Genomic DNA, 72,089 nt, shown 5'->3' on the forward strand with positions numbered 1-72,089 from the left:
GCAATGGTCACCAGCTTTGATTTGCATCTTGTGACACTTACATTTCCTTACATTGTGGTCTAGTTTGCCATATTTGGTGCAGCTTTGTTGAACCCTTTTCTTGCTCAGCCTAGAACTTGTAGTTTTCTCATCCACCTCATATCTCTTTTTTTTTTTTTATGGTCTCCCTAGTGGCCTTTTGATGGTTGGTGGAAGAATCTTTTAACACTACAAATGGGACCATTGGTTTGGTCAGCTAAGTGGCTTAATGAAGTTAGAGTAGATTTCCAACTATGTGGCCTTCAAGTAAAAATGGTTGACATATGATTTTGGCTTATGATAATTCTTCACCATAACTAAACGTGCATTGTTACATGGGATGCCAGTGATATCTCACTTCGTGCATGTAAAGCTATAATTCTCTAGGTCTATAACATGCTAGTTCCTAGGCCTAGCTTCAACCTCGTACATTGGGTTGCCATCATGTTTTGGCTAGCACTCGAAGAAATAAAAAAAAAAAACATGTAGTCAAAATTAATGCATGTAAAAAAAAAGTTAAAACAATATGCAAAGGCTCACCTATTAGAATGCTTTATCATTAAGTTCAACTTTTGCATAATCTTTGAATACAAAGGTCCAATGAGTGTAAGTTTATTATATATATTATAATATAAAATCTTAATGTTTAAGTATATATATTATATTATAATAATAAAATAAGTAACAAAAAGAAATAGAAAAAGGAAACAAAGTAAAACGAAACAGAAAAGAAAGAAAGAAAAAAAAAGGGGAGAAAAGAGAAAGACGAAAGGCCTTAGGGGTTTCAAAGGTTCAAGTTTAATTGGTTAGTCAATTTAGTCCATTTTTCTTGTAATTTTTACGTTTTTGAAATTCCTATGTTAAATGTTGCCCGACCCACGTAAATTTTTTAGAAATTATTGAGTTTTTAAGTGTTGTCTATGTCGAATAATTTTAGTATTAGGGATTAAATTGATAGTTTTTAAGTTAGAAATGAAAAAGGATTAAATTATAGAATAAATTAAAAATTTTGAGTAATATGGACTAAATTATATAAATTTAAAATTTGAGATTTGAGTGAAAATAGGGAGTTAAATTTAGTTTAAAGTAGAATTTGTATGAAAATATAAGATTAAATGTGAAGAAATAAAATTAGTCTCGGTTTATGGACTAAATTGAAATTTAGACAATATTTGAATAAAATTGAAATATTCAATATGAAATTGAATTATATTGTATTGATGATTTTTAATTGTTTTAATTCTGTAGCTAACGTCGTACTGAAACCTTCGACTAAAAAAGGGAAAGATAAAGTCGACGAGGGATAGCTCGGAATTTCTGGTTTGTATTTCTATAATGTAAACTTAGTTATTAATTGTTGTATTTTGATTAAATGTTTCTGGTAAGTGATTGAGGTGGGTATTTGGCATTTTGATATTGAATTGAATTTATATATTTGTAATTATATGAAAAATTGATATTGGATCTTGATTGTTTTTTAATTGAAATTAAACCCTATTAATTGTATCTGACTGAGTCGGATATAGATGACATGCCATAGGATTGGAAGAGTTCAGGGATTTCTTCGACTTCAAGTCGATGAGACACTGGGTTCAAGTTGTTACTTCAGATTTATCCGATGAGGAACTGGATGCCAAACTGGTGTGTTTTGGTTGGATCCGTGTATCCGTCCGAGTCCAAGTCGTGTTAATAGTGGTAAATGAATAATAAAGTTTTACAATTGATACTGAAATGGCGTAGAATGAGAAATGGAAGTGAAATAGTGAATTGAAAATAGAATGTGAAATATGTTGCAAATATATGAAATATATGAGTTATATACTCATGAAATGAATATTGAATGGATAATGCAATTGTATAATGAAATGTTAAATAAATTGTGAAAAACTATTTATATAGCAAGTATGAGAATTGAGATATTTGTGAAACAAATGAAATATGATATGGTTGTTGTAATATTTAAATATTAATATTTTTTTATTTCAATTATATATTTGTAATTTCTTATCAATAAATATTCAGATTATAGAAATACCACTGAGTTTTACTCAGCGTATGGTTTTGTTTTCCATGCGCAGGTTAGATACTTAATTTTGATCGCTGATTTATCATCCAACAATGATCTTGAACTCAAATGTGGTGATGTCTATCCTTTTGTGTTGGCATGTACCTAGGTGTCTAACTATTAATTATTTTGTGAATTGATTGTAAATGAGGTTATGTAAAATTAATTTAATGTTTAAGTGATCATGAATTAGGCAAAATAGATTGAAGTTGACATGTTTACACATTGGTCTTGAATGATGTTTTATTGATATGAATTGATGATACAATTGTGGTACCTCTGAGGGTACATTGGTTAGGCACCTAGGATGTTTGTTTTGATATGATTTGGATATGTTTAATTGTGTTTTGAATTGGTTAAACAAATGATTTTTGAGTTGCTTATTGTCCAAGCTTTCAGGGAATGGTAAACTTGTTGTTTAAGGTACATTTTAAGTCCACACGGCCAGACAAACAGGCGTGTGACTGGGCCATGTGAGACCATGGTCTGGCCATGCGGCCGTGTGAACCCTGCAGCTTTGGAAATTTTTAATATTTTTTTCAAAAAATTCTTTGAGTTTCCGAATTAGTCTCGATTTGTTTCTAACACGTATTTTAGGCCTCAATGGCTCAAATAAGGGACAGTGTTTATGAATTTAATTGGTTTCAGATCTGAATATTATATGATAGGAAATGTTTGAAATTTATGTCTATTTGATCGGTAAACATCGGTAGTGCTCTGAAACCCTATTCTAGCGACAGAGATGAGTTAGGGGTGTTACAAGCCTAATTTGACATATCAAATTATAGCAAATCAATCTTTAAAATTGTTAAAATGGGCTTGTCTTAGCATATATAGTGAACTAGAATAGAAATTTAAGAAAAAATGGAATTAATAATTTTCGTTTAATTAGACAAAATAAGGAAGAAAACTAAACAATTTTAACAAGTATTACCTTGTTAAAATACTCACTAGGATTCTTAAGAAACATGTCATAGTTACTCCTTGTTGAGAAATGAGATTCGGTGTAATACCTCACCCGACGTAGTCCTAGATTGGTGAATTGTTTGGGCAGATAGTTAATTAAATTAAATTAAAGAAAGGCTGAGTTGTGTTTTATCCATTAGTGTTGTATTTTTTATTGTGTGATACACCATGAGTGGTGGACCGTTAGATTAATCTGGTAGGTCGGTCTTGATTTTGGTTGAAGGGTTAGTCTTTTGGTGAAGTGTTCGGTTTCTTGTGTTTTAGCGTCGTTGTTGGGAGGAACTCGCCAATCAGTGTATTCTCTTGGTAAGAGGTGGGATTGTGGACTCGATTGCTTTTTGTTTGAAAACATGTGTTTACTGTTCAGTTTTAATTAAGTTCTTATTAAAACTTAATAAAAAATTAACTAAAGTTTATGGTTATTTTATTGTGTGAGATGCTAAGAATGATTATGTTGGCCATAATAGAGTATGAGTTAGCTTTGCATGTTAGCCATGTGTAAGTTGTATGAGAGTTGTGTAAGTTATATATATCAGTGAAACTTTTGTAGTGGGGGGGTTCTTCTTCTCTCTTATTTTGCGCCGTTATACCCTGGTATCCTACTTATGAAAGAGTTCTTCATTGGGGAAAATTCAACAAGTGGTCAGTGAGTAAGAAAGGGTTGTGCGTGTAACAATAAAGATAGGGTAACAAACCTCATTAGAATTATCTGTGAGTATCCAATTTTTTTTTGTTTTTCTCTGAGTTTCCTTCTATCTTGTGCATATCACTAATTATGGTTGTCATAGCTAAGAGTTCAAGTGAACCCACCGACATAGAACTTTGTGAATCTATTGTATGTAATCTTATATGTGTGCATCTCGTTGGCATGAAATGAATAAAACTTCCTTGGGGTATAAACTCGGTATCCAGATATGAAGGCACACTAATAGGGGATGTTAGTTGCAAACCAAAATGGTAGATATGCTAGACCACTAGTAGGGCATGCTAGTTGCTAGCTAGATAGAAAATATGATAGGCCACTAGTAGGGCATGGTAGTTGCTAACCAGATTGGTGTGTATGTTAAGCCACTAGTAGGACATGTGTAACGCCCCAAATAATTTAATTCTACTTTTGTGAATATCTAACACAACTATGTATCTGCTTTAATGGTTAAGTGTTTTGGGTGTGTGTGTGAGGTCTTGGGTTTAAGCCTTACCTTTAGCTATTTTTGGAATTAAGCCCTATCCTTGTTCTGTGGGCTTATATCTAATTGCCTGTAATTCCATATCAGAATGAGCCAGCTGGTTTGAGCAGTAAGGGAGTTAAGGTGTTGGAGGTCATGTGTTCGAATCCCTACGTTAGCGAAGGTGTTATATTTTTACTTTATTATCTGTTAGAGTTTCGGCGGAGTTGGGATTCTGAGGAAGTGGTTGTTAGTGGGGTAGTGGGGAGTTGCTAGAGGATTATCTGATTTCTTTTATTTTAATTTATCTCTTGTATCTTCAAAATTTCCTCACTTTTCCAGAATTTTTCACAAGAAACTGACTTTATTTCTCTTCTTTTTGCTCTCTACCACTTTTCTTTCCCTTCTCCTTCTTGCTGTCATTTCTTTTGCTTCTTAGTTGCTGTCAGAATTCTGTATTCCTTTGTTTCAGTGCGCTTTCTTCATTTTTGGTAAGTTTTGTAGGTGCGTTTCTGTTTGGGTTATTGAATCGTTAGTTAATGAGTTTCGTTTGGTGTTTAGGAGAAGATTAAGGGCTTCGAGGTCTTCAATTAAGGCTTTAAAGGTGCGAAATTTCTGTTTCTCTTTCAAAGGTAAATGTAACACCCCTTACCCGTGTCCGATACCGGGACAGGATACGAGACATTACTAGACTTAAACATACACATACATGTAAAACCGGGCCCTAAAATTTCAACCAATTCAAAAATATTCAAAAACATGCATATCGTTCCTTATACGGGCCTACGAGGCCCAAAACATACATTGAGGGTGGTCAGGGACTAAACCGAGAACTTTAGAAAAGTTTGAGAAAATTTCTTTAATACAGAACCACACACCCGTGTGAGACAGGGGACACGCCCGTGGGCTCTCGACACACTCGTGTCCTCCAGCCGTGTAACTCTCTGACTATGACGTCAGCATCAATTTAAGGTCACACGGTCGTATCACACACCCGTATGGTCAATTAAAAATAAATGAATTTTTTATAAAATGGTGCAGACTTCACACGGCCAGAGCACACGCCCATGTGAGTAGGCCGTGTCTCTCACATGGCTAAGACACACGCCCGTGTCTTAGCCTGTGTGTTTACTATTGGGCATACTGACTTGCAAAGTTTAGGTGCAGGGGACACACGGCCGGACAACACGCCCATGGAGCAGACCGTGTCTCACACACGGTCAAGACACATGCTCGTGTGTCTAACTGTGTGGAAAATTTAGAGGCTATTTCCAAGCCATTTGTCACCCTCAATCATTCATACACTCAAGTATATTTCATAGCATGCAATATGACATATTTAGACACTCAATTATTCAACACCATGACATTTTCACATCTTCATAATGCCATCCTGTTACACATTCAATTAGTTACACCATTTGGTAGCATTCCACATCAACTTCATGCATAACCAACTTTGTTACTATAACTTCAAATTATACCTTTATGACTATAGTCATCTTAAGTCATTAAGTCATTCCTTATTTTAATTTACTTCATTCATACCCCATCATATATCCATCAACCAAACCACATAGCACATCATCAAGGCATTAACACATGCATGTATGGACAATTAGGTCTACAGCCCAGAAATCAAATATAAGCCATCTCACATGGCCATTACAAAATGAATCTTCAACATCATAGGCCTTCACAATTTGGCCCAAAATAGCATGACACATATCACAAAATAACCAAGTCCCCTATACATGCCATACTCAAGTTATCAAATTCACTATACCCAATGTTCTTTTGATAATGTGATCGAATACTCCGACTATTTTCGATCCCCGAGCTAGCTTGGCGGAACTACAAAAGATGGAAAAGGAAAGGGGTAAGAATTAAAGCTTAGTAAGTCCACATACAAATAATATGCAATGATAATAAGCAATTATCATACAAAGACATAATAACATAACCATAAAGATTATTCATCATGCAAGCCTTTTGGCAAACTTATCATATGTTCATATATATATACATAAACTTTCTCACCACAAGTTATTCTTCATCAAGGCATTACTTATGAGTTTAGCGTACATACCTGTACTCACTCGTAGTATTTCACATAACCATACCTTCTTTAACATGCCCTCCTCGGGTCTTTCATCACATTATCCACTGCATTACCCGTTGAACACTTGGAATACTATTGGATACGCGGAATAACTTACACATAAGTGCCACATATACATACGTAGCCAAAGCTACCTCGTAACATGTAACGCTCGCAATGGAGCTACTCATGGGCCTGCTCATAAAAGCTATCGGTCAAGGTGTAACTATACCGGCTGCTCACACAAGCTGCCAGGTATCCGACCCACTCAAGGATTACCTAGCCACCGGTAGGATACACAAGACCATTGCCTAGAACCCAATTACATGTATCGCATCCATTATGAACTCGGACCAACTTAACGAGCTCGAGTGCCACATATATATCACGAACCCAGACCAACTCAATGAGTTCAGATTTCTTATTTCCTAGTGACATGTTACTTGTATCCTAGACTATTCCTAAGGGTCAAATAGGATTTTCCTCACTTGTCCATTGCATACTTTGTCGTACTTGCTCGTGATGTCGTATGTAACGGCCATAACATCATTTATGCTTCCATAACAACCAATAAGCATATAACTTATAACAATAAGAAAATGTTTATCACATAATATCAAAACATTAAAAACATGCTACAACACTACATTATTTGCATATGAACTTACCTCGATACAAAATGATGACAATCGAGCCTATTCTTTGAAAACTTTATTCTTTCCTCGATCAAAACTCGTATCTCATTTTTCTCGATCTATAATGCCAAATTTAACTTGTTTAATAACCACATTGTCGAAATCAATCCATAATTCATACTTTGATGAAATTACCTTTTTACCCCTAACTTTTTACTTATTTACAATTTAGTCCCTAGGCTCGTAAAATTAAATGTATTGCATTTTCTTGGTTACCTAAGCCTAGTCAAATTTTTATCACTTATTTATAGATTTTTATCACTTATTTTACACCTTTTTCAATCTAGTCCTTTTTAGTGGTTTTCATGAAAAATCACCTAGTAAAAGATGTTTATCACACACCAAACTCTCATATTCCTCCATAAATCATCAAAATACATGCATGTCACACATGGGTAAATTTCATACATAAACCCTACTTTAAATTAAGGGTGAAAATAGGTAAATCAAGCTACAAGGACTTAAAAAATGTAAAGAACATTAAAAATGAGGCTTGGGAGCACTTTCAATCAAGCTTGAAAGTTGAAAAAAACCCTAGCTATGGTGTCTTGAGAATTTTGGCCAAGCATGGAGAAGATGAGCACATTTTTTCTTTGATTTTCCTTTTTTATTCTTTTAATTACCAAATGACTAAAATGCCCTTAAAATGGTCTTTCTTTCAAAATTTTCCTATGCATGCCTATTTTTGTCCAAAATTTTAAAAATTGGTCAAATTGCTAATTAGAACCTTTTCATTTATAATCTAAAGCAATTTCATGCTAAAAGCTTCTAGAACACAAGTTTTTCATCTTATTCAATTTGGTCCCTAAAGTTCAATTGGGTATTTTATGCATAGAATTTCTTCATGAAACTTTCACACAAGCATGCATACATATCATGGACCTCATAGTAATCATAAAAATCATTATTTCTATCTCGTATTTGTGGTCTCAAAACCACTGTTTCGACTAGGCCCTAATCCAAGATGTTACAGTAACAACTTTGTTGGATTAAAAGGTTGTTATTCTTAGAGCAGTTCGATTTAGCATCAATTGAAGTGACTAATTCAAATGGTTTTTGGTCAATTGTAAGTGTTGTGTGTTTCGGGAGTGTTTTTACATCGAATCAATATAAGGTGTGTACCCGAAACACAAAAAAATAAAATTAGGTGAAAGTCGAAAAAATGTATTGTCAATGCCACACAGGCGTATGGTCACCCGTGTGGTAGGCCGTGCACGAGGATACGGTCGTGTGGTCAATGAAGGTATGGCCGTGTGTAAGACACAGTTGTGTGGTGGCTTGAGTGTGGCCGTGTGGGCCACACGGGCTAGGCCAAGTTGGGCGTGTGGGCCCACACGGGTGTTTCATATGGGCATGTGGATTATTGGTCAAGGCCATGTGGACCACACGGGCAAGGCTAATCTGGGCGTGTGGGCCCACACGAATGAACCACACGGGCATGTGGGCCCATTTTACTGTAATTTTTTGTAAGGTCACACAAGTCGTCCTAATCAATTATGGGCCTACTGTAGGGTCGATAAAGGCCTACTAAACCCTAAAACTATGTGATCTGTTAGACTGAAGTACTGTTCTGGGTATGTTTATGCCATGTATATCTGTTATCTATTTATAGAAGCATGTTAAGCATGTTCTACCTGTTAATTCTATATGTATGCACTGTATCTAATTTGGGGTGGAACTTGTATATGAGGAGGAAGTATTTTGATTGGCGTTAAACGCCTTTACACTAGTAGCTTGACTGCATATATTATCTGATATGTGTCTTAATGACACAACGTGGTGTGTAGGGATGGGTAGGTGTTTTTAACCCCACATAGTGTGATGGGATGGTCGAAGATGGTGTGTAGAGGATGGGGGTAGGATTTTGCATATCTATATTTGTATCTGATTCTGTTACTATATCTGAAAAGGACATAAGTCCGTATCTGTATCTGTTTCTATTTCTGGTTATGTATATGATGATTGTATGCTTACATGCTTAATTCTGTTGGGTTACACACCGATTTTTCGTAAACTCACATCTGTTTGTTTTTCTGTCAGGTAATCCTCAGTCTTAGGTAGATCAGTGCAGTAGAGACTCAGTGGTGACCACTTTTATGTTCAATTGCTTTAAATTATGACATGGTTTATTTTTATTTTGGTTACCATTTGAAAGTTGTAATTTTAAGTACTCTCTGGACTTTATGATTTTTAACTGTGGTTTTTGGGTTGTTTATAACTAGCATGCCATGATAAACTGTTTTAGGAAAATAAAATTTTTTACTGTAACAAGGTTTTTTTCTTAAAAAAATTAGATTTCAAAAACGTATCAATTTGTTAAGCTTCTGCTGGAAAATAGGTTTTGCAAATAAACCAACTATTTAATGTTTTCCAAAAAATAGAGATAAAGTATAAAATAACTTTGCTTAAATAAACCCATTCCTTATGACATCACTAGATTTGGCCATAATGTCTAGGCCGGGTTTGGGGTGTTACAACATGTTAGTTGTTAACCAAGTTGGCAACCACTGGTAGGGTATGTTAGTTGCTAACCAGTTGGCATGAGTGCTAGCATTGGTAGAGAATGTTAGTTGCTAACCAGCCAAACGATATGGGTGTTGCCTTCAGTAGGACATGTTAGTTGTTAACCATCGCAAGAAGTCCTGAACTCACAAGAGCACACATGTGTTCGAAATGATAAGAAATGTGATATTTTTTCTAATATGTGATTAGGGGGTCCAAGGTTTAACCCAAGGAATGATTTGAAAAGAGTAAGTTAATATGACTCTGTATGTGATATATGTTATGTATTCAAAGAGAAAATTAATATGACTTTGTATGTGTTAAATGTTTTGTATAATAGCTAATAGAAAGGAAAAATTAATTGTTAAGTGGTAAGTTCTATTCCCTGTTTGTTGTGTTGCAAATGTAGTGTATTTGTTAAGTATTGGAATTTAGGGTATAAAATCCACCATAATGAAGGAGTGTATGATTTAGTTTGATTAGATGTCTGAAATGCAAATATTTGTGTTAGAAATGATTGTATTAGGTTGGGAAGTTTCAGCTCTGTTAAGGTTAAAGTTCACTTTGGTGTAAGGATAAAAGTATTCGCCCGATGTTAAGGAAGAAAGTATATGCCCAATATTAGAGCTCATCTAATGTTAGAGTGCACTTGGAAATGCTAGCTGCCATGGTTAAGTATTCGCCAATGATATGGGAGTGTCCGCTCGAATGTCTCAGCGTATAGAGTTAGTGTATTAGTCTATATGGATGAGTTTACAGTTTTAATATCATTCATGCTTATGTATTTTCATCCAAAAGATTGAGTCTTTTCTCTTTTTTTCTAGCTTACTAAGTTCTTTTGAACTTACCCCTTTTTCCTTCCCCTCTTTTTGGGTGATACTTTGTCATAAGCTCATAGAAGGGGCTCAGCTAGAAAGAGCAACCTCTATAGTGAGCTTTGCCTATGTTTCTTTTGTAAAATGCATATGTTCTCTAGGGGTGGCATGTAACTCTCATTTGAATTTGAATTTGTAACAAAGTACTTTTATTTAACTACAGTTGTATTTGAATGTTACCCTTGAAGGATTTGATACTTTTTATGAATTATGAACTATATTGTGTGAAGTGTTTTCTTCTCATTGACCTCCTCTGGACATATCAACGTCTAGAGTAGAAATCCTACAAAAAATATGTTAAATAGGTGGTGTCTGCAAGTATACAAGTTAGATTGTAATATATTACGAATAAACCTAACTAAAGATTTTTTTAGAGGGTTTATAATAATAAAGACAATAACATAAATAAAGAAACATTGGGAAATCAATAAGCAAATAGTATTAAATTTGAGTATGAGTGATTAGCTCGCTTCGATAATCGTAACTAACTATCCTTTCAGGTTTCTTGTTCAATCAACTAGTCATTACCTTTCAGTAACCATGAGTTGTTACACCTTTTAATGATCTCCTATACACTCACAAAGTATATTAGCTCACCCTTAGGCCTCATTCGGCCCCTAAGGTCAATAAAAAACTCAAATTTCACTTTTTATTGAATGTAAACGAAACTAAGAAAACTTAATTAAAATATAATAAAAATGCTTGTAGTCAAGCTCTTCAAATGTGAAAACTAATTTAATTTACTACATCGAATTACAGCAGATCAAACTCCCCCACACTTAAGTCATTGCTTGTCCTTAAGGAAAGCAAACCAAACCAGTAATTAAAAGATGATTCTTGAGCTAATATGGTACAAATGTTAATTTTGGAACACATGACTGGGCATTTCATATTTACACACAATCTTAGTATGATATATAGCTGACTTACTACTTTTGATATCAAACACTTATGTTTAGTATATTACAAAGCATACAATATTAAGGGTTTCAAATGTAGGGAGCTATCAATAAGTTAGACAGGTAATTTGATTATCCTAGCATAATACAAACAATCATAAATGCAATTATTTAGTATGATGTCAATTCGTAAATAAGTCTACCTAGATCACATAAGGCTTTTCAGCTTGTAAAGTTCTAAGGCTTAGGAAAGGTATAAAATTCAAGAGAAATAAGCGTCAAATAGTTTCAAGCACAAAAATAGTTTGGCACATTTTATTATTCCCTATTCTTCCCCTTTAGTGACCCTTATCCTCTCACCGTCTTATTTCTCTTTCTCTCACTTTCCTTATTTATCCATAGGAAATCACAGTATAATACAACAACTATGACTAGCTCACGAGTTTGTGTGCACTAATGAATAAGTCTATCTATTTTTGGTGACTTTTTCCCTTTTTTTTCTTCTTTTTCAATACATTCACATTCACAAATGCTTTTTATTCACTCACAAGCTTGTAGAAATACACACTAGCATGCTTGTTTCCCTGTATTTCCAATATCACATGGTACATTCAATTGCTCAATGTCTATTTATAGTGTAATATAGAACATAGTAGTCTAATAATCAACAATTTAAATTGATCTACTATCATACCACATTTATAGTAAATACAATCAACTTATATACATGTTCCTAACCAATCATTTGTATTTCTACAAGCTCAAGCACACAATTGACAATAAAAAATTAAAGGAAACTATAAAAATTGAAACAAATTTTCTATGTTACCCCCAAATTTTAGAAAACACATTGTCCTCAATGTGTAGCCCTAAAAAGATAAGGAAGAAATAACCCGATTGATCGTGATGGTTCTGTGAGCTTTTGGTGGGTGCTTCCTCTTTTGTTCGTCAAAGCTTGAAATTATTGTGCTTTTTCATATGAGGTTCCTACATAGAAAATTTTAAAACAAAAAAGGAAAGCAAAAAAAAAATCTACTGTTAATCATATTCCTAAAAACAAAAATTAAAGATTATCTTAAATTAATACAATCCCAGAAAATGAAATTGAAAAAATTAGTTTAATCATCGTCCATATCATCAAAATGAGGCGAGTGCTCCTTTTCCATTGATTCTTTTCCTTTTCTCGAGCCATATCTTGATAGGAGCTCACCCGTCGAAGGTGCATGTCGGGTTGGGCTTCGTATAATAAGCCCCTTTGGTGTGGAATTTTGTGGCTAAAATGTTGTCTCGTAATCATCCTCATCCCTTTGAAAATATTGCATGGGAGCCTCGTCCTATTCTTCTCCTCCTCCCTCATTCCTTGTCTCCTCGAATCCATTGTTGAATGATCCGGATATATCCAAATTTGGTGGGTAGTTTGGTTCTCTGATATTGTTTTGCCGCGCAAATTCCTAAATTACTGGTCTTATTTCCTTTATCCAGAGGATCATCCAACCCATTTTCGCGGTCTCGTTGTTTCTTTCTGAGCTCTAGTTGTTGCTTTCTTTAATTATGTTGGAACATCCATTTTATGCTTTGTCCTTTGGTTCCAATCTGTAATTTTTTTTTCTCTGAAGCTCAACATATTGAGTGTACAAGGAATCTTCAATCAAATTCTTTGCCGGCTTCATGAATTTCTCATGGTCTTCCAATAGAATTTCAGCCTTTCTGCATAGAGTTGTCACAAGATGAGGAAAGAAGACCCCATGTAACACCCCTAACCCATATCCGTTGCCAGAACAGGGTTACAGAGTATTGCCAAGGATAACTAAGTATGTATAATCAATTCGAGTCAAATTTACCATTCAAAAATGAAAACATTCAAACCGTCCCTTAAATGGACCCTTGAGGCCCAATATGAAGATTAGAATCGAGTAGGGACTTATTTGGAGTCTTAGAGAAATTTTCACGAAACTACTAAATTTTTCGAACATGCTTAGCTCACACGCCCGTGTGGCTTAGGGACACGCCCGTGTGGGCAGGCCATGTGGTTGCCCATGTTCTGACCCCGTGTAATTCTCTAACTTATATCCTATGAACAAATTGAAGTCACACGCCCGTGTGCTATGCCGTGTGGTTATTTTAAACTTTACAATTTAAGTGCAGGTTTCACACGGCCAAATCACATGGCTGTGTCTATGACCATGTTACCCACACGGCTGAGACGTAAGCTCGTGTCTCTGCCTTTGTTCTTAATTCAGAGCATTCTGCTTCTAAATTTTAAGGTGCAAGGGACACACGGCTACAACACATGCCCGTGGGGCAAACCGTGTCTCACACACGGCCTAGACACACTCTCGTGTATCTACCGATGTGGATGAAAATAGGCCATTTTAAGACCACATTTCTCACCCTTTTTATAATCTACCTGCACACAACCTTTAAATACACAAATATGTCCAAACCAATCAACCAAATCAACCAAAACAAAAGTTTTTCATCTACCAAAATACCATAATACTACTTTATCCTAATTTTTGTCAAAATAGTTTCATTCATTACCTTACCAAAATAACTTCAAAACATAGATAGTCAAACATACAAATTTCAATATTTCAAAACTAAATCTTTCAACCATTTCCTATACATGCCATATAAATCAAAATTTGTATTCAAAATCTACTGGTATAACTCTGGATAGTGCTTCCCGATGTGTTGATCTGACCCACCGATATCACGCAAATCTACAAGAACCATTAACACACAAAGTAAGCTTTGGAGCTTAGTAAGTTCATAGGTTCACAATAACAATCTTACGAAGCATTCATAACCAATTAAATAAATAATATTAAACATTCAATTCCTGCCAGATACAATTTCAAATGATGAGATCACTTAATTGAGCTTAATACCCAAATATCAATTCATAGTTCAACACTTATCCTCAACTATCACTTACCCACACATGTCAAATTAAGGGACGACTTACGGATTTGAGTGCGTCATTTGTGCAGTGCCACAATTCACAACTCAGTATGGTTAATACCATACCTACGTTTCACAACTCGGTATGGGAAATACCATACCTACGTATTATAGATCAGTATGGATAATACCATACCTACGTATCATAACTCAGTATGGATAATACCATACTTACGTGTCATAACTCAGTATGGATAATACCATACCTATATGTCATAATTTTGTCATGGATTAACCATGGTCTTAACCGTCAATTCATCACTTGAACACAACACGAAGGTACTCAATCCTATGTTTTCCTCAATTTGAACTTTCAATCCGATCTTTATAATGTTTCACATTATAAAAATACAATAGCAACATGTAGATGACATCACATCATTTCTAATTTAACAAATAATTACACAATTCAACCATATGAACTTACCTAGGCCAATTTCTAAAAGTTGTACTATTTCAGGGACTATTTGGCAACTTTTCCTTTTCCTCGATTATCTTCCGATTCTTGATTTGATGTAAAAATCATGAAAAACCAGCTTAGAAAACCCTCCTATGGCATTTTTGGCTGATGAGAATGAAGAAAATAAAGAGAAATCTAGATATTTCCACTTTAGTCCTACTTTATTTAATTAATTTTGCAATTTTGCAATTTTGCCTTTTTTTTCCTTAATTTGTCTTATTTTTCTTTGCTTGTGCCGCCCAAAATATCTCCCTTGGGCTTATTTAAAATTTAGGTCCTTTCTTATTTGACAACTGAGCTATTTAATCTTTCTAGCAACATTTATACCTTTTTCAATTTAGTCCTTTTTATTTAATTGACCACCCAAACGTTAAATTTTTCTAATGAAATTTTAATACCAAATTACTAACACTCCATAAATATTTATAAAAATATTTTTGACTCATTTTTACAAAATTGAGGTCTCAATACCCCGTTTTTGACACAATTTATTTAATAATTTCTCCTTAAATTTTAATTTCACCTATTTAAAAATATTTCTAATATCTCACTCACTTCTAAATATTATTTTTATTTAATTTTCTAATCTTATTTGTCAAATTTAGTGATCTCGAATCACTATTCCGACACCACTGAAATTTTAGGCTGTTACACCCCAACTTTTTGGTTACAAATACATCACTTAATATCTCGATGGATCCATCTTCCGACACATATATTATTTTTTACTAAATATCATACAACAAAATAGCTCAACAGTATTTACATTAGAGATATTTAATGTAGGAGTTATTTTAGTACAAATTAGTTGTATCCACATCTTAACTATTGGGAACATAATTGCCTGATTAAAGTTAGTCGATAACTAAGTATACGGTCTACGGTTCCATACACCTCTTCCTTGAGTTAAATATTTTACAATTTCATCTATTTCTATGTTCCTAAACATATTCAAATCAGTGTTATCTAAAAAATCTTTTGCATAGTATAAGGCATTGTAAAATTCACTTATTTCTCGAAGAGTAACTCGTACTTCCTTACCTTTTACCGTAACGGTTCCCCATATTTTATCATACAGTCTCCTTGCCTCTTAATCTCTAAAAGAGGCATAGAATTCTTGAACTACCGAAATGACTTCATTTTCTTTAGAAGTGACACAAAATTGCTCCCAATGATGGTACCGAACCAATGTCCAAATTTCATTACACAAAGCCATTGATGGTTCAAATCTTTGTTTTTGAATAAAAGTTTTCCCTTGTAGTTCGAGAAAGTTTTTCTTGACATTTGGATTTTAAAATTTCTGAGGATCTGAAACCATCAAAGTTTCTTGCACGTTGGTTTTTCTAGTTTTCCTAGGAGGGTTTTGCTATAATCTTCACTAGCAATACTAAAAATAGCAGACAATATTCCAAAAGTAATGGAACAGTAAATTTTGAAGTTTTGAACCTTTCAATCTTGGCTTTAGAGTCTTATTATTCCCTTCCCCAATATTGTGAAGACTTCCCTTGTTAATGATTATAGTCACACCTGCACTAAGTAAAATGAGAAAAGATTGCAACAAAATAAAAGAGAAAGGGAAAAGAAGTAGTTAGGCTTTGAAGATTTTTTAGATGATTTGAACGAGTTTAGAAATTAAAAGAGCTTTAGGGTTTGGTTAAAAGAGTGTTTAAAATTTAAAAAGGGGTTTTGAAGGTTAAAATTTGGGTAAAATGAAGTTAAAAGCTGACGGGCTGCACAATTGGGCCGAGTCAACCTTGCAGAAAATTGTAGTGATGTCACCACATAGCAATTCTGTGTCGCGACATCTCTTGCAGGTTATTGTTGTCGCGTCACACTTTGAAATTTTTAAAACCTGGGTCAATTGTCTTCTATGTTGTGATACAAGGATTCTGTGTCACAACATCACAATGATTTTTTTGATTATTTGATACTGGACGTGGTGTCGTGACACTGGGGTTCCGTGTTGCGACACCGGCTTTATTTTGAGCCAAATTTTTGCTCCCAAAGTGTCTTGATTCTTATAAAGAACAATGTTGATAAAAATTAAAGTCTAAGCTAAGCAATTAGTTAAATATATAATAATATAAATAAAATTGAAAAAAATATCAAGTTTTGCTATTGAATTCATCCATTAGCTCAAGCAATGTGCATGAGGGCATTTCTCTTATTCCATTTTTGTCCATGTTGACCTAGTATCCATCATGTCGTTCTATCTTGCTTCGTTTATCCCACTCTTTAATTCTATTCTTTCATCCTGTATTTACCACGGAAAATACCTTTGTCAAATCGAAATGCTTATCCAGAGGTATGAGAATTTTGTAACTTAGCGATTACACAAACCACTTGTATTCTTGTTTCTACAGGTTATCCTCATGGTATATTTTACCTTTACTCTTAATTTTTCTCCCCTCAATAGTCTTTGGATGACCCAAAAAGTCTTCTACTACCAAGGGATTTCTAAAGTTTACTTTAAATTTTATATTTTCAATTGACACCTTATACCTAGGCTGATGGGTCAATCTTTCTCCTGGCATTTCTTTTAATTGTCTAATGCTTTCATTGTAGGGTTCATGTAATAAGTCCCTTCCAGTTTCCTAAACTCTGACCCCCTCCTTGACGTAGTTGTTTGATTAAAGATGATTTTTGATTTGCTCAGAGATTTATCAATTTTTACGATCCCTAAATTAGTGAATACCTTAAAAGTCTGGAGATTTTTAAAGTACTAAAGTACTGAAATAAGGATTATTATTTGGCAAAAAGAATGAATATTAATTAGAGTCTCCTTTTTGAAATTCTCACATTCTTTTAAAACTTTCCTTATTCATTTCACATGAGTTATCGAATTACAAGATAATTGAGATCGGTTAACGCTACTTACCTTGTCAATTATGTATTGATACTGATGATATTCCTATCGAGATGAACCTGATATTGGCAAAATAGAGAATTCAAAACTTGACTTTTCGCATCCTAATGTCAATTCTATTTTTGGCTCTATCTCAGTTTGGATACTCTCTTGTAACATTATTCCTCCCCTATATCCATTCAACCTTTATTTATCATTTCCCAAATTTAAAGTTTCTGGGCTACTCAAGTTTTTCCATTAGGTCCATCATTGTTAAATTCTCCATTTCATTTTTGTCTTAAATATGACTGAACCTGCTAAAAACTTCCTCTATATCGATGCTCCTGTTGTTGTCTTATGGAACTCTTGAGACTTCACCTTTGAGCTGGCTCAATTCTATCATTAGCAATATTTTTATCTTCCTAAATTTCCCATTCCTCGTAGACTCTTGATCTACTGTAATTCGGTGTAGCAAATTAAACTAGTTTTCACATTTAAGGAACTTAAATACAAGCATTTTTGTTGTGTTTTAATCTAGTTTCTTTAGTATTGTTTACATTTAATAAAATGTGCATATTGAGTCTTTTATTAACTTAAGGGTCAAATGAGGCCTAAGGGGGAGCTAACATACATTCTCAGTGTGCAGGAGACCATTAGAGGACATTTTGGGTCAATACTGGACGCTACGTCGCACCAATGGGAGTTTATGTCGCAACATAGAGAGTAATTGAGAAACTGAGAAATTACTTTCAACGTTCCGACACAGGCTGAGGGTGTCACGACATACCCCTAAATATGGCTACAAAGGGACATGCTAGTTGCTACGTCGCGACACAAGACTTGGTGTGTCGGGACATCGACTTTGTGAGAAGAATAAAACACGAAGTAGGAGCGTTTTAGTCTGTAAATTAAACTTTAAAGATCGAGAATGTCAGCTACCCTAGGGCTAAGGATGACGACTACTTGAAGGTTATAAATAACCTCTCTGGCGCACATTAGAAACACCATTCCATTAGCTTAGACTTTTTCTTGAGATTTAATTTCATTTTTTTAGGTTTTTAGAGTTTTGTTTCTTTTGTTCTTTATTTTCTTTCAAGTGATCTGAGTTATAAATTAGATCGACTCTTGTAGGTTCGCATTCATTATCAATATTTATTAGGTTTTTCTTAAACTCTTTACTATTCATTCATTAAGATTAATTGTTATATCTACTCCATATTGTTTATGAAAGCCATGAGGAACTAATCCTTTTGTAGGGGATTAGCGAGTGGAAGCATGATCTTTTAAATGTTTTGTAGGGTAATTCAACGGATCAGCTATTTGGGAAAGGGAGAATGTGAAACAAACTCTAGGCCTAACAATTCGGGAAAGTCATCAATGTGGGAATTAATCCAAAATTAGTATTGCCCATCCGTGAGCACTTTGACTATGAGGTCGAAGGATAAATAGTTCTTGATGACATGTTATGTTAGAGGAAGATCAAAAGATCCTGTTAGGGTAGTAACTAGTTAATCGAAGAAGAACCCGAGACGACAGTTGATTGAGATTGCTGAAGCGAGCTAATCACCCATCCTCAGAGTTGATTCACTTTATCTATCTCTATCTCTTGCAATTTTAATTCTTTATTTTTTATTTCATTTTATTATTTTACAAATTCTAAACATAGGTCTTATTTTACTTTTGTACTATAACTAACTTAAAGTATTAATTAGATCATTAATTGTTTAGGTGATTAGCTCATTTCAGCAATCTCAATCAACTGTCGTCTAGGGTTTTTCGTCAATAAACTAGTCGCTACCCTAGCAATATCTTTTGATCTTCTACTAACATAACGAGTTAGCAAGAACTACTTATCTTTCGACCTCACAGTCTAGACTGGTTTGGGGTCAAGGTGTTCACGGATAGGCAATACCAATTTTGGGTTAATTCTCATCTTGATGACTTCTCGGGGTTTTCAGCCCTAGGGTTTGTTTCATGTTCCCCCTTTCCCAAACAGCTGATCTGTTGAATTACCTATCAAAACAGTTAAAAGATCATGCTTACACTCGCTAATCCTCCATAGAAGGATTAGTTCCTCATAGTTTTCATAAATAACATGGAGAAGATATAATAATTAATCATAATGAATGAATAGTAAAAAGTTTAGGAAAAGCCTAATTAATATTGATAATGAATGTGAATCCACAAGGGTCGGTCTCCTTTTACAACTCAGATCTCTTGAAAGAAAATAAAGAACAAAAGAAACAAAACTCTAAAAACATAAGAAAACAGATTTAAATCTCAAGAGAAAGTCTAAGCTAATGGAAATTTGTCTCTAATGTGTGTCAGATAGTTCTATTTATAGCCTTCAGATAGCCATCGTCCTTAGCCCTAGGGTAGCTGACGTTCCCAAGCTTTAAAGTTTGATTGAGCAAACCAAAATACCTCTGTTTCATGTTTTATTCTCGCCACAGAGTTGATGTTGCGACACACCAAGACCTATGTTGCAAAGTAGCAACCAACATGTCCCTCTATAGCCATCATCAAGGGTATGTTGCGACACAGGCTCACTTTCTTTATTATGCTCTCTATGTTACGAGATAGCATTCTTTATTAACCCAAAATGCCCTCTAATAGTCTCCTGCACACTTACAAGGTACATTAGCTCTCCCTGAAGCCTTATTCGGCCCTTAAGGTTAATAAAAGACTCGATTTGCACATTTTATTGAATTTGAGTGAAACTAAAGAAACTGAATTAGAATATAATGAAAATTCTTGTATTCAAGCTCCTTAAATGTGAAAACTAGTTTAATCAAAATATAACTAAAATTCTTGTATTCAAGCTCCTTAAATGTGAAAACTAATTTAATCTGCTACACCAAATTATGGCAGATCAAACTCCCCCACACTTAAGTAATTGCTTGTCCTCAAGCAACATAAACAAAGATTATAAAATAAAAAATGATGACCCTTAAGCAGGTATGGTACAAGTATTGATTTCGAAGCATATGACTTAGGCATTTCACATTTACTAACAATTTCAACATGATGAATACTTGACTTGCCACTTTTGATCACAAGCATCTAAGTTCAGTATGTTACAAAATATACAAGTATTAAGGTTCTCACATATAGGAATCCATTAACAAATCATACAAGTACTTTGATTATCTGAGTAGAATACAAATAGTCATTTAAGTGAATATTTAATATGATGTCCATTTATGTATGAAGATATTTAGGTCACATAGGGCTTTTCGGCTTGTAACATTCTGAGGCTTAGGACAGGTATGGAATTCAAAAATAGTAAGCATCAAAGGGTTACAAACACAAAAATAGTTTGGCATATCATATTAATCCCTATTCTCCCTCTTAATGACTCTTTCCTACCCACCGCCTTATTTCTCATTCTCTCACCTTCCTTGTCTCTCTGTATATAGGAAGTCATAGCATGACATAGTAACTATGGTTAGCCTTAAGAGTTTTTGTGCACTAATGAATGAGTTTTTATTTTTATTTTTTGAATTTGTGACTTTTCTTTTTTTAATACATCTTACTCATGAATGCTTTTTCACTAGTTTAAGACTTTTTCTACTCGTACCAATTCTCCCTTTGGATTTTTATTTTGTTTTACACATTCGGGCTAACTAATAGTTCCTATATCACACCAATCTTTCCTATTTCACTCTAGTTTTACAAACTCCGTCATGATGTATCTATTTAACCCTCAATATGTAAGGTCAAACGTCTTTAATCGTACGGTACAGGACAAAAAAGAAGGGCATATACAAATTAACATTTTCAGGCTTGAGGTTTGTATTGTTGTTTATCAAGAAGTGTCAAAAGGCTCAAAATTGGTACTAAAGGTAAATTATAAATAGGATAGCTTTTTGGATCTTAGATGTGCTCCAAACAAGGCCTTAGGTCATCCTTAAATATCTCATCATGCATAAATTTAATCAACCAAACAAAAACAAATTCAATCATTTATCATTCATACTAGCATGTTCGTTTCCTTATATTTTCTATATCACCCAGTACAAATGATAGCTTAATACTTATTTACAATATAACATATAGAACTTTAGTAGTCTAATAATCAAAATTTTAAAATCACCTATCATTATGCCAAACTTATTCATAAACATAAACAACTTATGCACATGCTCTTAACCAATCACTTGTATTTCTACAAAAGACAAAAAATCAAAGAAAATGTAAAAATATGAAGCAAATTTTCTATGTTACCCCCCACACTTTAGTTCACACATTGTCCTCAATGTGTAGCCCATCAAAAGATAAGGAAAGAAGTTACTCGATTAATCCTAATTGCTTTAACTCCTATTTTTTTTTAAGATGTTAAACAAATTATAATAAATACAAGAAAAATTATAAATTTCTAATTCTAAAAATTGGTTTGTAATATTCCTAATATAATTGTTACAAGCCCTAAAATTTAAAACCTTCAATTTTTCCTAATTTCATCTATTCCTAAAACTAAGATCCTACTAGATTTATTCTTGAATATTAGTCTTCATCTTCCTAAAATCCTCTTTTTCTTCTTTCCTCTTTATATTTTGTTTGTAGAATAACAAATTGTTTGAATAAATCATTGCCGAGTAACTTTCTTAGTGGACTTATAGTTTTGTCCATTCACTTGATGGGTACTCCTGCCTTTCTACACAATTCCATAATTAGATGATGGAAAAATATACCATTTCCTAAATTTCTCACACAGTCAACCATGTTCTTATATATCCATGTTCCGACACATATGTGCTTCTTTTGGAGGATCCCATATGTTATGATAGCTTGAATTAGGCTAATCTCAAACATCACTGTTATAGGCCATATTCTTGAACAAACAAATTTCATCCACATCTTGACTCTTGGCACCATTAGTTCCTGGTTGAATGTTTCTGGTATTTTCGTTCCCGTTCGATATGTCCTCATCTCTTTCCCTTATGTTAGGAATCTTAATATTTCATCTATATCAATATTTCTAAATTCCTTTAGATTTTTTATAGAGATAATTGAGATAAAAATATGGCGCATCATAAATTTGAAAAATACCAATCTCAATTACTGGGACATTAACTCCTCTGACTTTCACAAAAGAGTATAAAACGGTCTTGCTGATTCCCTTTGTTTTAATGCTAAATAGAACTCTTACTTTACAGGAATTATCAAGGGTTCTTCGGGTGGCAAACAAAATTTTTTCCATTCTATTTCAGTTGCATTCTCTCATATTGCTTTGCAATTCCTCATCAGTGGATCAAATCTATGCTCTTTAATAAAGGTATATGGCTGTAATTGTTGCAAGTATTTGTCTATATCGCCTTCTTGAATTCAATGGCTGGGCTTGAAGCACTTGCACTAAACTTGCCATAGGATAATCTATTTTTATTGCTCTACACTTAAATCTTTGTTAATAGCAAAAGAGAGCACGCTGCAATTTAATCTTTGATACTAAAATAGAGTGTCTATATACCTTATTTATAGTTTAGAAAGAAAGGATAATTTTATTCAAGAGTTATAATCTAGATATACTAAATAAATAGTTAAAGAACTAGAATCCTAATATAATTAGACTAAAAAAAGCCCAATAGTTAGGTTTATTCAAAAAACGAAGTTTACGCAGTGTTGTCATGACATCCCTGGGTAATGTCTAGATGTCGAAGACAGGATAGAGAGGAGGAGTTAACGTCTTGTTTACTTTCTTTATCATTGCTCTCCTCGATTATTAACTTCCCCTAAATTTCTAATAAGTTCCATAGTGCATTACAATGTAAAGTTTGCTCATCGATGACCAAATTGGTTGTCCCTCCAAAATAGTGTTTCACTCTATTTCCATTTACAAGAAAATGTTGCCCCTCTTTTTCAATCAGCTCTATTGTTTCATAAGGAGTTACCTGATGTATTGTATATGGAATTGTCCATCTTGATTTCAATTTCCCAGGAAATAATTTCAATTAAGAGTTGAACAGTAAGACTTTCTACCCAGGTAAAAATTCTCACTTTTTAATCTTTGTATTGTGTCAAAGTTTACTCCTTTACACATTTTAGCATTTTTGTAAGCCATGAAACGAAATTGTTCTAATTCTTGGAGTTGAAATAATATTTCTTCCTTAGCTAATTCTAGGTCTAAATTTAACTCATTAAATGCCTATGATTTCCTTTCTAATCCAATTGGTAAATAGAAATTCTTACCATAGACTAGCTTGTATGAAGACATTCTTAACGGAGTTTTATATGTTATTCTATAGGCTCATAAGGCATCGTCTAGTTTAGCCACCCAATCCATTCTATTTGAATTTACCGTTTTCTCCAGAATATGTTTTATTTCACGGTTGGATACCTCTGCTTGTCCATTTTCCTGTAGATGATATATGGTCATTCGGTACCTTACGCTGTATTTTGCCAAAGCTGCTTCAAACTGTTAGCTACAAAAGTGAGATTGAAGGCATTTTAGACACCCTCAGCCTGTGTCGTGACATTGAAGGTAGTTTTTCACTTTCTCTATTTTGCTATCTATGTTGTGACATAGCATCCAATATTGACCCGAAATGCCCTCTAATGGTTTCCTGCACACTCACAAGGTACATTAGCTCTCCCTTAGGCCTCATTCGACTTGTAAGGTTAATAAAAGACTTAATATGCACATTTTATAGAATGTAAACAAAACTAAAAAAACTAATATAAGCGATAAGAAGATTAGTTCCCCATGGATCTCATAACCATAATAAACTTGATATGAATGATAAGCATGAATAATAAATCAAGAGAAAAGGTTAAAGAAGATCCTGAATTGTATTTGAATAAAGTGCGGAATCCACAAAGACTTGATCGAGTCTACAAATCAAACCTCCTACCAAAGTAAGGGAAAAGCTAAAAACAACCTAAAGCCTAAGAAAAGGGAAAAATTAAAAACTAAAACTATGAAGACAATTATACAATATTAAAAGTTACCCATAACAAGTGTTAAATGAACCTATTTATAGAGTTAGGGTTTTCGTCATCCTCAACCCTAGGTCAATTGACGCTCTCGTGTTTAATATTTGATTATGCAGACCAAAACGCCCTTGGCTCGTAAGTATTTTTCATATAGGACCGGTGTCACAACACCCTAGTGCCCGTGTCGCGCCATCGAAGGTAATATGCTCGTACTTAGAATAGCTTCAAAGGTATGTCCTGAAATCCCATGGTGGTGTCGCGACACTAAAAGTAGTCTTGGACTTCTTGCTCTCTACTCTCTATATTGCATCATCAAACTCCTCATGTTACAATACAGTGACCAATATTGAGTTGATACACCTTCTAATGATCTCTTGGACACTCACAAAGTATATTAGTTTACCCTTTGGCCTCATTCGGCCCCTAAGATTAATAAAAGACTCAAATTACACTTTTTATGGAATGTAAATGAAACTAAAAAAACTTAATTAAAATAAAATAAAAATGATTATATTCAAGCACTTTAAGTGCAAAAACTAGTTTACTCCACTACAATGAATTACGACAAATCACACGTATACGCCAAACTATTTTATATGTTATGATCACTACCAGTAATATTTTATTTTTCAACGGAAATATTTCAACTAAAAGTTTTAAACTCATTTGTGTATACATTATAAAGTATACTAATTATTAGCTTGTACTTTAGAGAATTTTTTGGAGTTAATGCCAGTTCATTTGTTATACCTTGAAACCTTGTATAAGTCTTTTTTTTGTGTAACACCACAGATGACAGTTGGGGATTGATGTGTTACAATTTGGTATCAGAGCCTAGGTTGAGTTGGTTTTGGGAAAATCGAGAAGAGGGGAATGTTATCAATGTTGTAGTAGGTATTTTTCTATTATTCTCTACACCTGTATATACCTTTATTTACCCTGGTTCCTCTGATCGTATGTTAATACGGATCAGGTTGAATCTAGGAAAATGAAATCTGATATGCCTAAAGTAGCTATGACTATATCAAGTTCGTTGGGTCAAACAGTGTTACTTAATCAAGTTTGTAAACAATGTCCACTCAAAATTCAAATTTTAACATTTTTAATGGATTTTTTAATCATGCCTTTTGGTGATTTTGATGTAATTCTGGGTATGAATTGGTTAACCAAGCACAGGGTAGTTCTCGACTGCTGAAAGAAAATGCTTTCAGTCCAAGATTCAAACAATGATATTATAGAAGTTACTGCCATTAAAATGGGTGGTTCTACTCAAATTATTTCATCGATTCAAGCTGATAAGTTATTGGAGCAAGGTTGCGAAGCTTTTCTAGCTTATGCTATTTCAAAGATCAGGGATAGTGAAATCAGTAATATTCGAACTGTTTTTGAATTCTCCAATGTGTTTCCTAAGGAATAGTTGGGATTACCACCTGATCGAGTGACTGAGTTTGCAATTGAAGTATTCCCTGGTACAACTCCAGTGTCCATATCTTGTTACCGTATAACGCTAACAGAGTTAAAAGAATTGAAAGTTCAATTGCAAGATTTGCTAAAACGTGGCTTTAAACGTCCTAGTATATTGCCCTAGGAAGCTCCAATTCTATTTATTAAAAAGAAAGATGGTTCAATATGACTTTTTATTGACTATCGACAATTAAATAAGTTGAAAATTAAGAATCGATACCCTCTTTCTCGTATCGATACTTGTTTGATCAACTGAAGGGAGCTTCAGTCTTTTCTAAAATTGATTTAAGATTGGGTTACTATCAATTGAAGTGAAAAATATTTATATACCGAAAATTGCCTTCGTATGTGTTATGGCCACTACGTATTTTTAGTGACGCCCTTCAGATTGATGAATGCTCTTATGGCATTTATAAATCTCATGAATCATATTTTCCAACCCTATATTGATCAGTTTGTGGTCTTTTTTTATAGATCATATTTTAATTTATTCAAAATCAGAAGCTAATCATGAACAACATTTACATATTGTTTTACAAGTTTTGCGAGAAAAGCATTTGTACGGAAAATTCAGTAAATGTCAGTTTTGGTTAACTAAAGTAGTATTTTTAGGGCATTTGATATCAACTGACGGAATTCAAATAGATGTAAAAAATATTGAGGCAACTATTCAGAGGAAAGCATCAAAGAATATGTCAGAAATCCGTAGATTCCTTGGTTTAGTTGGTTACTGCTAAAGATTCATTAGCGAATTTCCAAAAATCGGCAAAGCTGTTGCAAAAGAATGTACAATTGTTTTAGAGCGAGCCGTGCTAAGAAAGTTTTGAGAAACTGAAACAGATGTTGACTAAAGCACTAGTTTTAACTTTATTAGAATCGGGAAAAGATTTTGTGGTTTATAGCCACACCTCATTGAATGGGTTAGGTTGTGTTCTGATGCAAAAAGGTAAGGTAATTACATATGCGTCCTGGCAGTTAAAAATACATGAACGTAATTACCCAATGCACGATTTAGAGCTAGTTGTTGTAGTTTTAGCTCTAAAGATTTGGAGACACTACTTGTATGGTGAAAAGTGACATATCTTCACTGATCACAAAAGCCTTAATTACCTCCTAACTCAAAAGGAGTTGAATTTAAAACAACATCATTGGTTCGAGCTTTTGAAAGATTATGATTGTGTTATAGATTATCACCCTGGTAAAGCTAATGTCGTAGCGGATGCGTTGAGTAGAAAAGCTATAGTCGAGTGACAAGCAATGTTCACTCAACTCAATATTAACAGTAACAATAGTTTACTGGCCAAGTTGAAAGTTAAACTAGTGTTATTTGATCAAATTAAAGATGCACAATTAGTGGACATAAAGTTGGCAGGGAAGAGAAAAATGGTTCAAGATAGCTCAATTGAAAATTTCAGCATTGATGATTGTAATTTTTTGAGATTTTGTAATTGAATCTATCGTTCCATATGTTTCTAAGTTAAAAGAATTGATACTTCGTGAATTACACGACAACCTTTTTTACTTTACACGCTGATAGAATGAAAATATATCGCGACCTTCAAAGTTGTATTGGTGGCCTAGCATGAAAAGGGAAATAGTTGAATTGGTGGCTAGATGTCTAACCTATCAACGGGTCAAGGCAGAACATTAAGTTCCCACCGGATTGTTTCAACCTATTTCCATTCCTGAATGGAAATGGGAACGTATAATGATGGACTTCATAATTGGATTATGACTATCTCCGAACAATAGAAATATTGTTTGGGTGATAGTCTATTGTTTTACAAAGTCAGCTCATTTTATTGCAGTTAGAACAGATTGGTCACTACAAAAGTTAGTTGAAGTCTACATTCGAGAAATCGTCAAATTATACGATGTAACTATGTCAATTATCTCTGATCAAAATCCCCGATTCACTTCGAGGTTTTGGAAACAATTGCATGAGTTACTTAATACAATAAATTTTAGCACGGCTTTTCACCCCGAAACGGACTGGCAATCTGAACGCGTTATTCAAATTTTGAAAGATATGCTTCAAGCCTGTGTGATTGATTTTGAATCGGGTTGGGAATCTTATTTACTTTTGGCCAAATTCGTGTACAATAATAATTTCTAATCGAGCATTCAAATGGCTCGATGCGAAGCTTTATATGGTCAGAAATGTAGAAAACATGTCTGCTAGTCTGAATTGAGTGAGAAGAAAGTGGTTGGGGTAGAATTGATTCAAGAAACGGAAAATATGGTCAAGGTGATTCGAGACAGATTGAAAGCAGCCTCTGGTAGATAGAAATCATACACAGACTTAAAACAATGAGATATTGAATTTTTCATAAATGATAAGGTATTTTTGAAGGTTTCACCTTGGAAGAAAATTCTTCAATTCAGGCAAAAAGAAAAGTTGAGTCATCGTTTTATAGGACTATATGAAGTTATTGAAAGTGTTGGACATGTCACTTATGAGTTGGCATTGCCTATGGAACTACAGAAAATGCATGATGTATTTTACGTGTCAATGCTTAGGAGATATCGTTTGAATCCATCTCACGTTATTTTAGCAGAAGATGTGGAAATTCAGCCTGATCTTTCATACCAGGAAGAGCCAGTTAAAATTTTCGCTCGTAAGGTGAAGGAATTGCGTAACAAACGTGTTCCACTCGTGAAAGTTCTTTTGCGTAGCCATAACATCGAGGAAGCAATTTGGAAATTTGAGGAAACGATGAAATCCTAGTATCCTCACCTCTTTTCAGGTAAATTTCGGGAATAAAATTTCTTAAAGGGGAGAGACTTGTAATGACCCGTTGTCAGTGGCGTCAGAAATGATAGTTATAGGATCCCCATTCCTACAAATGAGTTAATATTTTATTAATTAATTAATATTTACAAATTTTGGTGAAGGTCATATTAAAATTTGATTAAGAAATTTTAACGTTTAGTTACTTAATTTAATAAAAAGATTAAATCAATAAGGTAATAAAAGTAGTGATTAATACAAAATTACATGGTGAGACTAGGGTAAGGGACTTATTAAACAAATAGACCATTAACTATATAAGTAGTGATAGTGGATGATTATTATTGATATTTTTTAGTATATGTTATTTATATTATAACTAATAAGCAACAAATTATGTTAACATAAAAGTAAAAATGAAATGATAAAATATAAGAAACAAATAAGATAGTGGATGAGGGAAACAAAAAAATTGAGAACTTCGTCTCTTTGCATGCTGAATTTGGGGAGGGTGGCATTTTCGGCCATTGTTCCCTAATCTTCCAAGCCTAAATTGGTTGGTATTCTTTTGTCATTTTTGCATAAATTTTATGTTTTTAGAACCCTTAAATCATAAGTTAGATTACCCATATTGGAATTTTTAGAATTGTTAATATTATAGAAGATGTCATCTTAGAGAAATTTAAGTTTTTGGTGTTTTGATAGGTTTTGGAGTTGGAAGTTAAGTGAGACTACCTTGTAGAGTGAATATAGGAAATTTCGCATTAAGGACTAATTTATAAAAAAAAATTGCTAATGGAAGGACTAAATGGATAAATTATGATAAATATAGGGACTGTTTTGAGACTATTTATTTTGCTAGAAATTATTGTTTGGGTTATTAAATTGTATGGTATGAGGAAATATTACTTTAAGTAGTGATTTAGTTAATATTAGCTCTAAAGGAGTTAAGTGTTATAAATTAAAATGTTATGGTGTTAAATTATAAATTTCAAGAATTTAAGGACTTTTAGTGAATTATATGTATATTTGGCTAGCTATAAAAATTAAATGAGGATGAGATGAAGTTAATTTTTATGTTAAGGACTGAGTTGTGTAATGGCCAATTATTAAGGGTTAAATGTTGAAATGCGATTTTATAATTGATTGTTTAAATTGAATAATTGTGGTTTTGAGTTAGTCAATTGACTTAGATTATTGTATTTAAATCAAGAAACAAGTAAAGTGGTCGTTAACCGAGGGAAGGAGAAAGTTTCGATTAATCAACTTCGATCACCGGAAACTATCATAAATTCTATAAGGTCGCAGACCTTGAACACAAACTTTATAAATTATTTTAATTAATTTAGTTACTACTTGATATCTAATTTTATTGTAATGTAACTTTTTTAATCCAATTGAATGGAGAATAATAGATGTATATATGAATGAATACGAAATTGATCAAAGATATATTTATAGTTGTAGTTGTGATTGATTGCATTATGAAACGAGATATTAAGAATTTTAAAATTTTGTATCAAATCTTTATCGGTTTATCCGACTAGCGTTGGGCGTAATCTTCGTCAGTTTATCTGACTAGTGCTGGGCACACCATTATACTCGTCAATTTATCCGACTAGCGTTGGGCGCAATCTACTGACATTAGTGCTGGACACACCATTATACTAGTCAATTTACCCGTCTTTCACTGGGCACAAATCTTCGTTATAGTTTAACCGTTAGGCACCGAGTGCCATTCATTGAATGACTCATATCAACAAGGTATAATAAATACATTGGAGAAATTTGGAATGTGAAAGATATCATGGAAAATGTATAATATGAATTATCGAGTAGAATGGTAAATTCCATAGAGATAAACATTATATGATATTGATTATGAAATTATGGTGGTTAGGTGTAAATGTAATTATTTGAATTAGGGAAATTATTCAATATCTGATTGTTCCTTTGTGTGCAAGTTAGGTACTAATTTTTGATTGACGACACAACATCCCACAACAGTCCCGAACTCAATGTTGATGATGTATTTCTTTTTAGTGTGTCTTGGCATGTACCTATGGTGATGATATTTTGAGTAATAGTCTTTTGTCTGTACTTGAACCTAGTATAAGTTAGTTATACTGAATGTCATATAAACTTTTGAGTTATGTTTTGTTTTGAAACAAATGCTTGTACATAGTTATGAATGAAATAAGCATGTTGGATAAGCTTGATTCTTTTAGATGTTGATGTGAATTCGTAAATGTTTTGTGAAATGGCAATTTGGCGAGATTGGCTATTTTGGTGGATGTTTGATTGAGTAAGAAAAGTGGTTAATGTCATATGCTCTTTAACTTGGTTTTGGAATGTTTAATCTTTGTTTGTGGTGACTTTGAATAGCATATTGATTAGGTAAAGGATGGATGAAATGTGACTTGTGTTTGATGATTTAAATGTGGTGTCAATGAGGGCATATTGGTTAGGCACATAAATTGTAGGAATTTGACTTGTTTTGCTTGGTTTGGAAGTGTTTTTTATGGTAATTATAAGGATGTTTTATGCTTGGTTTGTTACCTAAGATAGGTGTGAATTATGCCTTGTTTTGGAAGCAAATTTTGGTTCACACGACCATGTGACGCACACAGCCTATCCACACAGCCATGTGTCTTAATGTTTTTAGGTGCAAGGTTCACATGGTCTGGCACATAGCTTGTGACAAGGCTATGTGTTCCAAAATAGTTTCAAACATGATCTGGTACACGACCCGCGACTAGGCTATATGACCTTAATTAAAATATACACACGGGCTGGGACACGACCGTGTGTCTGGATTTCGAATGTCCACTCAGTTTGGGCTGTGACACACGACCATGTGTCCCCTATTTTTCAAACTTTTTTCAACTTTTTCCTAACTTTTTCGTTTTGTTTCAAATTGACCCTAGATTATTTTCAATCTATTTTTAAGGCCTCGTAAACTCATTTTAAGGCCCATAAGTGTATGTATATTTATGTATGGAATGTGATTGACTGATTATAAATGTGGTGAATATTTATTTGTATGTACTGTTAAATGTTTAAAATGTTATCCTAATACTCTATGACCCCAATCCAGCGACAAAGATAGGTTAGGGGTGTTTCACCATTTGATTTTTGGTGTAAGATTGCCCACACGATCTCAGAGAGTTACACGACTGGCGACACAGTCGTATGACCCTGAGTTACACGTGCTCAAATTATTACACGGTTTGGCCACATAGTTTGGGCTGAGCCACACAACCGTGTGACCCCTATTTTCAATTTTTATCATTTTTTATTTGTTTCAAATTATTCCGTACTTGTTTCTAAATTGATTTTAAGGTTTCGTAGGCTCAATTTAAGCCTCGTTTTCGAATGTACTTTATGAATGACGATTGTTTATTAATTTATGATGTTTAAATAAATCTTTGAATTATGTCATTGTATTATTGGTCTTGTTAAATGTAGTAATATCTCGTAACCTTAATCCAAAAATAGAGATAAGTTAGGGGTGTTATAGTTAAGTGGTAAGTTTTGTTCCCTGTTTGTTGTGTTAGAAACCTAGTGTATTTGTAAGTATTGGTATTTGGCGTATAGAATTCGTCATAATGAAGGTGTGTATGATTTAACCTGATGAGATGTTTGGAATGCAAAGATTTGTACTAGAAAAGATTGTATTTGGTTGGGAAGTGTCAGCTCTGTTAAGCTTAACGTTCTTTTTGGTGTAAGGATGAAATTATCCTTTAGATGTTAAGGAAGAAAGTATATGCTCAATATTAAAGTTCGCCTGATGTTAAAGTGTACCTAGAAATACTATCTGCCAAGGTTAAGTATTCACCAATGATATGAGAGTGTCCGCTCGAATATCTCAGTGTGTAGAGTTGGTGTTTTAGTCTATATGCATGAGTTTACAATTGTAATAACATTTTTGCTTGTGTATTTTTATCTAAAGGATTGAGTCTTTTCTTTTCTGGAGCTCACTAAGTTCTTTTGAACTTACCCATTTTTCCTTCCCCTCTTTCCAGGTGATACTTCGTCATAAGCTTGTAGAAAGGACTCAACCAGAAAGAGCGAACTCTGTAGTGAGCTTTGCCCGTGTTTGTTTTGTAACATGCATACTTTCTCTAGGGATGATGTGTAACTCTGATTTGAATCTGAATCTGTAATAAAGTACTGTTTATTTAACTATAGTTATATTAGAATGTTACCCTTAAATGATTTGATAATTTTTATGAATTATGAATTATGTTTTATGAAGGTTTTTCTTCTCATATATGTCAATCTATTTTATATGTTATGACCACTGCCAATAATATTGTATTTTTCAAAGGAAAGATTTCAATTAGAAGTTTTAAACTCATTTGCGTATACATTATGGCGTATACCAGTTATTGACTTGTGCTTTAGAAACTTTTTCCGAGTTAACGGCAGTTCATTTGTTATACCTTGAAACTTTGTATAAGTCTACTTTTTATGTAACACCTCAGTCGACTGTTGGGGATTGGGGTGTTACATTTGGATAACTGCGAAGGGTCTTTCCCTTTCAACCATGAATGAGCACTGGATGAAAGGTGAATCATTTCACCCATAACACCTTTAACTCTTTCATAGTGGTTGATCTTGTAGCTTTCCAAAGTAGATACTTAGGGGCTTTTCCTTTGTGAAGGGACTTGAAGTTTGTGTAAAGATGCCTTATACAAGTCCTATGTTCAACATTTGGGAAAACTTCTCCCGATGCTTCTTTCAACCCCTAACATCATAATTAAAATAATCAAAATAAAACGCAAAATAAAGAACAAATGAATTATTTTACCCACCTTCTACCCATCTAACATGAAAGAAATGTGGTAAGAGTTGGTGATGTCGAAGTTAGCTTGTACCAACTGTAGGAACCAACCCCATGAATCCCTATACTCACTTTCTACAATAGCAAATGCAATGGGATAGATACAATGATTACATTTATCCCAACAACTAACAACAAGTGCTCACCATAATAGCCTTTGAGAAATAACCATCTAGGCTAATTATATATAGGTCTACAACCAGCCTTGAACCCAACTTTGATAGCTTTTATATAGATGTAACACCTTTGGAACAACCTATCATCTAGGAAACATATAGTTGTTGACCCAGGATTGGTCTTCAAAAGCTCACTAACCGCTTTTGCCACCAGTGTGTGAACATCGAAGCGGAGAATCAACACTAAAACAATCAATCTATGTGTGGTGTACTGCAAGTGTGACAAGTCAATTGTAATATTTTTAGTGTTACAACGAAACACCTAAATATTCCAAGGATCAAACCCAAAAAAGTTTCATGCTCAAGTCATTTTAATCTATAACGTGCAATTTGGGATCTAGCTAACTACTCACTAGGTGTAATATTACGACAAATCATAATTGAAGGTGAATTAAGCTAATTAATTATCTAAAAATAGAACATGACTAAATTGTGAATCACACAAACTTTAAAAATTTCTGAAATTATTTACTAAGTATTTCAACAGTGTAAAATCATGAATTCAAATATTAGATGGAATACAAAAACTTAGAAACTTGGTTCGTCAAAATCAGTATTGAAAACTTAAGTTTCGAAAGCCAAAAATCATCACAATTTACTCAACATTTTCTGGGCACAGGAGTCATATGACGAAGATAGGAATACCAAACGAAAATAGAAACTTCATACTACGAAAAAATATCTAAATTTTGAAACAAACGAACAACTAAAGATGAATTTCTAGTGTATCAAAGATGACTATTTGAGACTGCCAAAACCTATACAACAAAAAAAATTAAAATCATTCTCTTAATTTACCCATTTGAAATGGATGCCATGCATACCATTTGAAATATCTTAAAGAGAACTTTCATTTGACACATCAATGTCGCCGAAACCTCACCAGAATTTGGTAACTATTGAACTAACCTAAATGAAATACATGAATTTCACGAAAAATAGATTAAAACACAATAAATCCAAACCAAAATTAACCTTAAATTCTAAAATCCACTATTGACCTTCCTTTTTCTTTCTTCCTCTTCTCTATGGTTAGCTTCTACCAAATTGTCAAAATCATCATCTAACATAAAAATATACCGTAAATGATTCTTTTTTTTTTTTTCTAGTCTATTCTTTTTATTAAAAAAAACTATAACCTACATAATAAAGTTGAGCTTGAAAAGAAAATTGGCTAATGGACCACATTTTAATTACGTATTTAAAATAATACCCATTTAAAAATCATGAATATTACAAATATAATAACACCTGTTAGAGGAAAGGAGGTCACAAACAAAAGTGATTTGTACAGAGTTTTTGATCAATGTATAGTTGGCGATATGATATAGCATTGAATAAAACCAATAACCATTTCTTTCTCTCTATATATATAGACACGTCTTTAGATCTTTTATGGTGTATAAATTTTTCATAATTTTAATTTTTATGGTGTTACAAGAGGAGAAGATCCCTATAATACTCAAGCCAAAGCCAGATGAGTCATGAAATGATATTTAGTATGCTGCATAATCCTAAATACCTAGTAAATATACAAGGAAATGTTATTATTTGTTTACTATTTTACTGGAAAAATATTCCTGTTGTATCTATGCGGCTATGCCATCAACTTATTATCATCTTTCATACAATGTTTTCACAATGTGAAGCACAAGGCTATCAACCTTTGTAAAAAATTGCATCTATCTTGCTCTTTCTTCTTAACTGATTGGGGTATAAGTGCAAATTCTATGTTACATGGACTCATCTATGAGTATTGAATATGGGTAATACGAAATAAGCAAACCCTAGTAACTAAGGGACATCCTAATGGTGTGTCGTAAGCTTAGGTGGAAGTGTAGAAAAGAGGAAAGGGGAATTAATTGTCCCAAAAAGTAAGTGATGGATTTCCGAATTTAGATAAATGTGCATTTGCTAAGGCATTACGGCCCCAACATGCACGGATGTGATATGGCAGTTAGTTGTTGGTCATAAATATCTTTGCATTTTCTGTTTTGATTTCAACTATTAGGGTTTGGATGGGTGATTAGATGCCGTGCGTTTAATTTAATTTTTGTTTTACAATATCGTTAGAATATTTAATCTTATTACCACTATTATTTTTACACTAACCGTAAGTTAACATATTATCCATGCAAACTAAGCCTTAGACTTTTAAAACTCGCATCTAATTCATTTAATTTTAAAAAATAATAACATTTAATAGATTATATTTGAATTACAACATTTGTAATGTATTCTCTTAATCCTGAAGGAATGAACTCTTTTGTTTATATATAGAAAAAAAAACACCATAATTTAGGTTATGGATTTTTTTTTAACTTTAACATTTACCATTTATTTTAATCCAAAATATGTGGAATTAATTTAGCATGAATCTAATTAAGAGAGCTCACAAAATATGTCAAGATGTGTGCAAAAGCTATTAAGAGTAATTTATCCAAATCTGCCATCCATCATCATCTCATCATTACCTCTATATATACAACCAGAATTCTAAACTTACAGCTAAGAAAAAGGAAAATATATATATATTTAAAACAACATTTGTGTTTCAAAAAAAACTAATCCATATACTGCAAAATCCTTGTGCATCTTCTTCAAAGCAAACAGCAACAACTCCAACAAATGTCCATGAAAAAAGAAGGTGAAATTCTATACAAAAAGGGATTATGGGCAATGGAGGAAGACAAGTTACTCATTGATTATGTCAATGTCCATGGAAAAGGACAATGGAACAAAATAGCCAACAGAACAGGTTCTTAACAACACAGTCACACTTCATTTTTTCTGTCTTTTCTTCTTTAAGATGTTATGTTTTTTGTTCCTTGTACAGGTTTGAAGAGAAGTGGGAAAAGTTGTCGGCTAAGGTGGATGAATTACCTGAGTCCTAACGTTAAAAAGGGTGATTTTTCTGAAGAAGAAGAAGACCTCGTCATTAGACTTCATAAGCTTCTTGGAAACAGGTGGTCTTTGATTGCGAAACGAGTTCCAGGTCGAACTGACAATCAAGTCAAGAATTACTGGAATAGTCATTTGAGGAAGAAACTAGGGATCATTGATCAAAACAAGACAAGGATCGATTTTTGTCAAAGTTCAAAGCAAGTCAAAGTGTGTCATGTTGATGAGGCAGCCACGGATCCAAGTCCTGGACATGGAACAACCACTGAAACCACGGGTATAACAGTGGATCAGAGTAACCAGCAGGAAGTCATTGATCATCGGGTCTTAAACAATACTACTCAAGAATCAATGACCACTGAGAGTTATATCAACACTTTCTGGATTCCTGACCATGATTATGAGCTAAGTACACTTGCCATGATTGACCACTTCCATGAATGTTCTTCTTTTCATCTTAGCTAGAGACTATGTTATTAGATTCGGGTTTTATTTTTAGATATAAGTATGCATCTAACATGGCAATGTTAAATTTTTCAAAAGATTTTTCATGTATTTGAGCAGTTCATGTGTTTGAAGATTAAGATATATCTGAAACAAATGCCACAATCAAAATAACCATTATCGAATTTAGTGAACTGTAAAACCATTTTTATTTCATGTGTTTGAAGATTAAGATATTAAACCGTTTGAGTGCCAATAAAAAGCTATCATGGTGGAAAGGCTAATAAATTTTTACTCGATATATATTTTTCAGTTTGTGTAAGGTCAGGTTCAATTACTATAATTTTATGTAGATATGCAGTTCACATTTATAGAAAAGAGTATTGAATGAAAATTTATTTGTTCAGGTTTGGTGGTTTCGGCATAATACATACAGATCTCAAACAAGAATATTATAATATATACATCAATGGTATAAATTGATGAAATACAGGTCCACATGACTGTGATTAATGGCAATTAAAAATGCTTTAAGTTCTGGAATGAACAAACTGCTGAGAAACCAAGCCTTTATTGGATGATGTTTAATAATGGACGAGTGAGATGTTTGAAAAAATCAATCTCACATAGGGTAAAAAGTATATTGGTGGGACATTTAAAAGTTCAAAAAGCAAATTTATTATCCAACCCAGTAATATTATACATAATAAGTCTAACAGCCCCTCGAGATTAAAGGGAGAAAGAGGAGAGGAATTATGGCTAACCAATCCCAAGTCCCATCACAAATTTTCTCATACGATGATACGCACTCGCTAACAGTTGAGAACGTTTACGATGGTAGATAAAATAAGAGGACTGAAGGGCGGTCCTTGGGCAGCCATTAATATAATCATTAGAAGCATATGTTTCTTTTATTCTTAAGTGCAGAAGGAGACAAGCATGCGTAGTACAATACTGTAGGAAAAAGAAATAATTAAGGAACAAAGATGGTGTCACTGCAGATGATGATTTCAAACGGAGAGAGGCGAAGAAAGCCGGAAATTGAGACTCCAAAGCTCGAAACTTCCTTTAACGAAATCGTAGTAACCACCCTTGAGTGCTAGAGTTTTCCTCACCAATCCATCTCTCACAAATGGATAACTTAGCAAGTTTCCAAGGGATACATTCACTGCTTCCTGAAATTATATATAATACACCCATCGTCGGTTAGAAACTTGTGAACCAGGACTTAACCCAGTTGGTTCATACAATCTATGCTAGTATGTTCAATCAAGGTGATATTCCCATAATCATGACTCCATGTGTGCTAGACATGGATATATGTAACTCGTTTTCTATCCCGAGAAGCTGAGATTTAAGGTATACCTTCTCACAATGTGTACATTGAACTCCCAAAGGCTCGCCCCCGTGTTCTGCTTGAACCTTGGTCTTAGCAGGCATTCCAATCTTAACCCAATCTTCTATGAAATCACTGCAATTCTCAATCAGATTATAGTTAGTAAATGAATCAGTTATTTAATTAGTTAGTAAATGTAGAAAGCTTTTTTTCTTTTTGTAGAGCAATGAGGCCCATACGTAGAAGTTGTTCCATCATAAGGGAAAGACATGAGTCCTTTGATTCCACCACAGGCACTGTGCCCAATCACCACAATTTCTTGAACCTTGAGATGTAAAACTGCATATTCAACTGCAGATCCAGTTCCAGCGTATTTAGTCTGTCATAACATACACAAATGAGTCATCAACCTGACAGAGCTTTAAAATGAACCCGGACCCAACAGTTCGATGCAATTCTTCTGTAAGTTACCTGATCGTAAGGTGGAACAATATTAGCAACATTACGAACCACGAAAGCTTCCCCTGGTTGCATGTCCAGAACATGAGATGGGCATACCCTGGAGTCGGAGCAGGCAACAATCATATACTGCAACAATTTTATACCCCACATTTAGCTCTACAAATTATTGCAGCAATACATGTTAGTGAATGTGTATATATATGTACCTTGGGGCTTTGGCCCTTGGCAAGCTCAGCATACAAAGCAGGATTCTTCCTGCAAGAAGACAAAAAGCAAGCAGTTAGTGAAAAACCATTGAAGAATATGAAGAAAATTAAAGGAAAAAAAATGAAAAGAGTGATGACTAACTCATATTTTTGTGACTTGAAGTAAACGAATCCTTGTTTCAACCTCTCCACAGAATCATCAGATGTTGTCTTTAACTCAGCTGTCACTTGATCTACCTTTGCAGCTGCTACAGCTTTCAATTCTCCTTTCTCACTACATGTATCAATTTATTCAAAGTTAATGCTGAGAAACTTTTAAACTCCAATTAATTTAAGTTAAAAGTCTACTCTTCTCATGTTCTGAGAGCACCAACAGTTGATAAAAGTTAAGATAGTTTATAATTTTATATATATTACCTAAGCAGTTTCTTGAGAGCTTCAATGGCTTCCTCGTATGACTTGTCTCCCATGTCTTCTCTCTGAAAAATTTCAAGCACCAGTAAAATTCAGTGACTTTCTTATATGTTCTTACCATTACATGTACATGTATATATATTATTAGTTCGTTGGAGGGCATACAAAAATGAGAAATGTCTGACAATAAAGAAACAAACTAGTTCAATGAATCTTTCTCTGTTTTGAATATATGTTAAATCTTAATTTAGCTCTCAGAACCAGCTATTTTATATTTGATGTTATTTAGCCAGAAAGAGAGATAATTAATTGGATTGGCTGATTTGGGTTAATCAGAGCCACACGCGTCTTACTAGACCAGGTAAGGGCTTTAGCACCATTGATGGAAGGCCAACTCAGGAAACAAAACGTGATTTGGGAAGGTTTTCTTTGTAATTTAAATGTTATTTATTTAGCCAACCAAAGAAATAAATTTGATTGGTGGGTTTAGGGTAACCACAGCCTCACACGTATTATTAGCAAGGCTGTAAGCTGCTCATGTGGCTACTGCCACCATTGATGAAATGCCACGTGGTTGACAAATCATGAGATAAAACGTGGTTTGGATATAATTACTTTTGATGTGGCAATTTACGTCTTTAGCCACTCCTAGAGTTTCACGTGCTAAACTCTCACGGATTGCCACATTAATATTTAATATTTTCATGACAATGGAAATATATATATTATTGATACTCAAAATGTCACTTTATTAAAAGTTTTAGAAATAAATATAAAAATATTTTAATAATAACTGCGTCATATATTATATATTTATATTTTAATAATGCGAGATTTAAGAAGTAAAAAAAAAAAAAAAAAAAAAGGTAATGTAATAAAAGAGAATAATCCATATGTATACCCAATTAGAAGGGGTGAGCAAAGGAACAGGAGCAGCGAAAACAGGCTGGTTGCGGATGAGTGTTGGAGGAGAAGGGGAAGAGTTGAGGGTGGCAACAATGGAGGAGGATCGTAATGTGGGTCGCCAGAGAGGGAAAGAAGTGGCGGTGGCAGTGGAGGACGAAGTGAGGCACCAGCCGTTAATGGAAGCGGTCGACATTGCCACAAGGTGTCATACAATTTACAATATTTATACCATATTTTTGTGAAGGATAGCTTCTACCTCTGTAGATTATGTTTGGACGTTGGATGGACATCCATTTTTCTCTTTCTAACACATTATCATGAATAAATTTAGGATTAATCTCACGCACTTTTAATTAATAATAAAATAACACATAATTGCTAGTGTAGAATAAAAATATATTAAAGTACTTACGATTAAATTTATTTAATATAATTAAATATTAAATATAATTATTTTTTTGAATAAATATAACTATTTTATTTCTCTTTCAAGTGTTGGTTTTACATTTCCTCTTTTAAATTTTAAAATTTAAACTTTGGATTTGATATTTTTATATTTATTTATATTTAATAATTATAATTAATATATTTTTAAAAATAATTTTTTATTTTTAAATTCTTTAATTTTTATTTTATATTAATGACAATCTTCCATCTTATTATTTAGTGATTTAGTGATAGTGCATAAAATTTATGCTGCACCCAAACATCAAATATTTTTCATAAAAATTTATTACATTTTTTTCATTACATCTTTATATATTATTAATGTAGTCTTTTTCCTGTTGAGACATGCATGCAATGATTTTAAAGGTATAATGATAAATTTAATCCATAATGTTTATATTTTTTTAATTTAATTTTTATTCTTTTTATTTTGTTTAATTTGACTTTTAGTCTTTTAAAAAATTTTAAATTAATTTTTAAAGAGAAAATAGTGACTAAAACATTAATTTTTAACGTTGTTGACATGATAACTTGCATGACAATCCATATGCACATCATACTAACATAACAACATTCATTTTATATGTCACGTCAATAAATAATTTATAAATTATAAAAATAAAATAAATCAAAGTTAAAAGAAAAAATATATAAAAAGTTCATGAAATTTAAAAATATATAGTACAGGACACAACTACACAAAGATTGCATGCAGACTGTCATATTTAAAATTTTAATATTTTAGCTAGTATTCTCATCAAAAAAAACATCATTTCGACACTTTTAAAAGGTTGATAGTCAATTTTGACTCTTTTTAAAAAAATGATATCAAATTTAGCTAAAAAAAAAAACAATGGCTAAATTGAAGATATAAATGTAAAGAGTTAAATTTGACATTATTCCTATTTTAAAAAAAATTTCCGGGAAGATGATAAATATATGTTTGAAACAAAACTTACAAAAAAAAAAAAAGTGGGGGATAATATTGAGAAATATAAAGCAAAAGTTGTTGGGTTTTGGGGGAGCAATGGTGCAGCAGGAGAGATGAAGATGAATGAATGAATGGGTGAAAATATTAAAGCAATGGATAGATGAAGATAAGACCCTATCCCTAAAACATGGCTCCAATGATATGTGGGGTTGTGTTAGATAGTCAACCTCAGCTGTTCTTTTCGATGTTTATTTGTTTTTGGATATGTCCACACATTCCTGGCAATACCGCCTGCTTTCTCGCTCCTTTCACAATGGAAGAAATTTGAGAAACTAGCCATGTTTTCCCCCTATAATTTGAGTGGGAGAGAAAGGATTTTTTTTGTAATTATTTTTTATAAGAAAATTTGTTAAAATAATTTTATAACTATTTTACTTTTTTTTTAAATATTAGTGGCTGACATTTAAATATAAACTCGTAGCAACATTTAGTAAAAAACTTCAGAGACTGTCGGATTAGTTCATCTGCAAGAATTGCATAGCGTGGAGGGGCGGCTGGCTTTGCTTAACTCGATCCCCTCCGTCTGAAATGAATATATTTGCAAATTCTGAACAGAGAAAAGTGATGATGGTATTACTATTGGAAACTTAAAAGTGTTCTTATATGTATCACTTGTTTCTTGTAATAATGTTGAATGTAAACATATTTAACAACGAAACAAAGATTATGTCGACATGCATGTATATCCGATATGAATATTGTATATAAATATATATCCGAAGAGTTGGAGATGAGAAACCTTACCCAATAATGTTATCATGTTATTGCCATTCCCTTAGCAAAAGGATAAAATGCTCTTACCTTCCATTGCAAATTCACAAGTTAGACAAGCTTAAGAAAAAAAAAAAAAACCAATTACATATCAGTGAGGTCAGTGTGTTTGAAGCATAGCTATGCATTAACAAGACTTTCATAAATCAGATTTACACCCCTAATCTACACACCGAGTCCAGCAGAAGCAATTCCGATGTTTGCGCTTTTCTTGAGGCACCTGTGCTTAAACTGCCGAGAAAAAAAGACAACCTGATTCGTATATCAAGGCACCATTCCAATTTCATCAGTTCTTTCGCTTCGAACTTGCCTTAAGATTATCTATTCTGATTCTAACCTCTGAAGGCAACTCACTAGAAGTCCGGGCCTCCGAACTTTCTGAAAGTCTTCTTTGAGTTGCATCATATTCCGTGCTTTCTGGCCTTCGTCTTTGTATTTGTATTCTATCATGTTCCATAGGTCGAAATCGAATCTGAAAAGCCCTATAGGAAAGTAGAGGTAGTAACGCGGCAATAACAACAAGAAGGGTGGTGAGCCAGTACAGGATGCTCGGAGCACAAGCTTCGACAAGAACCTTGTATGCTGTGGTAGATAATGTCGGAGGAATCGAACCATAAACCACCAAGAATATATACCAAAAGGCAATGCTTCCCCATATGAACAGATGCTGGATCCATGTGAAGTAATTGATCGACAACGCCATTTGGCAATTTACAGTCCAAACTACACATGTATACATTGTCACCCCAAGAACCGAATAATCAGCAACTTGACCATCTTTGCGGAATGCTGGACCAGTTATTGAGTTGGTCGTTAAGAAGTATATGATTATGGAACTAAGAAGTCCATTAAACATCCAACCAAGAATACGGGGCCAATTGAAGAGGATATTCCGCACACCCTCTTGATATAATAAAGGATGCTGCAAAAGAAAAGACAGACATTCTAAGCTCATATGCACAGGAGGTAGCAGTTCGGAACACGCAAAAACAAGTTTCTTCAGAGTGAAACTGCATCTATGACATTAACATACAGAATTGTTTACCTTGAGGCAAAGTCTGGCTGAAACATCCTGATCAAAAACACCAAGGGCGATTACAGGAAGCGAAGTGAAGAAGACATTGTAGCATGACATGTACCAATCATTATAAGCAGGCTGACCGGAGAAAGAAGTGTAGGCCTCAAACCAAAACAAGGTAAATCCAAAAGTGATGTTCTTGTAGAAAAAGTAGCAGATCTGCAATAACCGAAAACATAATTATGATTTCAGCACGAATATTCATTTTTTGTTAAATGTTTGCCTAATCTATTCCCGGAAATCGAAGAATCACCAAAAAAATTGTTAAAGGTCCATTCTCCAAAAGTATAACACCGATTCGAAGACAAGAGTCTTATGCAAAATGAAATAATCCACAACAAAGACTATCGTTCTCAAGATATCAAAATAATAAGATTATCTGAGTTTAACTTTGCAGCGATGTGGAAAACCGATGAGAACATTCTTACCATCATCGATATTCGCCTGTAACACCAATGGCCATGCACCAGTAATAAACGTTCCAAAAAACGAAATTGAGCTATCGCAAAATCACTTGCCATAACAGCCTGCAGTTCATGATAGTTATTAGAAGTAAGTTAGAAACCAGACAAACAGTTAAATATCTCAAAGACAGGACATGGTCTAAACCAAAATATGAGGTCTCGCAGTAAGAAGAAATTCATAAGTTTGAGTTCATTCTTCCTTCGAAGAGGAAAATTCATAGAAAGCCATATATTCTATCAAATCAAATATCCCTATAAAATGGATGAACTATCAAGCATAAGCCACAAAAAGGTGCAGAAAGCCAGGTTACCAAAACGGAAGGAGGCAAGAGCCAAGAGCCAAGGCAATGCTATAAAAGGATCATCGGAAGAAATCACTTCATGCCTAGGAAAAACAGATAAAATAGCAGAACCACATCTCTATAAAGAACACCATTGCATGATTTGACTTCTCTAATCCCCAGAAACAAAAAGAAATGTACGAATTATAAGAGAAGACCTAGTTGCTCATCTCGAGTGTGAGGGACAGATATGGGGCTGTATCCAACACGTGCATGTTTTTTCTCATATAAATACTTAAGTTCTTGGAGGATCATATCCCATTCTCATTTCCAAATATGTGTTGGATACTAATGTTGGACACAGATACTTCCAAAACAAAAAAGGAATCAGAGCAATATAGGAGAATCCTACGAGAACAAAGACATAATTTTACCTGCATCCCTTCGACTCCACTTATGCCTACCCCAATATCAGCCTCTTGAAGCATACCAACATCGTTTGCTCCATCACCAATAGCTAGTGTTGTTCTACCCGTAACGGATTTCACCAGTCTTGTAATCTGCATATATACTAGAATTTTATCAAATTATTTTCACGTCAATTGCTTCAAAGTCTGATAATCCTTACAAAAATCCCATCGCTTGCTTGGCTCCACAAACATGATACTTACAACAGCCTTTTGTTTCGGTGAAGATCGACAGCATATAACAGTAGCACAACGCATTGCAAGATCCATAAAGCTGTTTACCAGATTCTTGTCCATAGCATAAGTCAAGGACTTGCCATCAATTATCAGGCCAAACTCAGTTGAACTTTCTTCAGTCACTTGAGATTTTGCCTTGAGTATTTGCAGCTTTATACTATTAAGAGAAGCCTAAAAACATAATAGATTCAGATTTTTCCCAATATGGATTGCATTAATATCACTTCAGAATAATGTAGTCTGTACCTCAGCAATGGCCTCCTTATCCCCTTCTTTTTCCTGGGCTAAAATTTCCGGCAACTCTAGCGTGATCACAATCTGTTTCATTCCATGTCTTAGTAGACTGCATGCATACCTGTGGAAATGCAGTATTTATAGCATTTATATTCATTAAACTATAGACAATAAGTTCGGTTCAACTTGTACCATACCCGATATTAATAGCAGTTCCCCTTTTGTCGCCTGTCAAGACCCATATTCCAATTCCAGCACGTGCAAGCTTGTCAATACAGCCTGGGACCTGCATAATGAAGAAACATAGTAGTTTATAAAAACCATAAATAATTAGATTAGACAACAAAACCAATTCATATACACAATTTGGCACTTATTTCTTTGTTAAGATATTACAGATGTTTCAATATAAAACAATAGGATGATATATTAAAGCACATATTGAGATAGGTCAGTGATTTCAGAAGTTTCATTAGAAATTATAGTAATAACAGTTGCAACAAATCCCAAACTAATTTAACTGACCCCCTTTTGTAATTTGTCTTCAACAGCTGTGGCACCGAGAAGAATTAAGTCCCTTTCAATTTGACAAGCCAATTCATCCATCAAAACATCTCTATCAGCAGATACAGAAGTTTTGGCCTTCAGAAATTCTTGTTCCCAAGTTTTATACTCATCATTATCAAGCTCACGATATGCAACTGCCATGGTTCGTAATCCTGCCTCGGAATATTTTTCAATATGCTCCTTGGTCCGTTCCTCATACGCCCTACCTTCTTTCGAAAGCCTTTCAAATATAACACTGCACATATTGTGAAAAATGAAGATATTACATCAACGCAACTGTTCTACAACTTCATAAAATTCTACCACAATATATCTGCATGAGGAAGCATGGGTTACAAGTTATGACCTGTCTGCACCCTTGGCAAGGAGCAACAACTGGTTCTCTGGGTTCTTTACAATTACGGACATCCTTTTCCGAGCACTACTGAACTCCAAAACATGAAGAAGCTCGTATACTCTGCAAAATAGACACTAATTCATTCACAGCTGCCTTGTGAAGCTGCTCATTTTATGTAGCTAGACAACAGTTTTTTTTTGGGGGGAGATAAGATTAATAATGTGCATAACAAGATTGAGATGATGTGAAAGGTTACAAAAAAGTTACCTGTCAACTCTTATGCCACTCGTGGGATCTAATTCACGCAATTTTATGCTTGTTTGATTCCTTGCAAAAAATTCAAAACCAACCTCTCGAGCAGCAATGACAAATGCTGCTTCATCAGGTGACTCAGCTTCATACATAATCTCATCAGGACCCATTACTTCAGGAACTGCTGTATGGCAAGTTGCTAAGACCCGAAAGAACTTTTGTATGACATCGCTTTGAGGTTCAGACACCCATTTCCCATCCATAATACGTTCATCTCTGAAGTTGAAACCCTTGATGGATTTTTTTGATTCAGAAGCATCAATAGGCGCCTGTTCAGTCAATTGCTCACCTCTTTTCCTCGCCAGAGCAATTTCAACCTCTGTCATGCCACGACCATAGAGAGTGCCAGCTATTGAACATTTCACAAACTCCATCGAGTTGCATGTCAAAGTGCCAGTTTTGTCGGAGAGTATAGTATGGACCTGACCAAGTTCCTCATTCAAATTAGATGTCCGTGCATGCGCTGGCCTATCCATTTCCTCGTCATACATAGCCTGATCTTGATTAATGAAAATGCTTTGTAAAACCTTGCAAATCTCAATTGAGACATACAATGATATAGGTATCAAATATCCATACAACATAAGACCGGTCAAGCAATGCAAAAATGCAGCCACTGCTGGTCTTCTGGGGTCAAAGAATACAGTTGTTTTATCTGGTCGGAGATACCACCTTGTATAATTTCCACCGCTAAGATCGTTATTAGTTTCAATTCCAAAAAACAGAGATCCTATGAATGATACCAAAATCAGAGTACTGAAAAGGACATATATTATCCTATCCATCCTCCTCTCAATCTTAGTCCTCTTGGAAGGAGGATCTGTTGCATTCTGCATTACTTTTGTGTCATGTCCAGTAAAAATAACCACACCGAAGATATATTCAGTATTCTTCAGTTTAGAATCTCGCAAAAGGATCTGCTGTGGGGAAAGTGAGTATTGTTGACAATCAAAGTACAATGTTCCGATGAAAGAATAAAGATGCTCATTTGGATCCTCACACTTGATCACAGCTCTAAATTCCTTGAGGCTCTCTGCACTAGAATAGAAGGATGTTACATTGAGAGCATGCTTTAACTTTAAATTAGTCTCTCCATCAAGGTTCATTGTCTCAACATAGCAAACAACATCTTCGTAGCTTGAAGAAAGTAGGAGTAAATCAGCAGGAAAATATTCGTCCTTGCACACCTTAACAAGATCACCAACACGGAGATCCTTCCATTTGGTTTGTCTGAAAGAACATGAACTTTTATCGTAAACTTCAACCTTTCGATTGTTTGCCTCTATATCCTGAAAACCATGGAGACTGCTACTTTAGATGTCTTATATACATTCAAAGAAAACTTACTGGAACGAAGAGTGCCCACGGAAGCAAGAAGACTAACACATATCACAACAAAATGACAAACAAAGGGCCGAATACAACACCGATGCATGCATTTCAATGTATCAGCAATCAGAAAATGAAAATTGCATCGAGATTAAATTTCAACAAATGTAGCCAAACAAGGTTCAGTTACAAGCCAAATATAATATTGGAAAACTGAAGCTGCATCAACCCTATATAAAAGGAGTTTTTAGCTTACCTTATTAAAAATGAAGGGAAAAAAACAGAAATGATAACTTTTATTCTCACAATGACACTCTTCATTATACTTCCTGAGAAAATAATTTGCAGGCACAAGAAAGACCCTCCAAATACATGGAAATAGGTGGAAATAATTGAAAATGCTTATGTCAGACACATATCAACATCTAACACTCACACTCGAGTCCAAGAATGCTTTATTGTTATAATCATGACAAAGCATAGAAACCTCTTAAGATAGGACAGGAGAATTTAATTACCATATCCAAGTTTGTGAGCTTGGACCATCTGATGTGAAACTTTTGTCCTCAAGTACCTTTGAACTTGCTTTTAATGTGTCTAAATTTAATATTTACAGATCAAGTCATTGCAGTCTTAATAAAAGCAGTTAATTCAATTACGGTGCATCTATTTTGAAATCGGGTTAATAACAAAGAACAAGACAAGAATCATACTCCCACTATCACATATGGACAAGCAAATTAAAATTACCATGAAAAAAAATAGCATGTTCGTTAATAGTAGCCGTTGTTATTTATGGGAACAACATAAATACCAGTACATTAATCAAAAACCTTGATGGTATATCATGCGATGCAACAGATTTACTGACAACAATGTGAAATTTTGTGACCTATTTTACGGTACAATTTGTCCTATTTGTTAAACACATTTGGTGTAGTTTGAACTTGTTTATTTTTTTTATTTTACAGAATACAATTTGAACCGAAAGCATTCAATAGGAAGCAAACAAACAGTTATAGCAAAGCACCAAAAGGAGAGTAAGAAACTCAAGCATCACCTGGAGGTTTCGCCTCCAATCTTCGACACCCTCTTTGGCCATTGTAGCTCCAATCACCACAACGAGAGGCAGAATAATGCTTGGTGCTGAATATGGAGCCAACGGACTAAAAGAAACACAAGCTACAACAAGAAAATAGATATTTGCAACCCTTCTAAACTGCTCAAACAAAGACTTTGGGATGAAATTAACTGCTGTATACTTGGTAGTGGAGACATAATTCCCCCGATACCTGAGCCGAATTTGCTCTTGACTATCAGGTTCGTTGCAATACACCACTCTTGAGTACCCTTTTTGCCCGATTTGGGCATGTTCGTCTTGAGAACTCGACCGACAACATGCAAATGAGCAGAGCTTGCTTAACTGTATGCTTCTTTTCCTTATTCTAGCCATTGCCAAAGCTTAAATCCAGACAGGGTTGTCTCTCTTTTAGCAATAGATCACTAAAGAACTCAGATTTCTCTCACAATTATCAATCACATTAACCTTCCAAATCAACCACATACAAAAGTAATAATCTTCCAATTCCCCTTTATAACACTATGAACAGTAACCCCCTTCCCAATCCAATCGAATTCACCAAAACATAAACAAAAATAAACCCAATGAGTAAAAATTCTTATCTTTGCACCCACATGAGCTTTGAATGCCTTTGATTTCTGAGCTAAAATCCCAACACAGAAAGTGCATGAACAAGCATTTAAAAAAAAAAAGCTCAACTCTTTATTTTAAAAATACAAGAAAAACCTCATATTTGTAACCTTAACTGCACCAATTTAAGACAACCCAACAAATGAAAAAAGTCTTTAAAAAAAAAAGTAAATCCTTATTACAACCAACAAGTTTTCTATCAAAAGAAAATTCCTTACTTTCAGTTGAAGTTGCAGAGATCTCTTCCTTGTTGCCTGAAAGTTCCAAACTTTTAAAGAAGTGTGAGAAAGGCAATATAAAATAAAAATAAAAAGTGAGGTGCTTTGCATTAGTCTTAGAGTAGTTAGCTTTGCCGCTGTTAAAAGCAAGAACTAACCATGAAAACTTAACATAGATGGTATAGCACTAGATGATTGCCTTAAACACAAAATGGGACAAAACAAAACCAGGGTAAATTACATTTAAGCCATCTGTAGTTCAACATTTTGCAATAAGATCCCAATATCTTTTTCCCAAGATTCAAGTTTTGAATAAATATAAAAAAGATACAAAAAAATTTATCAGAGGTTTTCATGTATAATGTTCTAAATGAAAGGGCTAATTTACTCATATATGCTGAAAAAATTGATATTTGACCATCTATGCTTTTTATTTTTTTAAATTTACTAATATATGTTCTGTTTGGAGAGAAAAAAAAACGCGTTCTATACTGTACGTCTTTACCAAAAACATGTCTTACATGGTGCACTTTCAACCAGGTCAGCTATAAATGTGCAATGTAGATTGCATTTTCACTAAAATTAATAGCTTAGCTCTTTTGCTCAAATGGTTAAATGATTCTTTCAAGCTTTTTTTTAATTTATGTTTATAATTAATAAATATATTATTTTCAAGTTTCTTAATTTTAATATATTTTTAATTAATAACTCTTTTATTTATAAAATCAAATAATTATTGCAAATATCATTTTTAGTAAATATAAAGAAAAATATACAAAAAGAATTAGTTGATGTTTTTAAAAATAATTACATATTTGATATTTGATTTTATAGATAAAAGAGTTGTTAATTAAAAAAATTTGAAAACAATATGTTTATTAATTATAATCATTAATTAAAAAAGCTTTAAACAAATGAAATAAAAAATGCAAATGTGAAAGAGAGGAATCGAACTTCAAACTCAAGGATAAAAGCACTAATATTTAACAATCTAAGCAAAGGAGCTAAGTTATCAATTTCAAACGTGTTTTTTCTTAAATTGACAGTGAAAATATGCTCTGTAAAACACATTTTTCTTTCTCCTCTAAAATAACATATATCAATAAATTTTAAACAAATCAGCATACATAATCAAATATAATTTTTTAGCATAAATCAAGCAAATTAAAAGGTAACTTTTGTTTATTTCATTTTTAGTTATGACTTAATGTTGTTAACTTGGTAGATTTAAAAAAAAAAACATGGGATGCTAATATGAAAATATAAAGTGTATTTCTGAAAAAAAAAAAAAAGAGGGGAATAATTGCAAACTTCCATGACGAAGTTACGGAGACTGAGATTAGATTTTATGAGAGGATATGGCAGAATCATGTCCTTACACGTGGATGATTGCTTCAGGACATGAACAGTCTCAAAAAAGGGATGATGAAATTGTTGAACAAACGACCTTTTTTACCCTCCGTGGACTCAGTTTTCAATTTTCTTTTTTTTTTTTCTTTTTGGAATTGAAAAATTAATGTTGGCATAGAATGGTAAAAGACGAGATTATTGTCCGTACAAATACCGGAATAAATTATAGGAGTTAAATTAATTTTATATATTAAATTTAAAAGTAAATTAGTTATTTTTTAAAATTTTATTTATTTTTATTATTAAAGATTTATTACTATGCATCAAGTATGAGATATACATGCCATATCACATATTATTTTATGGGTATTCGTCGACGACATTAATTTTAATAATATAAATAGATAAAAATTTTAATAAAAAGTATCAAAATCTTTTATTTAATGTACAAAAATTAATTTATCATTTTTTAGTAAAAGGGCAGCCAGTTGACATCTAGTGTAAGGGCTTTCATAATATTTTTATTGACTAGTCTTTTTCTAGAGGAAATTTTTATAGTATAATTTTAAATAGGTATAAGAGTGTAAAAAGTTCTAAAACTTTAATAAAATAAAATTAAGTCCTTCCGTAATTATGACACGTGAGAAAATAATAATAATAAATTAAATATTTTTAGAAAGAAGATACAATTAAGAACATCTATTTATGTAATTTGCTTAAAATAAACATTTTTAAAGATAAAAATAAACTTTTTTCATTTATAACTTCTTTAGGAGAAAAACTACTTTGTATATATATATAAGATCTATAGTCTCTAATGGAGTTTCATATTATAAGCCAATTTTAGTAATAAAAAATTTTAAATTTTAAATGATAATCATAATAGTAAAATAAAACAAAAGATATTTAAATCTTGGCTAAACTGTATAAATAGTCATTTAAGTAATAGGATGTTTCTATTTTGATTACCCAAGTTTAAAAGTTTCTATTTTAGTCAAAAACATTAGCAAAATTTAATATTTTGATCACACCTCTATTAGATAACTAACGGAATATTGATGTGGTCTTTTTGATTAACGTAATAACAAAATTACCTCTCTAATGTTTACATTGGAAGAACTAATGATGACTTTAAAGAGAAAAAAAAGTGAAAAGAAGACATGATCTAGCTTATTAAAGTCGTAACAAGACTTCTAATAATACTAGAAATCTTATCACACACATATACATGTGAAAACCGCAAACATAGAATACAAATGTGTGTTTAAAAATAAGATATAATAAATAATGACATGTATGACTGGAAACTAATTAATAATAATATGTAAATATGTGCCATATCAAAATAAAAAGTTAGATTAAATTGTTTATGAGTCTATATTGAGTTAATTTGTGACACCAACTCAAATAAATACATTAGTAATACTATAAATTCTATTGCACACGTATGCATATGGAAACCATGTATTTAGAATACAAAGAAGTTTTTAAAATAACATACAATAAATAACGAAACATATGGGTTGCAACTAATTATTATTACATACAACTTATGAAGGTACTAAATAGTACATATTAAAATAAAAACATGTGAAAAACATCAAAACGAAGCATTAGTTGAGTGGTAAATTTAAAATTTTACTAATCTAATTGGTGTAGGTTCAAATATCACTATATACATATTTTGAGTTAGTGTCTGGTTAACTAATGAGACCAACTCAATTATAGACTTAAATAATAGTATAAATATAGAGAAATAAAAAAAATAAGGCTGACAAAATAATATTTCTTTGAGCTCACTTGATCAAAAAGCCTTCCATTCTTACAAGAGAATAGAAGAAATCATACTTTCATACAATATTTATCTTAATTGAATTCTATGTAATGATCAATAAATTCAATTTAATTCTCTATCCACATGTGCAAAAAATCGTAGAAAGAATTTAATCTATTCCATAGCTATTTGGAACGAGAATTGACGAATAAGGAATACTTATATTAGTGTTTAGTAGTTTCAACTAAAAATTTAAATGGGCCGTGGCCAAGTGGTAAGGGAACGAGTTTTGGACCTACTATTTTGAGGTTCAAATCCTTCTATCCTAGAACATGTTCTATTTATATATCAAGTAACCGTATTCGAATCTAAATTGCTTTTTTTTTATTAGTCTTTTTTTTCTGAGAGTTAAATATTAGAGAAAATGTGATTATTGCTTTTGATTTTTAATGAGTTCTTAAAATTGGCACTCAAACAATTATGAGATTGTTGAACCTATCCTATCAAATTATAAAAGGATTAGTTTATTTGTGTTCTTTATAATATTCATTATATTATTAATATTTTCATAATATTATTATTAATGATAGAGAGAATAAAAAAAACGGTGTATATCTTTATTGAAATATCAACTAATGATTTAAAATTTAAAATTAGGAAACAAAAGATACATAATAACATCACATAGAGTTAGTAGTAGATTGAACTCTATGTGATAGCTTGATGGTTAAGGGTGTTTACCGTCCCAAGTGTGGCCTAGGTTTGAATCATACTAGTCATGTTAATTGTTCAGGCTTTACCCTATTATTGTAATTCACCAAAAAAAAAGTTAATAATAGATTTTTTACAAAAACATCCATTTAAATGTGACTTAATAATAATGATTTTTAAGAGCAGTAACCTTTAAATGTGTCATTATGCCTAAAAGAAATGTCTAGTAGTAACATTTTTATGATTTTAAAAATGGCCAAATTTTATTTTTAGCCAATGAGAGATTCTCTTAATAATAAAGTTGAGGATCTAGACATAATTCAAAATTTTTAACTTTAATTTTAATCTCTTTTAGGTGAAATTTTAATTTTGATTTTTATATTAGATTTAAATTTAAGATTTAATCTTTATTTTTAATTTTTAATTTATTTTGGCACCTTAAATTTATATCGTTTATTAGTTTAAATATATTATTATGATTTAAATGTTTATGTGGATATTAATAATTGCCAACACTGTTAAATTTCTCTATCAAATTCAAGTCTATTATAATATCGATTATTGTTATAGTACTCTCAAGTGAGCTTCACGACATTTGTGCATTATATTTCTCTTCACTTTAAATAAAAAATTATAATATGATAGTTAATTTTCAATTCTAATCCTTTACTTTTTATGAGATTATATTTTAATGGTCAATTTTAATATTGGTCTTTATACTACTTTTAAATTTGAAATTTAATTTTGACATAATTCATAACCTTAACTTTTCTAATATTATTAATTAGTCTAAATATTTTATTTCGATTCAAATGCTTTTGTGATTTTAACTTTTTTTTTTTTTTTTTAAATTCAAGTCTATTATAATTTCATTTTTTTATGACTCCCAAGTGAATTTTTGTTTTATTTTTATTTTATTTTTTCAAAATATCATACTAACAAATTTAATAGAAGAATTTTAACAATGCTAATAATTAGACCTGAATTTTAAATTCAAAAATAAAGGGACTAAATTTGTAAAATTCTAAATATAAAAAAATACAAAAATATAAAACATTTTATATCCTTTAAATTTTTACTCTAACCTAAAAATTAATTGACACAACATGGAGGGATGAAATCATACTAGTTTGTACTAATTTGTGAGCCTTTAATAAAAACCAATGGATAACTTTCATTCATTCAGCCCAGATCAGTTGGAAAATTCATATAATTATTTAAAAATGTTAATATTAATATTTATATAGTGTAAAATAAAATAAATAAATTTCATTTATTTAATAAATAGCAATTCAAATTAGAGGAATTCGAAGTAAAATTTTTATTGTCCATATTATATGCTTGGGTTGGACCACATGAACATCCCAACCTTTTAGGTTAGGTGAGGAAGCTTTCCTCGGCTTCCTGTATAAGAGATATCATTCCAGTATCCAGTATTTATCATAGTTCTGTCGGTTAGGAATATTGCAAAAATATGTTATTTATCTTTTAAAACTTTTCTGCACGCAAGGGATCATGATTTTTAGTATTAAAAACATTTATTTAGCATGAATTTGATGCCACCGGCATGAAAGGGGCACCTTTCATGTAATTATTGTTTGCCTTTCACTTTCCATATTAATAAACTAGCATATTACAATTGTAATTTTAAATAAAAAGATAAATATATTTTTATTCGCTTGAATTTATATTTTTTACAGTAATAATAGTTTTGATGTCAATCAATCAAGTTAAGACTTTATGTATCAGGTTGGTTATTTATTTATATTAATTATAGACTAAAATTTTTAAAATTAAAATATGTTCCAAGTACATATACACTTCAGAGATTTAAAAATCAGTCCATTTGTTACTACCATTAAAATAATTCTATTAAATTTTTGGTTTAACATTTTAAAATTAAAAAAATTATTTGGTAATCATGTTGAAAATAATGTTGAAAATACTAATTAAGATTTTTTTCCTTAAAACACTTACTCAAACTCGTCATGATAAAATAACTTTTTTTGGAATAATGTTCTTAAAAAAATTAATGTCAACAATTTGACTGAAATAATTAACAATATTAACTATTTAGACTTACTAATGACATTATAAAAGTAAAGGGATCAAATTATATACAAAATTTAAATCTCAAGTTTAACATAGTTTAGGGTAAAATTGAAATTTGACCATTTTCTTTTATATATATATATAAACAATGCAAACCTTAAAAAAAGAAAAGGTAAGTCACATGTGATTCTCTAATATTTTCATGGCATTCAAATTATATACAACCACATAATATTTTAAGCAATAAGTTATTAACTATTTGGAGTAATTAATAAAATTATAAAAAAAATTATAAGACTAAGTTATGTTAGAAATTAAAATATAAAGATTAAATATTAAATTTAGGCATAATAGAGGGACCAAAACTAAAACCATTTTTCTAAAATGTAATAGAAGAGAGATGTGAGCATCCACGGTGGACCACCTGTCAATAAAGGTATATAGATTTATAGTTGAAAGTGTTGTTTATTATCGGTGTTTTTAGAGTGTTATAATGTTGTGAATGATATTTTGAATTAGATATGTAGAACATCAAGAACAAAATTAGAGCATCATACCTATTAGGATTTGTCAAATAAGAACATCAACATGAAAAGTATGCGTCATGGTTTGTCAAATCAAGAATACTAAAAACAAAATTTAAATGCAAAAGCGTACTTGCATACATCGATATGTTGAAACTATTGATTGTTGTGGTTTTGGTATTTCAAATTAGCACATAGGATTTAAATAATGTGATTCTTTCTTTTTTAAAGATAGGATGTAAGGAAAGGTGTGTTATGTATAATTTGGAAACCATAACCCTAATATGTAACTTTTGCACTTTAACATTAATTTATATTTAATTGATCGTTAATTAAAAATTAGTTACTTGAGTCTCTACACATATATGTGATGTTGGTATTATCCAACAATCTCCCACTTAGACCACGAAATATATACTTATCACCTTATAATTACATGTCACAATAAGACCTTGTGAACTTAAATTTTCACTATCATAATCAAAAAGTATTCCGAACAATCTTGTCCATCAAGTATGTTAACATAGAACCAAGACAATTTTTGGTAGACATATTATAGCTAAATCCATCCTTAATCATGTATATTTACACAACCAAATGAAATAGATCAAGTATGGATGTATGGTATGGAAATTACAAACAATGTAACACCAACATGTCTGTTTCCAACTGATTCTCCTTGAACTTTAATGAGATCAAACATTATCAAAAGCATAGTGTGAATAAATTAAAATAAATTTTATTATGCAGAAAATAACCTTAAAATATCCGTAAAATGAAAATCTCCAAAAATATTTTTGTAATAGAATAATATTTAAAATTAAAAATTCTCACTAAAAGTGAATATCCTCAAGTGACATAACAACCACATGAGCAATATGCCTATGAAAAACATGCTAGTCTAATAATAAATGGATCCAGAATTATGGAATTTGTTCTAATACACTATATAGACATTTGAACACTTTAAACCTTTTCTTTTACCGCCACCAATTTTATATCTATTTGCTATCATGTTGTTATTGAAATAAAAACTACAAATTTATTTTCACAAAATAACTTTAAAGGTCTTTTTATCCTATCCACAATTCGCAGCCCAGTGGCAAGATTCTTCATTCATAGTCCAACAAAATTAGTCTATATACTTGACAATCTCTAAGTTATCAGACCTCCAATATGTGAGAATGTAATATTTTATTTCCTAAAGATACCATTTAACTCATTTGGATGCTTTCCAGTGATCCATATCCCGATTGCCCAAATATTTGTCCAACATCCTAACAATATACACAATATTCAAATGCATACAAACCTAAATATACATCAGGCTCCCCACTATTAAAGCATAATAAATCTTTAGCATGTTTGTAATCTCAAATTTTTCTTCGGCCATTAGTGAAGATCAAACGATTCTCCTTTAGCAACAAGTGTATCACCCAATTTATACTCTTACATACCAAATTCATTTTTCAATATAGGTCATTTATGATAATTCAAAATTACATTGAGAACGATCTCAATACATCTGAAATCCCTAATACAAAAGTTGCATTACCAAGATCTTTCATCTCAAAATTCCTTGATAGAAATCTCTCTCATGGAAAAAACCTATATCATTACTATCAGGCAATTTGTCATCAACATATAAAATCCAAAAAATATGGTTACTCCCACGAAACTTGTTGTATATACAAATATCAACAAAAATTTCATCTCAAAATTGAATGATAGAATCACTTGATAAATTTTTTAATACCGTTACCGAGACACTTGCTTAAGCCAATAGATAGATTTCTTTAGTTTGCAAATCATTGACTTTGCATCACCGAGCACAAAATTTTCTAGTTGCATCATATAAATTACTAACATCATTCTCCGACAACGGTCCCAAAATTTGTTAGGTTGTCGAGACCTACAAAAATATACCTACTTGAAAATATAAATTAGTAGAAGCAACAAGCAAGCTCGTATTCACATAGATCGATAATAATTTTATTTCAAGCAAAAACAATAAAAGTAAATTGGAAGGGGGTTTTATGAAATCGAAAGCTAAAATTAAACTAAAACCAAATTTAAATTGAAGGCTTAGATCGAAGAAAGCAATAATTAAAAATTTTAGAAAAATTGATGAGAAAAAGCTCCAGCCAAATATTAATCTCTGTTTGATTTATGAATTCGATCATCGACATAAATATTGTTCGAAAATATGTAATTTTTGGAAACTTTGAGGTATATTCTCGATTGGTAAAGGTGGAGAGTTGAATAATAAAATTATGGTTTTATATTCTACTCCATGAGACCTTTACAATGGTATATCATATGCTCAAAATGGTTGAGTGATGAATGAGAAATTGATGCTCAAAGTAAGCTACTTGTGAATTATGTTGAGAAAATTGATAAGCTTATATCCCACATTGGTTAAATACCAAGTGTGAGATGTGTATATATATGAGAACTCACTTAAAATGTTATTGAATGACTAAGCTTAAAATCCTACCTCGCGTACAGAGAGTGTAGGTCCAAACCTGTTGGGGTTGGGGATGCATCCGCACAACATGGGCAATGCAAAATATTTGGTTTGGTTGGGCCAAAAAGGGACTGTAGATATTTTAGCCCGATGCATATTTTATTTTTCTCCACAGATATTATACAAAATTTGTATTAAAAGGAAAAATATCTCGATTTGATTTTATTCCAATCAGATTGATTTTCAAATTGATTTGATTTTATTCAAATTGATTTAAAGGCTCCTTTAATGAAAATATTTGTATCTTTGTTCATGAAAATTTCCAAAATTCCCCTATATTAAATGCCTATAGAAGTCTGCAGAATTCTTTATGCACACACAGAGAAATAACGAATTTTCACTCTAAAAAATTCTTTTCTTTCCTCTCCAAATTTTCAAATGTTTCAATGATAGAAGAAGGCAATGTTTGTTCGTTGATCACTGAAAAGGTACTACTGCTGCGATCATTTTGTTGTTGTATCCTGGGAGACAGTCAACCAACGTTTCTCTAAGTACCATAGGAGCGATCGAATTTGTCTTAAGGAAACTGTGAAAACATGCCTCAATATCTAGTAAAACTCGATTCCCTTTATTCGATTTTTGGTTTTCCAAAATCTTGTCTATTTAATTATTTTCAAATATGATGTTTTAAATAAATACAAATATTTATTTAATTTTTTTATTTAAATATGGTGTTTTACATAAATATAAATATTTGCTTATATTAAGTTGTTTTATTTGTTTATATAATTATTTATATTTATATTTGTCTGCTAATGTGTTTTGTCCAACAAATATAACCTCTGTTCATTTAATAAATTAGTTCTAGTCATTGACTCAACACTAGACAACCAATCTCTCCTTACCTGTTTGATAACCAAGAGACAGTTTGTTTGAAATTACTTCTTTAACTGATAAATAACCTTGCAACTCAGCGCTTAAGATTTAACTTACCAAAAGCTTTAAGAATGAAAGTGACCTAATTCTAACCAACAAACTCACCTTAGTAGGGTTCATTTAAGATAGATCACGCATCCACACTACATAAACGTAAACTACGACATAAATGAGTTACGTAGTTCGTCACTAGTATTAGAATGAATTAAACAATTATAGATTTAATCATTTTAATTAACACGACAACCATTCTAAGTTATCGAATATTGGATAGACATTCAATAAGCCTGAGCAATTGTAATTAAAACAGAATATGCATGAATACTTAATAACAAAGAAGAATTAAAATACAAATAAGTCTCACGAATTTATTAATTTAATAAGCTTAAGTCGCTCCGCTTCTTTTAAGTTGACTAGTTGTCGGAGCCATTTTAAATTTACCAGATTTTGAGATTTATTTGGCATAAGAATACCCCCGATTAACCTCAGTATGAATGCTTGCACGTATTGTTGTCTTTCAACGACACTAACGGAGTTGTCAGTATATGAGAAGTTGTCTTCTAACCATTTCATCTCTATTCGAATATATACTACTAAACTTGTCTGACACCTTGTCTAATAGTTGGTCGCAAATTGCGCTCCAATCGCCAACATCCACTACCCCGTAACGATTGCCCTATCAACCAATAAACCAAGTTATAATGTCATATCCTCGTGTATAATTGTACACTCACCACACGGAAGATGGAATGTGTGTGTCTTAGGTCTTCATCTTTCCACCAAAACGCTGATAAATGCGGACTCCAATTTAGTCCCACCGAGCATATGGACAAGTGCAAGATGCCCGCCTCTTGCAAGTGTTGTTCAATAACACGCGGTGCACTCGCACTTAAATTGTGTATATACGTCTCAATAATCAAATATTCGTTTTGCTTCTATAAACATAAAAACTTATAAAATTAATTAATGTTAACAACTTAATAATTATATTAATTAAAATATAAAAAAATTCTTTCCATTAGTAATTGGACGTCGAAAATGTGTGTCATCTAAACAAATAAGAGACATTGAAATTTCTAAAATTATAAAAATAAAATAAAATCAAAGAAATTTCAAAATATAAAATTAAGACAAGAAGAATTTGAGAAAATTAAATGAAAAATTGAGAATAAAATAGTTGAGAGAATAGATGAATAGGATTAAGAGAATTGAGAGAATACGATTTGAATGTAAAAAAGAAAAAAAAAAAGAAAATGAGTTGTATATATATAGCAAATAAATTAACCGTTAGAAATTTTTCTTAAAAATAGTTAGAAATTAGCTATTGAAAATTTTTATCATTACAAAAGTGAAAACGCATCTTGCTAAATTCGTTTTTGTTTCTCTCTAAAATTAAATTATTTCCTTCAATTAAAAAAACCTAATTTACTAATTAAATTTTAAAAGTGATATTCTTTTACTAATTAACCTCTCAAACCACCACTAATTAAAATAGAGTATATTACACATTTAAGTATCTTCAAACCCACCATTTTAAATTATTACAACACCAACAATATTGATAAGATGGCTTTCATTTTCTCTAATAATTCAATCATTATTATTCTAATTAAACATATAAAACAAGATTTTTAAAGTTTCGTATTTAAAAGGTATCACATAAAATTCACTACTTAATATTAATTTTTTATAAAAATCCTAGAAACTTTTCAATTTTTTAAAGTTATCAGTCAATTTGAAGTGACGTTTGTGGGCAAAAACGTGTGTGGAAAGAAAATGAAAAGGTTAAATTTGGCCTATTAGTCCTCAGACTATGCATAATTTAATTTTAAAATTTCAGTCTTGTCAAAATAGTAATTATTAAATTCATTAAGTAAAATTCTATCATTTTCAAAATTTGATGTGACATATATATTATCATATGTATAATATTATGTCAACTTATTATTTTATATAATACACACAAATTAAACTAATTGGTTTGACAGATATTATTTGTGTCAAGATTAAAATTTTAGAATTCAAAAATGATAGGAACTAAGAATGAATCAAATATATAACTTTATACAAATTAGATGACTAATAGAGGAATTTATAGAAATGGGTTTAACTTCTACCATTTAAATCAAGACTATAATTGACCTTTAAAAATAAAAATATTAAAATTAACTGGATTAAAATACATCTACTAAATTTATAACCAAAATGAAAATGGGTTTATACCTCACTCCGCAAAGTCTTCAATACCTTACCAATTAAGAAAAGTTACATTAATTGATTTCTTTTACACAACTTAAATAAGCATCCATTTATACACAACTTATATACCTTCAAGCTATCCAAGGTAACTTCAAAAGTTTAAAAGTTCAGAAATCTAAAAGTTGTTTGAGAAGAAGCTTTTGAAGATTAGAAGTTTTTTTCGACATCTCAAGAAATATGTGAAGAAATTAAATAACTTAAAAACAAAACAAAAAAAAAAAATTTGAAGAACATAGTTCAATTCTCAAGAAAACTGCTTATCGATCTTATTTAACTAATATAGAAGAGGCTCAATCCATTTTCAAGATCAAATCTAGAATGTCCTTGAAGTTAAAATTATCTATACAAAATCAAGTCTCGAGGACCTTTAGATCAAACATCTCCCTAATTTGTGCATCAACGCAAGAAAGATAAAACTCATTATTTAAGATCAAGTCTAAAAGTCCTTTAAAGTAGAATTATCATCTAATATTATGTCTCGAAGACGCTTGGATTCAAACTTATTTTCTCAAGTCTCACGACTCTTTAAGTGGGCTTCATTAATTCAATATCAAATTTCAAAGACAAATACACCAAATCAAATTAAATTCTCAAGCAAACGTCTCACTAAATCCATTTTCAAGATCAAGTTTCAATAATCCTTAAAATAGACTAAATCTATCCAAAATTAAGTCTAAACAACCTTTAGATCAAAACTCCACTAAAAAAAAATTTCTTTATACTGATTCTAAAAATTGTAACTAATTTTCATAAATAAAGTTACTTTTATTTGCTTATTTTTATATCTTATTTTTAACTTGAAATTTGTATATAATAATACTAAAAACTAAATAAAAATATGCTTTCAAAATATAAAAAATACATATGAAAGGCTTAAATAAGCATAAGTTCAGGGATGTAGTTAGGGACCATACGGTCTTGGTCTCTTAAAATGGAAATTTTTTATTTAAATTATTTAAAATTTTAAAATTTTAAATTAGTAAAAGTAAAATTACACTTTACCCTTTAAAAATAATAAAAATTAATTAAAATCTTTTAAAATTATAAATATATGAACTATTAAAATAATAAAATTACATTTTATTATTATAAAATTATAATTTAATTTAGGCCCTAAAAGTATTTTAACTTCGTCCCTACTTAAGTTATTAATTTATAAATATATGTAAACTGATCCTGATTTTTGCTATTAAAGTGTTAAATAAGGCTAAATTTGTTGACCCAGTGATGTCGTAATCTTATCAAAGACATATTGAAATTATTAAGAGTTAGGTCATCCATAACTTTTGCGAAAAATATTGCTTCATTTCCACTATAAAGAAAAAAAAAAATAGCTTTCATGTGCATTGTCTATTTCCATTCTTTCCCCATGATGGTCAACGGAAGATGGAAATTATTAGCTCTCTCGACCCCACCAATACAGTGATCATTACACAAAAACTAGAAAATTCGACGTCTACATGAAGATTTTCAATGCACTAATCATGTTGATATATGTATGTTTACATGCATGAATGTCCATGCATGAGTATATTTCTTTCGGTACTGTCGACATTAAAGGGGACTTGTTTGATGATGTACACATGCATATGCATGTCTTCAATCTTGTCCGTACATATTGCTTATCTTAGTTTTCATGCATGAAGTATCAGATTTAAATTAATAAATATATTTTAACAATTTTATTATAAGTTTTGATTATATATACTCTTTTTAACACAATAATTAAAATTACTCATAACATTTTCCCAACTTATAAATAAAAGTATTATGCGCTTTTAACGCATTCAAACTTAAATTCTCTTATATTGACAACAAATATATATAATATTTTTTAAAAAGAATTAAGGGTAGAGATTCTCTTCAGATCAAATCTAATATTCAAGTTAATTGAAAAATTAAACACAAAGTCTTTATATTTTATTTATAATCTAGTTCACATAATATTAACTAAATTCAATTTGATTTAAGTATGGTAAAACCTGAACTATTTAATATTCAATTTGATTTAAGTATGGTAAAACCTGAACTATTTAATGGAGTATGAATTATTTCAGTTTGAATGAAATGAGTTTTCATATTTTTAAAAGTAAATATGAAGTAAGATAAATGATTTTTTAGAGAATAAGTATTGAAAAGTTATAATAATTGCCTACCCATCCCTTATATAAAATTAGCACTTAACTTTCTATATAAAACTATTAAAATAATAAATTATAGAAAATCATGGATTCTTTTCCTTTCACTCCTTAACCGTATTGAATATATTAAAATAATTAGAAAAAAAATGAATCGAACATTCATAAAAATAATAATGTTGAATCACCCACAATAAAACAAGACATACCAACTATAAAAATAGCAATAAATTTGACAAAATCCGTCCCGCTATGCTTCATCCACGTTTCTAGTCATGGAATTTGGACTTGGACAAAACAAGAAGTTCCCAACTTAGGCCAGGCCCGTCGATTTAGGCCAGCCTAGCTACAACAACGATGTGAAAAGACATAAAAGATAAGGCGGCAACTTTATAATAAATCGGAGATTTGGGATCTGTATGCAGATGCATGACTCAAAGTACCATTCTTACTGACATCAAAGCATTGCCTTTATTACAAAACATAATAATAATGTAGGGCAGGTTTAATACCTAGAGGGGGGCAACACTAGTCTTGAACGTGTTTAGTGTCCAAGTTCCACCCTCCCTTTCCCCTCAAACCCTAGGTAGCTCTTAACTAAGCCCTTTACACCAACCAATGTATATTTATTCAACTTTTAATTTTTTAGAATTATGATAAATCAAAATTATAATTAAATTAATATAATATGTAAAATTTGAGGGCTTAATTTATTATACAAAATTTTAAATTGTCACCTTACCTTTTGTTAAATATTTAACGACACTTAATGGAAATAAAGAAAAAAAAAACCTGACATTTTAAAATTTGGGTGATGAAAAAAAGGGTTAAGATATACAAAGGCACTTGAATTTGACAACTTATATCTAATTGGTACCTAGACTATTTTTTGGACCTACTTGACATGGTGTTGACAAATAATAGCATGGTGAAATATGGTAGTTTTACATTTTGACACGTGTTAATTATTTTAATAATCTTTTACTTTTTTTCCATGTGTCAAAAAATATAAGGCGGTCACATTTCACTATGCTATTGGTCGTCAACACTATGTCAACATATTTTAATGGTATTAGTCATGTACCTAAAAGTACCAAGTTGAATTATTTCAAATTTAGGTACCAATTAAGTCAAAAAATTAAATATAAAATAAATACAAATTACCAAATTTAGATATCTCTCTATATATATTTTAAAAAAAAAACCTTAAATAGGAACTACTGTACACACAAATTTTGAGTCGAAAGTTGACTTGAAAATTCAGAGTCCAATTTTATTTATAACTTTCTGTTAGCTCAATTGGTCAAACCGAAATTGCCAAGAGGGGGTGAATTGACTTTTAAAAATTTAGGAAAGCTAGAAAGAAAAGATAGAATAAAGAACACAACAATTTAGAGTGGTTCGGCCCCAATTGTCTACTCCACTACCTTAGCTTTCCACAACTAAGGATTCTCCCAAATTTACTAATTTGTACAACCTTTGAAGACAAGGTTTAACCTTACAACTCTATTAAAATTTCTACCCAAATCTTAAGACATAAACCCTTTCAAAGAATTATAAAAAAGCAAAAAAAGAAATAATCCTTACAATATCAAAATGTTTGCCAAAGTTAATTTCTATAAGTAAAAAAAGACTAAATTGTAAAAGTTGTAAAAGTTAATTTCTATAAGTTAAATTATATTATATAGTTATAAAACCATGAATTAAGGGCTTAAAATGTAAAGCTACCAAATTGAAGTATAGTGGGAGGTTAGGTGATAGGTTTTGTGTGAAATTTGATTAAGTAACCAAGGTTAAAATGGTAATTTAATAAATAAACTAAAAAAAAAGATAATAAAACATGTTGTCATCTTTATTTTTCATCACCACCGATTGTAAGAGGAGAAAAACACTATTGTTGAGTTCTTAAGTTTCAATCAAGCTCTAATTGGGTGCATGTAAGTGTTTTTCAACTCGTTTTTCATTATTTTTATGTTTTTAACATCGTTGTAGCTTAATCTAGCTAACTCGGAGACTAATTCGTAAAACTGTTCAATGTTTACAATAATGACATGGATGAATTTGTGATTTTTTGAAGTTTTTTTTATATCATTAAGCTTGATAGTTAAATAGGACTATTTTGTAAAGTGACTTTGATTAGTTTTAAGTTAAAGGATTGAATTGATAAAATATTAAATTCGACATGAAATTCTTATGAAATTTTAATAAATATGGGTTGTAATGGTATAATGGAACATTTGGCTAGCATGAAGTTGGTGTAATTGTGATAGATTTGGAAGTTTTGGGTTTAGGGACTAAATTAAATAAAAGGTAAAAGTATAAGGTAAATGTGCAACATAAAGATTAAGGGACAAATATGTGAATTTAAATGTTTTATGTTATTAAATTGATTAATTGAATAAAATTATTATATTTAGATCAAGAAACGAGTCAATTGGTTGATAATCGTGGGAAAGGAAAAGTCGTCAAGTCGTCGAGTGTTGATAGCTATCATATTTTGGTAAGTTCGTATTACATTTATTATGTTTATTAATATTTGAATTAATTATGTGTTTGTTTATATGAATTTGAATGATGCTATGATCTATTGAATGGTTATGAAATGGAAAGATTATGGTTTGAAAGGTAAAGTTTAAGCATGAAATAATCTCAGTAAAACATAGTAAGCCCGAGTGAACTTAGTGAATAGATAGGATACAAATGACATGTCATTAGGACATATCAGGCACTAGTTTCTAGTGATTACAGTATTAGGTACTTTATACCGGTGTTACAGTATCAAGCATTCTGTGTCGGTGTTATATTTATCAAGTACTATGTAACGGTGATGGATACCATACTGATGGCTTGAGATTCTGCATGTGTTGTGGATTCTTCGAAGCTTGTGTGAGCAGCAACATGTATCAGTTAATGTCCTTTTGTCAGCTTGTGTGAGCATTACCCTCCTGTGTATCTAAAGCCAATTTACTATTGTTCTCCGGGCAAAATAGTTAACTACTAAAATGGAAATGGAATGAGATGGTATAATGGATTGTATTTGTTTGATTTTATCTTGGTATGCGATTATTAACATGATATGAAGTATTCAGGTTTACACTTCATATAGTTGGAATGATGAAACAAGGCAAATGAAAGTTTATTCTATTTTATGTATGATTTATAAATTAAATTGACAGTTATGTGATGTTTTATTTTATGAACTTACTAAGCTTTATATAAGCTTAGTCTATTTAGTTTCTCTTCTTTGTAGATTGTCAGACTTTTGTTATCGATTGGAACATTGTTGGAGATCACACTATCCGACAACTCATTCAATAGTTATTTGTTTATTTTGGCTCGGTTATAAGTGGCATGTAAACAGGGTTTCAGTATGTTTATGTTATTAGGTAACTTGGTGATGACTTGTGTCATTTGAGATGTAATTTTGTATTTGGTATTTTGGTATCTTGAAATGGTAGCTTTTCACTTGATTCCTTTGTTGATGAGATGTTGTTGAAATGGTCATTTTGGTTTTGGTAATTTATGAACTTATGATGTAGTATGTTTGCATTAGAAAGTTTAGTATAAATGAATGATTTTAGCAATGGTATTTGGGTCTTGGTTGATGATTGAATAAGGTGGATATGTTGATTATGTCTTAGTTTGGATAGTTATTGTTTACACTTGAATTGTGGTGCCATTGAGGACATATTAGTTAGGCACATAGGTTGAATGTGAATTAGCATATTTTGGTACATTTTGAATATGTTTATGTAATGGTAAATGCATAGCTTGGGTTTTAAGAAATTGTGGGTGATTTGGCTTGTGTTTGAAGGTATTTTGGGCACACACAATCTGTGACATGGTCTGCCACACGACTGTGTGTCCCACACGGTTGCATGACACGGCTATGTGACCTCTTTGATTTTTGGTGTAGGTTTATCCACACAGCCTAGCGACACGACCGTGTGATTTTGAGTTACATGGGCACAGCTGTTACACAGTTAGGCCACACAACCATGTTCTTGAGCCACACGGGCTAAGCTCTGTCACACAGTCGTGTGACCTCTATTTTCACTTTTTACTCAAACTTTTGTAAAAGTTTCATTTTAAACCAGAATTGTTCCTAGTTTGTTGTAAATGTTCCATGAGCTTGAATTAAGTCCTGTTTTGATTGAATAACATGGAAAAATGATTGCAAATAAATTATTTGGTTATTTTTTTATTAAATTGTGAATGATTTTAAAGTTTAAAGTTGTAATACCTTATAGCTCGGGTCGAGCGATTGGACTGAGTATAGGGTGTTACAAGGCCTATTTGTTTTTCTCTAAGGCTAGAGATTAATTTGCCAAGAGGTCAACCCTTTCGCTTTATTGCTAGATGGACTAAACATCCTAATTTTTCTGAGTTTGTGAAGGAGAAGAAGAAATTCAATAGTTGTATGTTTGATTCCTTTGATCAGTTCTATGTTAGTGTCAAAGATTGGAACAAATTGATCTATGGGCACATTGGCACTCGTAAAAAGAAATTGATTAGTACTTTATTTGGTATTTAAAGAAAGATGGAGCACTAGGATTCTGACTATTTACTTCAGCAGAAGATAGAGGTAAGGGAGGAATTAGAGTCTATACTCCACCATGAAGAATTATCATGGAAACAAAAAGCTTGATGTGACTAGCTTAGTTTTGTGACCAGAATACTAAATTCTTCCAGAGTCATACGATTCAAAGGAGGAAATTCGAGTCGGAGCTAGCACTGAAAATGGATGACACTCTAGATCGCTGGGAGATTATCTAGGCAGGGCCTGGATCGATAGACTAAAAAAAATGAAGAGAGATTTACATTTACTTACTCGGCTGGGCTGGAAATGGCTAAAGCTCACATGCCCCAGGTAACCTACTCCTCAAACCTCAGAAAATGGAAAGGGAGCTCGTCAGGTCAGAGGGTAGCACCCTACCTATTGGTTGGCTCGTATGTAACCCCATCCACCAAGGGGAAAAGGCAACTTCCAATGGCTCGAAGGGCTTCAGACTGAAAGGCAGAAAGCCTGGACCGCCATCGAAAGAGAAAGTCCAACTTCCACTCAAACTGCCGGAAAAGGGGATCCTATCAGAGAACTCAGACTCAGAAAGCAGTTATTACAGCACAGGATTTTTCCTCTCCTCAATTCAAAGGAGGAAATTCAATCAAATTAATGCCCTTCGAAATCAAGCTGGAGAATGGATTTATGACCTAGAGGATATTCAGAATGAAACGATTAACTACTTCTATAAGTTATATAGAGAAGTGTCGACACCAATAAAAGGTTTACCTCCTAGCACATTCCTACAACTTGATTAGTGTGACAGAGATTTTTTAGGTAAATCTATTTTTGAATGAGGAAATACGACTTGCTCTATTCAGTATGGTTCCTTTGAAAGCTCCAGGTAGTGATGGTTTTCATGCCTTATTTTTCCAAAATTAATGGGGAGTGGTTGGAAGTACTGTTTATAATTGGGTGAAGCGGGTGTTTGATGGTGAAGTTATTGATCCGGATTGAACAATATTCTCATTATCCTTATTCTTAAGGCCTCTAACCTAAACACGTATTTCATAATTTTACCCTATAAGTCTCTGTACTATTTTATACAAGCTGGTTATGAAGATTTTAAATAATTGTTTCAAAATGGTTTTTCCTAAATTTTTTGCACAAGAACAAGCTGGTTTTATAGCGAGAAGGAATATCTCAAATAACATCATAATTGCGCAGGGGGTTTTCACTCTATGAGAGGGAAACAAAATAAAAGATGATATATAACGGTCAAAATCAACTTAGAGAAAGCATATGACAGAGTCCGATGAGATTTCATTGATGTCTCCCTCAAATCATCTAGTGTATCGAATTATCTCAGGAAGGTAATCATATCGGTTATTTCTAATTCCATTATATAAATTTTGTGGAAGGGTGTGCCTACGCAAAGGTTTAAATCTGCTAGAGAGATCCGACATGGGTTTCATTTGTCTCTATACTTGTTTGTGCTTTGTATGGAATGGTTGGGTCATATTATTCATTTGACCATCTCTAGTGATAGATGGTGTCTCATTCGCCTATCTCGGTCTGGACCAAATTTATCTCATATTTTCTTTGTTGATGACCTTGTAATCTTCTCCAAAACAGATTTGAAACAAGCTCGGGTTCTTAAAGAGACTTTAGATAACTTCTATGCTTTCTTAGGGCATCGGTTCAATGTTTGCAATACTAATATTTTATTTTCGAATGGTGTTGATGAAGAGCTAAAGGACAAAATTAGTTCTATACTTGGATTTCAAAAGGTACAAAATCTCAGTATGTTGAGGTTTGTGATTGATAAGGTGCACAATAAATTACTTGGCTGGGACACCAGATAATTCTCTCTTGCAGGTAGAATTACTTAGCGCAATCTGTTATTCTTTCTATACCTAATTATTTTATGCAATCCATGATGTTACCCAAAAGCATTTGTGCAAAAATCAATAGTTTAGTTAGGAAATTTATTTGGAGAGCATTGAATGGGAGGAAGAAGATAGCTTTAGTCAACTGGGATTCTATATGTCAACTTCATGCTTGTGGTGGTCTTGGATTTCGACACTTGGAGGATCAAAATGCCTCTTTTTTGATGAAGTTGGGTTTCGATTTAGTCTCAAAAGACAATGCTTTTATGGGTTCATGTTCTTCATTTGAAGTATGGCATGAACGAGTTGATTCCAAACAGTATAGCGAGAGAGAGGTGTTCTTTCCTTTGGAGAGCTCTGTGTAAGGTTTGGCCTTTACTTTGTGAAAATTTAGTGTGGTCTATAAGATATGTTCACTCTATTTGGTGTTGAAAGGATTCTTGGATACCACATGTAAGGCCTTTGGTTAAACACATACCCTCTCATGGTAATCTTGGATCAGACTATTGGCTTAATGAAATGGTAATAGGAGAAAGTACATGGAATTTTGAGTTGTTCTGAGTATGGTTATCTGAGAAGTCTATTAAAAGTATTTTGAGCATGCCCCCTCCCCATATTTCGGCGGTTCTGGATCTAATCACTTGGATGAATACTCAAACAAGGTCTTTCTCGGTTAAAAGTGCCTATCAAACTATCCGGAAGAGTTTGTGGAACACTAGAGAGAGTAGGTGGAAAGTCCCTTGGATGTATTAAGGTCCATGTAGACTCGAAAGTATATAGGGTTTTTCTATATACTTTTACCACATTTTTACTTAATTATTGTGTATATACATTAATTTAGAAAGTATGTGAAATTATGTTTAATTACATGATTTTCATGCATATTTTATATTAATTCATGTTAATTTATTAATGTATGTATTTTTCACTATGTAGGAGGTCCATTAAAGACATGGTTTAAATAAATAAAAGATGCCATGTACAAATTATCCATGTGGACGACAAGCCCATACAATTTTGGGCATGGGGTTGACTATTTGAACCAATAAAAAAAAGGTGATAAAAGATGGCCATGTTTGCTAAGTTATTGGAATGAAAAAATTGTCCGACAAAGGGAATTAAAATCCCAATTTCGGCACTTGATGTTAGCTACCCAAAATGTGTTTTGGGATATTTAATTGAAGGTCCTTGTAGATGGAAAATAATCAGAATTCAGCCCAACAACTTTCCTGTTGAAACTGTCCACTACATAGCTATTTTTAGCTTGAAATTCAAATTCAAATTAAGAAGACTTGGTTATCCCTTTTCCTTGAAGCATGGTCGGCCACATGGTAGAGGGAAGGAAGGAAATTTAAACCTGTTTTTAGTAAACTCAAACCCTTACCTTCACCTATAAATACCTTGCCATTCCTCACTTTTTCATAATCCCTCATCACTCAACATTCCTCTCTTACTCACTCTAGTTTTCTCTCAATTCCTTTTCCTCTTTTTCCCTGGCATAGTCGTCCATCCCTTCTCCCATCTTTAGCCTCAAAAGCTTTTTCAAAAGCACTCTCTATCAAGCTACCTTCTAAACCATTAGCAAAAAAGCTTCAATTGAAACGGAGGAGCGCTTCAGTCAGAATAGATCCGGAAGGCTACTGAACTGAGTCTACTATTTCGTCTTGAT

The 72,089-nt window shown here is 32.2% G+C and overlaps 4 protein-coding genes across 11 annotated transcripts; 2 read left to right on the top strand and 2 right to left on the bottom strand.

Moving 5' to 3' along the window:
* Positions 1-28,192: 28,192 nt before the first annotated feature.
* On the top strand, positions 28,193-28,681 carry LOC108458905 (uncharacterized). The gene is made up of 2 exons (XM_017758298.1): positions 28,193-28,201; positions 28,307-28,681. The coding sequence occupies exons 1-2, from the start codon at positions 28,193-28,195 to the stop codon at positions 28,679-28,681; spliced, it is 384 nt and encodes a 127-aa protein (XP_017613787.1).
* Positions 28,682-36,244: 7,563 nt separating this feature from the next.
* Positions 36,245-37,239, top strand: LOC108459778 (transcription factor WER). The gene is given in 2 exon segments (NM_001330017.1): positions 36,245-36,464; positions 36,543-37,239. Coding segments are annotated over 2 exon segments (660 nt in total). The 5' UTR covers positions 36,245-36,334; the 3' UTR covers positions 37,073-37,239.
* A 466-nt stretch (positions 37,240-37,705) lies between these two features.
* LOC108458502 (carbonic anhydrase, chloroplastic-like) lies at positions 37,706-40,659 on the bottom strand. 2 transcript variants are annotated; one of them, XM_017757927.2, is made up of 8 exons: positions 40,371-40,659; positions 39,473-39,534; positions 39,198-39,329; positions 39,056-39,104; positions 38,859-38,975; positions 38,627-38,766; positions 38,417-38,522; positions 37,706-38,226 (listed from the first exon to the last, which is right to left on the bottom strand). In XM_017757927.2, exons 1-8 carry the CDS (start codon positions 40,566-40,568, stop codon positions 38,062-38,064), a joined length of 969 nt encoding a protein of 322 aa, XP_017613416.1. In that variant the 5' UTR covers positions 40,569-40,659; the 3' UTR covers positions 37,706-38,061. The 2 variants fall into 2 exon arrangements, with proteins under 2 accessions (XP_017613416.1, XP_017613417.1); XM_017757928.2 differs by lacking the exon at positions 40,371-40,659 and adding an exon at positions 39,635-39,769.
* A 1,894-nt stretch (positions 40,660-42,553) lies between these two features.
* Positions 42,554-50,013, bottom strand: LOC108460568 (probable phospholipid-transporting ATPase 8). 7 transcript variants are annotated; one of them, XM_053027000.1, is made up of 13 exons: positions 49,820-50,013; positions 49,183-49,351; positions 48,951-49,072; positions 46,517-47,850; positions 46,259-46,369; positions 45,871-46,147; positions 45,543-45,631; positions 45,358-45,466; positions 45,079-45,282; positions 44,842-44,967; positions 44,091-44,189; positions 43,630-43,821; positions 42,554-43,506 (listed from the first exon to the last, which is right to left on the bottom strand). In XM_053027000.1, exons 2-13 carry the CDS (start codon positions 49,259-49,261, stop codon positions 42,871-42,873), a joined length of 3,378 nt encoding a protein of 1,125 aa, XP_052882960.1. In that variant the 5' UTR covers positions 49,262-49,351; positions 49,820-50,013; the 3' UTR covers positions 42,554-42,870. The 7 variants fall into 7 exon arrangements, with proteins under 7 accessions (XP_052882960.1, XP_052882961.1, XP_052882957.1 ...); XM_053027001.1 differs by having other exon boundaries at positions 49,183-49,393; XM_053026997.1 differs by having other exon boundaries at positions 48,951-49,351.
* Positions 50,014-72,089: the final 22,076 nt, after the last annotated feature.

This window comes from Gossypium arboreum, chromosome 4 (assembly GCF_025698485.1).
Source record: "Gossypium arboreum isolate Shixiya-1 chromosome 4, ASM2569848v2, whole genome shotgun sequence".
Lineage (NCBI taxonomy): Eukaryota > Viridiplantae > Streptophyta > Magnoliopsida > Malvales > Malvaceae > Gossypium > Gossypium arboreum.

What these genes read in the sequence shown, in the direction of transcription:
- LOC108458502 (XM_017757927.2), bottom strand. Translation starts at nt 40,568, where the DNA reads ATGTCGACCGCTTCCATTAACGGCTGGTGCCTCACTTCGTCCTCCACT. An exon ending in CCAAGGGCCAAAGCCCCAAG is followed by an intron (nt 38,976 to 39,055) that starts GTACATATATAT and finishes AAATTGTTGCAG; the next exon opens with TATATGATTGTTGCCTGCTC. An exon ending in TATGATGGAACAACTTCTAC is followed by an intron (nt 38,523 to 38,626) that starts GTATGGGCCTCA and finishes TGAGAATTGCAG; the next exon opens with TGATTTCATAGAAGATTGGG.
- LOC108460568 (XM_053026997.1), bottom strand. Translation starts at nt 49,343, where the DNA reads ATGGCTAGAATAAGGAAAAGAAGCATACAGTTAAGCAAGCTCTGCTCA. An exon ending in GGAACTGCTATTAATATCGG is followed by an intron (nt 45,467 to 45,542) that starts GTATGGTACAAG and finishes GCATTTCCACAG; the next exon opens with GTATGCATGCAGTCTACTAA. An exon ending in GTGGAGTCGAAGGGATGCAG is followed by an intron (nt 44,190 to 44,841) that starts GTAAAATTATGT and finishes CATGAACTGCAG; the next exon opens with GCTGTTATGGCAAGTGATTT.